The sequence below is a fragment of the Bacillus rossius genome, chromosome 3 (genome assembly GCF_032445375.1).
Source record: "Bacillus rossius redtenbacheri isolate Brsri chromosome 3, Brsri_v3, whole genome shotgun sequence".
Lineage (NCBI taxonomy): Eukaryota > Metazoa > Arthropoda > Insecta > Phasmatodea > Bacillidae > Bacillus > Bacillus rossius.
This window is the reverse complement of record NC_086332.1, coordinates 73,169,912-73,242,000: the sequence shown is the minus strand read 5'-3', so window position 1 is coordinate 73,242,000 and position 72,089 is coordinate 73,169,912.

Here is a 72,089-nt window from a genome sequence, read left to right as displayed (position 1 = left end):
GGTTATGAACACCACAGTGAGCTTGTGTCATTTCTTTATGTCCGCTACACGGTCATATAGTAAGGTTTGCATCTTCCTATAGTTCTCCTTGGCGAAACCCATCCGCTTAGTGAAGCTCGCGGCTACTAGCGAACTGAAGGAGTTTAACAGTTTAGTTTAAAACGTCAATTGATGGCGTTGTCTTGAATTTGAAACGCGCTATCGTTTGGTGCGTCCGTCAATTTTAGCCTTCCCACAAAATGAAGCTGAAGATCGGCTTAACCGGTTTTGCTGATGCGTAGCCTTGATTCATTGAGATTGTGCAATCAATGGGACTTTAAAATCAAAATTTTCCATTTTTCAAGTGTATGTCCTACAAACCTGGCACTCGGTAGTGATGTTCCTTATATTATGGTGTGTTTAGCCTGGGCAACGCATGGTACTTCGATAGTACGCTATATATATATATAAATTAAATTGCCGTTATTAGCACCCTTTCCTCTATGGAAGATGTATTATAAGATTATAACACTGTTACAAGAGGCAAGCGGATAATTGCAAAAATGTAAATAAGCTTTTAATAAGTCACACACGCCATGGCTTCCCTGTGATTTAAACCCAAAATCATTTTTTTCACTTCTAAAGTATAGTCGCGCATTTATTGTCACTAAACTCAAAATTGCTAGCAGTTAAAAATTCAAGAAAGCCAGGATCGGAAAGAATCATGTAATACTATATGAGCAGGCAGGGCCGTGGAATTTTCGCGAAAATATTTACAGACCAGCTGCGCGTTAAAACTTAGTGACTTTGTCTGTGTTTCATGGTTGACTGGGTTTATTTCAGGTACATTCTGTTCGCACACCAATCGCATCCATCCAGTGCGGAGGAAAACGCGTCCTGTATGGCCCGGCCTCTCTTTCAGACGGCCGCCAATCACAAGGGAACACTTTCTAGCTCAGGCATGCCTTATTGCAGTCTAATAAGTGATCAGATTGTTTCGTGAAAAATACATGCCCCTAGATATTAACACCATTAGTTGGGGCAGAGATTCTCGAAAACAAATCTGAACATACATTAGACTGCAACATGGCATGCCTGAGCCAGCGGTTTCTTCCTTGTGATTGGTGGCCGTCTGCGATAAAAGATATTTGCTTGTATAACCAGGCTATTTAGGACGTGTTTGCTTCCATGATGAATTACTGTGATTGGTGTGATGCCAGTAGACATGCACCTGAAAGAAACTCGAACAATCACCAAACACAGACGATGATACAGTGTTTCAACTCTCAACTAGTCTAGAAATAATTGCTAATGACAAGGTTTGTAGCTTATTCCCAACCCATCAATGAGTAAAGCGGTTTCACGTGTGGTTGTTGCTGACCACCTACGATCGTAACTGAGTCTGCTACGGTTTCAGAAAGTGTTACATAAGAAGAACTATTTTTTTTAAATTTAAATTGTTATTGCAACATTGTTATACATTGGAAAAATATCAAGGTTAATTTATCTCCAGGACAGACTCCACAGTTCTTCGCCCAAAAGTAACGTGTTCATTGATTTTCTGGCTTTTTGTGAGACTTCTTAACTTGTCTGTCTGTGATTAGGTTATTATTTGTCTGTTCCTTATTGTCCTTCGGTCTTAACGGGGTGGGGGGGGGGGGGGGGAGCGGGCTGAATTTTTTTAACCAATCACAGAAGCAGCACAAAGATAAAAAATTTTGAATTTTATACTTTCATGTATTAAAACTGCGAAATTCTCTAGACTCTAATCATTGCATTGCTATAGCCAAGAATATTTCGCGAATTTTTTTTGTAGCAAAGTAGATTTGAAGTACACTACCCACGAACGTGAGCCAGTCATAAACAAGGATAATAAGTGTAACCTGCTAAAGAAATGTGAAATTGTTCTAGACCAATGTGCACTCTATAAAAATCTTGATTATGTATGGGCAATCAGAGTCTATCCTGGAGTGAACTGTATCCGCTAAGTAATGGTGGCTCTTTGTATTGCTTTACAAAAAAAGTAATGCCTTTTTCGCAAACTTGTAAACAAAAAAACATTATTAGATGCAATAATCCTAACTAAACGAAATTAAAATGGCTTGGAAACCACTTTAATCGTTAAGGCAAGCGACTTTCTGCGGTTCATGGTTGGGTATAAAATCGTAAGATGTTTTGAACACGTGACTGACCATGACGATCCTAAAAAGAAAACATATCCTGGCTACGACGCAGCTCGCGAAAACCTGCTGGCTCTAGAGATGTTAAGAGTCCGAAAACTAAGCGCTGTTACAAAAAACTTACAAATATGGAATGGGACCTGCGCGGACAAGGCACGCTGCTCCCGTTTAAGGGGAGGGGGGTCCCTCTTGTAAGGAAACTGGCTGCGATTAAACGCAGCCCCGCGCGTCGTAATTTCTCACAACGTGAGCAGGATTTCACCACGGGAGGATAAAGATTAACTCGTGCGCTTGCTCGCCGGTTTACGAGCGCACGTTTTATGCCCGAGCAATAATTTGATATTTACACTGAAAACTTTTTTTGCCACAATACTAACTCATGAACTGAAAAAAAAAAATTATTGTTTTAAGAACCACATTTCAGTACCATATAGACTGAGAATGTAAGGACAACATTTGGCTCGTACCAGCACACGAAACTGATATTATGGAGCAGATATATACGCGGTTTTGTCTCATGGATAGGCTTTATGTATGTGTATATATATATTTTTTCCTGCAATCTTCCCACACTTTATGGGGAGGGATTTTAGCCAGTGAAAATTCTCAACCCACACTTTGGCTGAGTCTCTCACTGGCACAAAGTCCTCCAAATAAACTGTGAGCTAACACTAGAAGCAGCTCAATTACATTAATATTTTTGAATTACAGCATGTCGTGAAATGAAGCCGCAAATTTGTCCTGTCAATTTTCATTGGCTTTCAGTCATCCGGGGTGTTTTAAGTAATCCTTAATACAATGATATGTAACTTCCAAGTGTAGAAATAAATGTATTCTGACTTTCACGTTTCTTCATGTAGCTTTACAGAGCACTCCGCACGCGACTTAAAGTTTTCACGGTAGCCTAAGTACGCTTTGAGGAAATATGAGAAGACAAAAGGACACAAAAATAGTTTTGTAACATGTTGGCAGGGTTTCGATGACCAATATTCTGTACCAGCGAGTCAATTGTATACATAGAGGGGCCGTAAAAATTCGCGGATTTATTTCGTGATATGATAAAATTCAAATATGTTTACCTCTAAGGTAATGTCGCCATTGACACACGGCTCATGAATAGAGTCCCGGAAATTTCGCGGATTCCTCTGGCCTCAGGATAGAATTCAAAGTTATAGGTGTGCTCGACCCATGTTTACTTTCCCATTGGTTGATTTCTTAGCGAGAACATTTTTATCCTTGTTATTTGGCACTACCTGATTCGCTTACTTCTCTCCTAGCTGGGCATCATTGGCTCACGGTCGTAGACGGGCGTGTCCAAACAACTGCGTGCCAATCATGAACACAGTGCGAGAGTGTGAAGGTTTGCATTCTAGCTTGCGACTAAATGAATGCGCGAAAATTCCGTGGCTCTACTTATGAGGAATACTCTTGGCCAATTAAAAACCCTCAACTAAATAATTACCGAATCACAGGCTACCAAGTTGAGACGTCTCACCAGTCGGCAGCTAATGAACAGGTGACCTCTGTCTGAGTATACAAAGGACTGTGGAGTCTATCCTGGAGGTAAATAAAAACGCGAAATATTCGGGTCCCTATACATAAAATATTTTATTACTAGAGACTGGAAACATTCGCGGGTTTAATGACCTTCAGGTTACACTACACAGTTCTCTGTGTGGTCAGGCAGATAGCGTTAGTTCGTTGGCTGCTGACTTGTGAGCCGTCTCAACTGAGTTTTCTTGGATTGGATATTTCTTTGGTTGAGGTCTTTTCATTGGCCCGAAGCCTTTTAGGTAAATAGCGAGCCAGAAGTGAAAGCATCCCAATAGTATAATGATTTGAATTGTAGCCTATCGCGATATGAATTCGCGAATTTTTCCGGTCTTTATCTATAACATAGTTCATAACTAGAAACTGTAAAAAAAAATTCTGGTTCAGTGACCTCTAGGATATACTCCGCCTTTCTTTGTGTACTCACTTGAAAGATATATTAATAAAGAATGGAGAATTTCGCGAATTCATTACGTGATATGCTAAAATTAAAATAATTACATATTTGTGTTGCGTTGTCTTTGTTTGTTGATTAGTTCGTGGAGTTTCTCTCATGCACACGTCTACTGCAGGCACACGATTCACAGCAGTTTTTTGCAGAAGCAAATGCGACCAAATAGTTAATTGGCTTTTCTTGCAGGCGGGCGCCAGTCACAAGGAAGAAACTGCTGGTGCGGGCATACTCTTTTGCAGTCTAAATATCGTTCGCTGAAAAACACATGACCCTAGATATTGCGTCACAGTTTATCTAAATTAATTTGGACCAGTGAGAGACACTCTACCCCAGTTGGGACGTGCCACAGGGTTAGCCACCAATGAGCAGGTGACATTTTCCCGAGTGTGCAGAGAACTGCGCAAACTATCCTAGAGACAAGAAACTAAAATTATAGATTTCGACCTAATCACGCGCGAACCGGAGAGAATGTGAGAGATGACAGCAACCGATGAACACGTTACATATAGACTTGTGGAGTCCAACCGGCAGATACCTGAAAATTTCGCGTTACTATTTGGAGGTGAGGCATCAGGTATGCATAAAATCATATACTTGAACTTCTTCCTCATTGGACCATAGATAGTCTTCACCTGTCACCGAGGTAAAAAAAAAAAAAGACACCAACAGCAACATTACAAAATTCAAATGACCCAAACCTAGAGACCCGGAAATTTCGCGGATTCTTCTGGCCTCAGGATAGAATTCAAAGTTATAGGTGTGCTCGACCCATGTTTACTTCCCCATTGGTTGATTTGTTAGCGAGAACATTTTTATCCTTGTTATTTGGCACTACCTGATTTGCTTACTTCTCTCCTAGCTGGGCATCATTGGCTCACGGTCGTAGACGGGCGTGTCCAAACAACTGCGTGCCGATCATGAACACAGTGCGAGAGTGTGAAGGTTTGCATTCTAGCTTGCAACTAAATGAATCCGCGAAATTTCCGGGTCTCTACCCAAACCACATGCAATCTGGCGGGGAGGTAAAATGTGACAGCAGCCAAGGGACAACAGACACCCACTTAAAACAGTGTGGAGTCCATCCTGGCGCCAGGGAGTAACGCGGGAATGACGGGGCGGGGTTGGAGGCGGGCGCCGGACCTCGCCCAAGCTCCAGCGGTCAGCGCCGCGACGCCGACGCATCGATCGCACGAGCGCGTGCTCGCGTGGCGGTTTCGGTCGAGGGCGGCGTTTCATTAGATCGTTATTTAACGTCGTGCTCAGGGTCCCGTGGAGCGTGAGGTCATTAAGGTCGGCGACACGCGACCGCGCAAATCAGCCGCAACACCGAGGTCAGAGGCACGCGGTGTTTTCGCGTGTTCTTTTCACTCCAGGCTAGACTCTAACTGCGTGTGTATTTTCATATGAATATCACATGATGCGTTCCACTGGGAAGAACGAAGCAAGATTGTGACCTGAAGCAGATTTCTTTAAAGTAATTTTATTGTAAGTGTTGCTCAGTTTTTACTGTCACACTCACTCGTGAAAATAAGGAGAATTAAAATAAAAATTCTTAAAACCCTTAAGTTCAAAATATTACGTGTGTAACTATATTTGCCCGATTTCAAAGATGTAAACATATGCTACTCACAATGAACTTTTTCTCATATACATATTAGTGCAGTTTTGGATTTGAGATAGTATGTACAGTAAATTAACTGAAATAAAACAAAATATGTTTTAAATCTTGTTTTCTGTATTTAAATACTGCAAAATAATGACGTGAGCTTTTTATGTATTCAAACATCAGCTAGGGATCAAGTTAGTCAACACACTCCTTGCAATAAAATGTCAGATTACTTACTTATATACTCTGTAAACTCTTTGAACAGTTATTACTCACATGCAGGACGACCCATTTTGAAGCTTATATAAAATTTGCTGTCATCATGAGAATAGGTATCAGCCTCAAATGTACTCGCGGTTTACGGGGATAGGGTGTTACATGACCCCTGGTGTTGTTCTTTGCCGGATCAGGATAGACGCCAACTTGCTGTGTAGAAAAATATCTACAACTACGACTCTGCAGAATGCACGACGGCTGGAACGATGCTCTCCTCCGTCAGGTTAGGTTGCAAATTTCTATAAATGGTTGGTCTCACCCATGACATATGTAAAAACAGCTCTGCTAGGACTGGAGTCTTGAAACACACGATGACGGACATCGACCGAGGCGGATGTGCTATGGAAGCCACTACAACTACCTAGGTCTGTGTGAAGAAGACAGACGTCCTCAACCTGTACTTCCAGCAAAGCTACATAAACTCTCGGTCGCCGCGCAGCTTCATCTCCCCAGTGCGGGGTCCCTGGATCAGCGGGACCAACTCTCACAATAGAGACGTCTTGAACGTGCAGGACCCAAGCTTAGAACCTTCCCTTCTCTCCTTTTCACCCAATGATATTCCCTTACTTCCTCCGGACAACGAGCAACTACGCTAGGAGGAACGATGGAAGAACCTCGTCTTCCTACTTGGCGAGCCAATAAGACACTGGATTCTGGAAGACTGTGTTGTAATGTGAACTGATGCAAAACATAGCACGAAACGGAATATCAGATCTTTCAAAGGATATACAGCAAAGACGAAATTAATCCCAATATAAATACCATATGAACTGCTGTGAATTAACCTGAGGTCGTCCCACATGCACAAACTCAATACTTAAACACACGAAAAAGATAGTTTAATATATCTACAGATATAATACACATATGGCACTGAAACAATAATTAAGTTAAACATGTAAACATATCCTGACGTTTACAGTGTGAATAATATGATGATGGATCACCAACACATAAGGAACAACCAAGAAGATGAAGACTGCTACGAGAAAGGATCTAATAAAACACAAGCTTGGAATATTACAGTTGAAAGTATGATAGTATCCGAAAGCATGATAGTGAAGAACTGATAAATAATAAAATCCGCAGTAAACGGAATTATATACATAGTAAATGACCCTGGAGTGTTTCTTGGAGGTTCTCATCCAACAGGTGTAATCGAACCGTCTGAAATAATAGCCCTCTTATACAATCCTGCACGATTACCTAAACGAAGTGGGACCCAGTATACGTGGAGAAAGAAATAAAAGATAATAAAACACAACCCTGGGACGACCTCTGCAATGGTCCCGACAACTCGAATAAATAATTTTAAGAAATTTTATAGTATTATTTTTTTTATTATATATACAAGGGAATATAATATACTAAATACATACCAGAATACCCATGTAGGTAATTATAACTAGAAGAAAATAAACATGTGCTTATAATAGCCAATAATTGTTGTTGGATGAGTTGCGTATGTATTTTCAATCCTTTTTTAGACTGCTCGTTGGTCGATAATAAGGACACATTCCTTGGTGAGTTCACCTTCTCATTGCTTATAACGTTATAACTCACTCATGATCGTCAAGAGCATGTTGATAGCACTATAGTTAGTTAGGCTCAGTGATTTTTCGCGAAAAGATGAGTGCAAATTACGAAAAAGGGGCAACTCTCGGTAAATCTGGCGGGAGTGGAGGCCTCGCCAGGGGATTCGGGGAGTTTTGAATATTTTTAGACCTCGAGACCTCACTTTGAAGACAAGTTGTGTGTCAAAACACTGTATCATCGTCTGTGTTCCGTGATTGTGGAGTTTCTTTCACAACATTGAAGTGGGGAACCAAACGCGTTCTAAATGGCATGGCCAAATAAAGCAATGGTTTCTTATTTATTTTGCAAACGACCACCAATTACAAAGCAGGAATTACTGACGCATAACTACCGTACTGCGGTCTTGTTAGCGGACAGATTTTTTCGCGAAATATCACTGCCACTAACTATCAAGCCCTTTTAGAATGTTCATACTCTAATAAGGTCACATACTTTGGCGGGTTAGCCTACATGAGATTTTGTAACCACTTCCTTTCCTAGTTTATAACTGGCTCATGATCGTGAGCAGTACTGTATTTAGAAACTCGGTCACAAGAGAGATCTCAAACAATTAAGCCTTTGTATTTATTTGATGATTCGGTCATAATCATTTCGACACGCCCCTCTATGACTGCAGGCCAGTCAACTACCAAATAGCTTTAGAGTGACCGAATCACATCGACCCAACCAATGAAGGGGAGTTTCTACAGTATTAAAATCAGCCAATAAGAAAGCATATTAGGGAAGGGTATTCATATGTCTGTGATTTAGCCTGGTACCAGATGTGTACACGAAATATTTTGTTCCCTAACACTAAAGTCTAAGAATGAACAGAAAACAGATGTTTATGTGCTTCACGTCTGTTTTGCTAGCCGTTGAATCCACGGACTAAATGTGGCTATTTTAACTGTATTTTCACATACAGTGTTAAAGTTATGGACTTTTTGTTTTTTTACTGGCTAACGTTCTTGAGATAACTTAGCCTCATTTGACTGGGTCAACGAGAACTCAGGTGCTGTACTACTTGATGTTTCAAAAAATACAGCTGTATTCACCCAATAGGAATTAAACATCCCTCTTTTTTTCCCCGAAATGGTTTTGTGCATCCACTCTACGCCACAATTAGTGTGGTCGAACCAGAATTCAAATACAGGCCCTCCCAAGGAAAAAGTAGTTTGGGGGGAGGGGAGGGGGCTGATAGTGAGAGACGTAAAGTTATTTACTGAGTTGCTTTTTTTGTGACAACACAACTGCGGCAACGGTTACACTGCGGATGAGTAGAGAGCCGGAATTTTCACGTTTTCATCTGGTATCAGGCTGAAATTCCTATTAGCTAATTTCTTACTGTAGAACCTCCCCTTCTTTTAGGCAGGACGATGTGACTCAGTCACTCTACTGCTATTTGGTAGCTGACTGGACCGCAATCGTAGAGGGGAGTGTCGAAATGACTACGCCTCAATCATCAAATAAATGTAGTGACTAAAAGAATCCACGAAATTTACGGGTCTCCAAACGGAACACTCGTATTCGTCCCATACTTTCATCATCCCACACCTGCTCGATGCCCGACGTCAAACATGTCACATTTCTGACATGCCACTATGTCGAGTGTTGAGTTTCGATGGTCGAGGGAAACAAGGCAGACGTTGCCACGAGCGGGTGGGTTTTTGTTTCCTCGTGACACTGCCGCTTCCTCCCCCGATGCAGTCTGTCATTCATCAAGGGATGGAAGGTTTGTAGTCCCACCGAGTCGCTTATGATCAGTTGCCTCTTACACTGTTATAAATTACAGTATTTTTACGGACTTTTCAACGAAGAATTTAACTCAAACAAACGCAGAGTTCTTCGTAAAATCAAATAACTGAATCTACGTAGAAACTACGCTGTATTTCAATTTGTAAGTTGTATGTTTCTTTCTAAACTAAGGTCAAAACATAATTCTAAAACAAAGGTAAACGATACACGTGGACAAAATAAGAGTGTTGTTACTGTAAACTTAACAAGTTTTTTTTAAATCCATGTTCAAAGTAAAAAGAAAATGCAAGTATATGTAAATGTACGAATACAGCCGTAAATTTACGAATATTCCTGGATGATTTGTAACCAGCATTCTTCGTTAATTGAAGGCGGAAGATTTAAACAGAGTAAATTATAGTGGTCTTCGGCCCACTCGAGTACCAAGCCGGTGCTAGTCGTTTGCAGCCATGCCGCGGGCTGGGAATCGAGCCTTTGACTCGCACACCATGTGGCTGTGACGCCGCTAGCGATAACGGGCACAGAGATTTAGTTAAATTTTGTACCATTTATATATCATGTAATAAAATAGGAGCTTATGTTAAAAGAAATAGTATAAAAATAAATTTAAAAAAAAAATGGGATGGGGGAAATTATATCGGGGAGTAAGGGTTTTGATATAAAATCCAACTCATATGTTATTATTCGGTAGAAAAGTAGACTTGAAGCACGTGTACAGCTGCTTCACTTTGATGATTGGCCTGCAGTGCTCTCGACACGCCCCTTGAATACCCTGAGCCAGTTATAAACAACGAGACATGGTTATCCAATCACGTGTAACACGCCAAAGGATGTGGCCACGGTAGCGAACAGCAAGCATTATAAAGATATTTTATTATACTTGCCTAAGCAATTTTTTTTTCTATGAGACAAGGTCTGCATTTTAAAGTATATTAGTTCAAACTCGATGTAAGCTTATTACCTACTTTGTACGTAATAAAATTATTCGCCGTATTTTTTTTATCACACATCGTGCGTACATTCATTACCAAAAGCCCAGTAATAAAACACAAAGCGACAAGTAAGCTTGAAAAATGTTCGGACCCGGTGACATCCTCCCTCCTTCCCCTCTTCACACCGCTCTCCTTAATGATCCGCCTCACGTTTCACTCATCTGCCGTCCAAGTGTGAACCTTTTTGTTCTCATTAATATGTACTACCTGATTAGTTTACTTCTCTCCTAGCCGGGCAACGTGTGTTCATAGTCGCAGAGGGGCCTGTTAAAATAACTACGATCCAATCACGAACACTGTGCAATATTATTAAAGTTTGCATTCTAGCTTGCGATTAAATGAATCCGCATCATTTCCGTACCTCTACCTGTAAGGTTGGTATTAAAATATATTATATACTAGCTAATGCCTGGCATGCGTTGTTATGCCTCTTTCAATATTCTTGTTTGTTTGAAGTAGGTACATATACAAAGCATCTCTCTATCTCTCTATATATGTCTCTCTTTATAAATCTCACTATATATCTCTATATATATATTCCTCTCTATATATTTACATCCCTCTATTTATCCTATCTAAATATATATTTCTATCCATATCTCTCCATATTCTCTATATCTCTCTATGTATCTATGTTTCTATCTATATCTCCATATATCTCCCTTTCTATATCTCTAAAAATCTATATATATGCCTCACCATATCTCTATCTCTATACTTCTCTATACCTCTCTATATCTCTATTTATCTACTTCTGTATCTTCTAACCTATATCTTTATCTTTACAAAACAGAAGACGAACACACAAACATTCATTTATTTATTTTTTTACCTATCTATATTTCTATATATCTTTTTACCTGTCACAGGTGTGACGTAGGTATATAAAAACACGCGCGTGTTCGAATGCAACGTTGTGTCAAAATTTCAAATAAATCGGTGAAGAACTTTCTGGGATTTAAGATTTGATTTATGATTTAAGATTTATTTATTGACGGCGCATTTATTGTATTTTAAAGGCAAAGAATGGATGACCATAACCACTTTAAAGTTGGTCAATATTTAAAAACTTTCAGCTATTTCGAAGGAAAGTACTTGATGGTGCAGTGTGTCCACTCTGCTGTGCAGTATGGGCCTGGCGGAGCACCTGATAGTCAAGCCGCACGCGAACCAGCCCCGACGAAGAAGAAGTCCGTTAATTAGGTCCGCTGTCGTCGGGCGTGGACCGGCCACAGCGCCACCAAGCCACGCCGCGTCCACGCGCCCACCTCCCCCTCCATCGCCCGGTTAGAGCGACGCTCGTTACGACGAGCGCCCCGAGGAGGACATGGAAACAAACGGTAGTCAGATGGGGCTTGTAAATCTCGCCGATACACCTCGCTCGTTGGCGGCCCTCCTGACTTCTGGCACCGGAGGAATGCACGTTGGTTTTGTTTTTTTCTTCTTTCATGTCCGCGACACCTCGGGTAATTAACCCCCTCGGCTCCTCGGGTCTTCTCGATCCGAACGACTTGGAGGGCGGACAGGCGAGAGACAAACAGTCGACCGGACCCGGTGGTATCCATTATTTAAAAGTCTTAAGGCGCCTCGTGATCGCTGCGCGTTAGGAATCCTAATTGTATCGCTCTGGCTAGAAACGTAATCAAGATGAATGTCCGTGGGGAAACATACACACGAACTGCAGGAGCAGGCGCTTTTCGCGAAGAAACCCGAACACTCATTCGTCTGCAATGTGCCTTGTAATTGGCAACCATCTGCTTGGTCTCTTTTTTTTTACAAAAAAAAATCTACTTTTATCTATGCATGACGTGACTTCTTCGTTTTTTTAATGTATTTACTGTAAATATTACATTTGGGAATATACATTAAATCATTGACTTTTAAAAATTTTTCAGTCAAATGTCACTGACTTTTATTAAGGTTTTTACAGTTTTATTTAGAAAGTACGGACTAATACATGTATGCTTAACGTAGTCTCTTAGGTTCATTATATGAATACGAATAGAATGATTTAGTGGTTAGTAAAAAATAAAATTTACCTACTCGTCGATCCATGTGTACAAAGCATGCATACTTTCGTCTGCTGGCGTTGCTGGCAGGTGCATCGGTTCGTGTTTCACCTCCGCGCTGGAGAAAGACAATCACATGCCTGAATGTAACATAATGATTCCCAGCGTTTGAATACTGCTAGTAGTTTATTGAAAGACTGATACTCTGCAGACTTTTAGTTCGATTTATTTTTGTCTTAGTGCTATTAGAAAGATACTTATTTTTCAGCGCATATTTCAGTTCTCAGGACTGCGTCTATTCGACCAAATCGAAACAAAAATATATTATACATGTTCAAGGAAATATCAGGGTCCTCATTCAGCACTATTGTGCATAATATTAAGTGCGGGATCAAAGTGGGTGTGTGCGGACTCGCTAACATAAATTTTAACCCCAGCTCGCATTGGCCAAAAGATACATAGGGACATCGAGACAAATGGTTTGGAAAGTGCCTTCATAGGCTCGATGGAGCCCGTTAAAGATTGTCACTAACTCAGTCCCAACGATCCGGCCTAGCAGCCACATGCACACATATACACAAACGTGAGTCTACTTGGCTTCTGGGTTCTAGCCAGAGTTCAGCAAAGTTTCGGTCTACATTGAAGTCGCTATTACAAGGGTTACATTTTCCTACTGAGGATCTTGGCCGCCTCCGAATCTTCATATGCCCCCAGAGGCTTTGTGTAACGTGAGACCAGTAGCAGAGCTTCCACAAATCACTGAGCTGTTGTTTCAGTAACCCTGACGCAGTTTTGAATCATTAGATTCGACGGCGTAAGGCGGATATTAGTAGCTCACGGGCCTGTGAACGAGCTGTCAGTTTTTTTTTCTGAATTACATGTCACGGCGGGAGTGACGCTCTCAAAAAACCAGGTTGGCTGGTGTGATGTTTGTGTCATGTGGTTATAATTTATAGGCATGGGTTGTGTGTCAAAAGTGATCTAGTGAATTTCGTTGATAGAATAATGTAAGGCTGTGCAAGCAGCCCCAGAGAGTCCCAGTCGCTTGGTAGTTATATTTCCCTTTAAATACTGCTGTCTGATTGTGGCCAATCAATGATGAGCTTCCATGATTGGTTGGAGCTCGTGGCCAATCAGCGGCCTGATCTCATCTATCTGGCCAGTCACGGGTGCTCTGTTTTTTTTTTGTCGGCAACAGAACTTCCAGGACCGTCAGCAGAATACCGCTAACCTCAATATGGCGACTGAAACTTCGACCAAAACGTCGGTGAACTGTACTCGTTCGACGTGACTAGAACCCAAACGCGAATCCCCCTCAGACGACGGTAAGCCTGCGATCCTTACTTATAAATATGTATATGACCTTGATGACAGCCTTGACTTGGAGTGCCTCCTGCCTCTCGGAGTGCATTCACATCGCTCAGGGTTCGCCTTTGCGGACGTCTGCACTCTCTCGTCGCCAACATCGCCTCCGTCTGTCTCGCTCTCCGTCCTCCTGTTTGTTTACGTTCCGCCGTCGCCGTGGCTACTCATTCCTTCCCCCAGTCACCCCGCTCAGGACGCAACAACGGACCAAGCGCGCGGGAAGGGAGGGGGTTTGAAGGAGGGGAAGAGGGGGAAAAAAAGGAAGGATTAGAAGGACCCCGACCCAACATTGTGGCCGTTACCGCCTGGACAAACACTCGCAGCACCTCTGAATAGTAATATACTGGTGTTGGAGCAACAGGAATGCGTAGCCGACAGGCGGGCGGCGTCTCCTAGCGTGTGTTGGACGTGCGCGGCGCGCTGCTATTGGGAGACGCTCGAACGCGGTGTGGTATGGCTGGATGGTCGCCAGAGTGCCTCGTATCGATGACAACTGCTAGAGACGATGATCGAGTCACAATCATATCGGAACTCGCCTCTACGACTGCGGGCCAGTCAGCTGCCAAATAGCAGTAGTGTGACCGAATCACATCGACCCTCTCAGAAGAAGAGGAGGTTCTACAGTGAGAAATCAGCCAATAGGAATGAACATGAGAGTAGAGCATACATATAAACTGTGAATTTTAGTCTGACACCAAATTAATCCGCGAAATTTCCCGGTATTCGCCGTGTATTTTTTTTTTTTCGGGAAACGATTTCAAGGACCAGCTGTGGAGTTACTGTCAAGTGCAAACCTACTTGCACACGGAATCACAGCCATTCAGCGCGGTGGCCGGCTTCCTGAACGGCCCGGCCAAATAAGGCGATGGCTTCTCGTGCAGACGGCCCCCGATCGCAAGGAAACAATCGCTAGTGAGGGTATGACTTTTTTTTAGATTTATTCGCAAAACATACCTATACCTTACTATTGCGAAAATAATTAGTGCCAAAGTAGTATGCAATACGCTAGAACTAGAGACCGGAAAAATTCGCGAGTTCATTTCGCGATAGGCTAAAATTCAAATAGTTATACCTCAATGCAGCCTCTGCTATTGGCTCACAACTCACCTAGATGACTCTGGCCCAATGAGAAACACCCAACCAAAGCTGTATCGAATCACATGCTGCTACGTTGGGACGTCTCACAAGACAGCAGCCAATGAGTGGGTGGCATTTGACTGAGTGTAAGTAGAACTATGGAGTTCATCCTACAGGTCATTGAACCCGCGAATTTTTCCGGTCCCTAGCTATAACTTCTCTTTACTCTTGTGTTTATAGTAAATATTTTTTGAAGTGAAACATCTTTACAGCCGGCTGGGTGAGTTGAGGCAATGACGTCACCAGAGCTTAACAAAAGAGGATAACAAATTAATTGTGAGTACCTTTTGAAAGTTCTTCGTTGCCATGTTTATTGCGATGATAAAGTTACAATCTGTGAAGTTTCACTTCAAAGGCGCGTGATGGTCACGCGCCCACATTTTTACATTGCGCAAATTTTTCGGTTCGAATCTCGGACGTCCCTTATCGAAATGTATGTATTTTCTCATTGGTTGGGTTGAGTGCGAAACAAGATCCCTTTTGCCGGTCAGATCCAATAAGAAAATACATTTTTTAAACATGGACAAAGAGTGTTGTAGCTTATCAAACTGTCACATTTTCGCGCGGATGAATCAAAATTAAAGACAGGAATAATATGCGATTTCAATTAACCTATAGAGTAGACTCCATGATTCTCTATGCACTCGAGAAAATTACATCTGCTCATTGGCTACTGACACGTGAAACCTGTTAACGGGAATGCTCGTGATTCGATACTTCTTTTGTTGAAGGATTTTCATTGGCCCAGAGTCCTTTAGATAAACTCTGGTCCAATTAATTAAGCAGCGAAAAGTCAAATGTACTTGGATTCTAGCCTATTGCGAAATTAATCCGTGAATTTTCTCTAATCATCTATAGCAATTGTTTGGGTTTATGCCTGCTCTATTTGGGAATGGGGGGGAAATTTATTAGTTTTCAGGTAAAATATACGGAATTTGAGCAAGTCTTCGTGGTCTAACAGTTGAAGTTAACGGAGAATAGCTTACTGAAACGTACCTAAGCTGAGATAGTGAATTATCCTAACTTTGTTGAAAGCTGTAATTCATACCTACTTGTCAACTTAAATCGAGAAGTTACAAGTACTTGTTTCTTCTGCTCAGTTCGGACATTAGCATCGCAGTTGGACGCAAGCGAACGGTTCGTTTAGCTTCGACTCTCAGGCAAGGCATGACCATAATTATTGATTGCCTCAATTTCTCGCAAAAAAAGTTAAAGTCAACTAAACTGTCACGGTGTTAATAATAAGACGTTAATTTTGGGAAAAGGAGGGGAGGTTTGGTTACTTCGTTAGTATTGCAAAAATTACGATATTTCAAATAGTGTTACAATTCTAGAGAGTAACAATTCTAAGACATAATCACTTCTACTTGTAATCACAATAGCATATCACATAGATTATCTATTGTCTTTAACAAGTAAAAGTTGGTTCTCAGTGAGGAATATGGTAGTTGGTACACTTGTAACTAACAAGATTTGGAACCAAAACTACGCTTGTAATTAAAAGTATTTTGCAACATAACCACATTTCTAACCAACAGGATTTGGAAACATGAACTTATTAAATTAGTGTATTGATAAAAATTTCAATTTTTTTATTTCAGCTAAAATTTGTTTATGATTTTAGTTCATCTGTATTTTTTTTAACAGAATAGGAAAATAAAAACCAAATATATTTCTAGGAGTATTATTAGTAAATTTGTAATCGTAACCTATCTTTCTTTTGAGGTAGGTAGAAAAAGAGTAGTAGGCAACAAGTGTCAGTAATCCGAAGTGATTTAGGTAGCTTACAAGTGAAGAACTTGTAAACTTGTGAAAATTCACCTGTCATTACAAGTTTATAAGAGTGCCTTCCTTAAACACTTGTAAATGTATATTTTAACTACCTTTTAAAATTGTACTTGTTGTCTATAAAATTGTACTTTTGTGAAATGGGCCCCAAGTGGCATTTTCCAGTGTGCAGAGATCTTTGGACGCTATTCTAAAGGTAACTGAAACCGCAAATCGACTTTTTTCATTGGTCGAATGTGAGACAAAGCAACACGATACAATAAAATACACTAATAAGTAAGGACCAATATAATAATAACAAAAAACCGGGACATATGCGTAGGATTAAGAAAAACCAGCGTACTGCTTCAAACTCAGTTTTCATGGTCGATTCGGACGTCGTCAAAAAATGAATCCTCTCTTCTCCTCTTTTACATATTTACATATGTCCATTATTCATCAGTGTGTATACATAAATAACAAATTGTCTTATGTCACATACGCTTAGTTGTTTATTTTAAATTGGCTGTAAATTGAACACAAAGAATCCATAAATATGCCTGTGACCGTAAATAAAAAGTGAAGGTTAAGTGTCAGAGTGTATGGGACTCGCTTTCACCATTGACTTCATCCGCATAGGATTTGGGTTTTCGTTAAATAGTAACTATATGTTATAACATAAATTTTTCTGTTGTTTTGCGCGATGTATGAGTAGGTTTGGTAGCTATTTTTTACATTCCTTATTTTCATTATTTATGTATTAATTATTTGAAAGTTTTTGCGGAGTAAATAGAACCGTGTTTGAGTTTACTCCATCACAAAATCTTCATCCCAACTTCAACCCCGTAAGACTTGGTTTCTACAAAACTGTAAATAAGTGTTTTAATTATTTCTGTAGTAATTGTTAGAAATTCTGACTTAAAAGCAAAATTTAATATTTCCTTCGTACAAATTTTTAACCACCATTGCAAATTTGCAACGTTAAATTCAGGAAATAAAATTAAAATTCATTTTTTTTAATTTTTAAAAAAAGTTTTAACAGAACTTCAATTTCTATGACCAATATTTTTCGGGCTTGTTGTCGACATGTCTTTCGATTTTTAAGCTCTATTTCACCTATGGGTGAGAGGGTAGGATTGAATTTTGAGAAATCCCTCCTTAAAATATTCTATATGCCTATATATTACATAGGAAAAATTTCCTCTAAACTTCATGTTACCGGTCTAATGGTTGTGGCTGGGCAAACATAGGTCACTAAGACAGTTTAGCATGTGTGTGTGTGTGTGTGTAGGTGTTAGTGTGGAAGGTTCTAAATGGAGACGGCTTGGCGCCACTGCTCAAAGGAAAGACATATCCATCATTATTCAGAGGAGCGGCGATGGAGTGAAGCCAAAAGGATGTATACGGAGACCCTCCATGAATTTTAACTTTATTTTCTGTTTTTGGTTCTCTCGTCCACAACGAAGACTTCAGAAACGGAAAACTTACAACTCAATTCAAAGTACTGTTTAAATGAGAAACTGTGGTGAGAAACAATCCCAGCTTGTTTTCGGGAAACTGTTAAAAAAAAGAAGAATTATTAGGCAGGATCTCAAACCTAATTCCTGCCAATGCGTCTCCAAATTTTTTCCATTGCAGCATGTCGTTCGGTGGTGCACCCTCCCCCTTCCCCTAAAAAAAAAAACTGCCCTGGCACTACCAAAGCCGAGTGTTCTATAATCTATGCCGTGTGGATTATCTCAAATTGTACTGTTCTAAAAAAAATATTGTACCCATGAAATCCACTTCCCAACTGTCACTTGCGAAGCAATACATGTTGTTTGTTCACAAACTATAACACCCAGACGAAGTTGTTTGCAATTGCTGTCGACAGAACCACGCAGTTCTATGATACGCAGATCGTTGGTATTACACTGTAATTTTTTTTTGTAAATGGAACAGAAGTATTCAAGCAAAATTACAGATATTTGTAAATTTGTACATTTACATGAAAACACTGTATCACTACAAAATAGTGTTCGTAGTTTTACTAGGTTACTGAGTCATAGTACCTCCAATGGTTAAAATTCTTTGTAAACCGTACCCTGAATAGATTTACAGCATTATCTGTGCAGATAATAAACATGATTCAACAAAATAAAGTCAAATTTTCTTAATATTAGGTTATTTTTTCCATGGTTTAAAACAATTATGCTTAAATGCAACATGAAATAAATTATAAAATTATACGCTAATTTTCGTAAGAAATGCACAGTATTATCTCGAAAATCGTATTTAATATATTAAAAAATAACTATAGTCACGTGTTGAACAAAGTTACAGTAGCTTTCTTGTAGTGTTACAAACTATTTCTTGGGAACTGGTTTCCAAAGGAATCTTTTGTAAAAGTAAAGAAAATATTTTTCTGTGTAATTTAGATATCGTCAAATTTATGATCAGGTTCATGATGGAGACTAGATAGGCTATATATTACGAAATAGGGGTTGAAAAGTCTGTGCAATATGTTTTTTCTTCGATTGTCGCTTTTAAAATTAAATTATACCACTACTATTTTCCGTTGAGCAAGTGGTACAGGGGTAATACACTCGACTCATATTCTAATGGATTTTTGTTCGAACCCTGATACAAACATTCTGATCTCAGTTCTCCATGGTTTCATCATGCCACTCCTGGCAAAGTAAGGGATGGTCCCATTGTCTCTTTTTGCCCAATATTCCTGGACTATACTTTTGTATATTTACCGTCTCCAATGCATGGATGGTCCCACTGTCTCTTTTGTCCCAATATTCTTGGACTGTGTGTTTGTTTGTTTACTGTCTTCAATGACTTCGCTTTTGAAGTGACATCAAGCCAAAATGATAAAACATGCAACACTATTAAAAATGTTCACATCAAATTTTTACTATGAACACTGATAACAAATAACCCTATGATTTCGCAAGTTGATGGGAGTCTTCGTAGTTTTATGGGCAAAAAGTTAGCTTCGTTTTGACATCAAGTTGCAAGAAAAATTTCAAAGTATTAACAAATTCTTCAAAAACGTGTTCAATTTTCAGTCGGGAAACCTCTTACTCGAAATGCGGCGTATTTTATACGAAGGGTTACATTTATGAAACTACGAATAACCCTGCGGTTATTTGTATAGCGTTCTTCGTTGAATATCCTTATATTTGATGTAATTTTTAAACAGACGCGTTTCAAGAAGACAGTGGGGAAAGGGAGGGCGTAACGCCTCCCGAGCCCAGACTTTTAATTTAGTGTTAAACCCTCGTATTAACTATTAAGGTACAGTACTTGGGACCAAAATTTGTAAATTTTCTAGGTCAATCTCTGACTTGATTTATGATCATAATTATTTTAACTGAATCCTTCATTTTACGATATCCACTCCCAAATTAACAGTGTGTTTTCTTCTAAATATGCAGCTATTTCTTCGTTGTTTAATGCTCTCGGAGAGTTTTATACGTGTTTGTGTTTGCTTGTGTGTGTGAAGAATCAGATCGTAAAGAGATTCTCGAGGAAGGTCCTTGTGATGTTTAAAAGTCAGTGACGTAATTACGCTCTGCTTCCTGGTCCATACTCTCCCACGCGGGTTCGTTTGCCCGCGAGCGGACAGTCACGTCCAGCTGACCGGGGTCCCAATTTTTCTTCCCGGCTGACCGCTTGTTCAGAAGGTTTTTAATCACGTGGTTATTCACAGAGACTTGGAGTTGAGAATATTTGTCAGGAGACGACATGCTGTGGCGCGTAGTTAGGGTCATGCATTTTTCGTGAAAAGATCATACCGCTCATTAGACTGTAAAAATAAAGTTGTGCCCGCGCCAGCCTTTTCTTCCTTGTGATTGGCGACCGTCTGCAAGTAAATCCACAGCCCTGTTTGGGCGCCCACTCAGGACGCAGGTTCCTCCTACAAAAAAATAAAACTGCTGTGTTCCGTGTGCCCGCAGTAGACATTTTCCCGAGAGAAACTCAATCAATCACCAAACAAAGAAAAAGAAACAATTTTTTTAACACACCAAATGTCTTGAAATCTTACATCGTAATAAATTGAACAAAGATATTCGTGTAAAATTACAGCCATTAGAAAATTTATACATTTACGCTAAAACAAATTGTATCACTACACAATATTGTTCGAATTTATGATTTGTGTTGTCCCAGTACCTCCAACAATTAAAGTTATTTGTAAAACATTTCCTGAGTAGCTTTCCAGTATTAACTGCGCTCATTAACAAGCATATCAAAAAAAGTCAAATCATTAAATATTTTATAATATTTCCCATGGTTTAAACAATTTTGCGCCAGTTTGGTAATGAATACTCCGTATTATATCGTAAAACGTATTTCATATAAATGCAAAAATAACCATAGCCATGAGTTGTACAAAGTTATATCTTACATTTAGTATTATAAATCATTTCTTAGCAAATGGTTTCCAAATATAATCTTCGCACAGAAAATGTTTTCTGTGTAACGCGAAGAATGCATGCCCCATATGAATGGTTATAATCACTTTCTACCACACCATCGCCGCATTGCAGCACCCAAAAATTTTGCGGGAAAGGTTCTCGACCACACCCTAGGATGGTTAATAAGTAATATTTAGATCTTCCGTCATTAAACTCTGCGCACGTGTCTTCGCGTCGGTTATCAGGCACGGTCCATCAGAGGTGACACATGCAAGGTGCAGAGGCGACTCTGATTACACCCAGCAGCTGCTCCAGCTGTGGCAGTGCTAGGGAGGGGGGGGGGGGTTCTCGTCGACACATCGTGAAGCAGCACCGCGAGAAGAAAGCGGCGCCTGTCAGCCACAAGTCGGCGCGAGCGTCCTCAGCAGGCGTCAGAACGCTGACTAAGCTCTGCGCTTGTCTTCCTCCAGAAAAATAAGCTCTCTATTCAGCTTCTAGCTCGACAGCTTCAAGCCTCTGGCACGACGAGCTGACCCGCGAAGCTCCTCGCGTCAATGAGACCAGTTCAGTGGCCCCGCCATGTAGGGCCTGGATCGCGTGTCGCGTGTAAAAGATTGATTATTAGTTATTTATATACGTATATTGCTAGAATTATATATATACGTATTTAAGTATATTAAATAGAGTTGTTTAAAACTGTTCACACAATGCCAAAACTACACTTCAACCACACTGTACATCTATAAATGATTCCTTTGGAAACCAGTTGCCAAAAAATAGTTTGTAATGCAACAAGAAAGGTATTGTAACTTTGTACAACACATGGCTATTGTTAATTTTGGATACACGAATTACATTGTTTTGAGATGATTCAGAGTATTTCTTATGAAAATTTGTACATAATTAAATATTTAAATTGATGTTTCACTACGCATGGTTTTTAATCAATTTAAAATATATTTGAATATTCAATCATTTAACTTAAATTTGATTTTTTATGAGTATTAATGTGCGCAGTGTAAATATATTCAGGAGACGGTTTACAAGTAGCTTTAACAATTTGAGGTACTGGGTCAACTCAAGGTATAAAATCCTGGTTGAGAATCCGTACCCAGTATTACTGCGAACACTTTTTTGATATGCTGCAGTTGATTTCATGTAAATGTACTAATTTACACATGTCTGTAATTTTAATGAATGTTACAGTTCTAATTACAAACAAAAATTCGGGTCTCCCACCAACATGGTGCAGTCCTTCAGCTTAGCAAGATACTGCTTCGAGCAGAATCCTAGTAGCAAAGCCTGCATCGCCAATCCATGCACAGGGACTGAAGGTAAGGAGACTTCCATTACCGTGGGACTCCGAACCAACTGTACGCCGACTCATTGCTCGTGAGTTTAAGGGGATTGGTGCACGGTAAAAAGCGGTCACAGGACCGAAAACAATGAATTTTGTATCATATGACCACTAAAGAGTCTAGATGCCTATGTGGGTGACCGTTACTATGTAGGGAGGTCAGGAGCTTAGTTCCAGCTCGTCAGTGGCGAGATGGCCTTCATACGGGAAGGGTGTTGCTGGTGGTCGCTCTGCGGCCTGCCATATAGCGGTAACTAACAAAACCTCGAAATTGTATCTCGCTCTCCCTCTAACACACAGCCGATACGGTTCTATCGTGCCCGGAGGAGGGGAAGGTTTAGCAGGTTTCTCTTTCACTCATCCTTCGCCATGGGGAGGTGGAATGGATTATTTTTTTGTCCGTAACTGCGCACATGTGGCTGAGAGCTAACCTCTGCCACTCCCGGTCATCTTCTCACTCAACTCGCTCGTTCTTTCACACTATTTCAATAAATCTTTTCAAATCTTCAAGATCAATACTTTAAACCATTGCGCTTCCTATGGATTAATTATATTTCATGCACGTGCCCGAATTCAGCTGCAAAAAAATAAAACGGGTAGTCAATTTTTTTTCTTCAAAAACTTCCGAAACACTGTGTGTTAAAAAACATTCTGAAAGCGCATTTTTCTAGATAAATGGAAATTCTAAATCACCTACGCCACAAGGAAACCTTGTGCTTTAATATTATGTAAAGAAAACACCTCTTAGTTTAATAGATATGTAAAGGTGGTGTGATATGTTTTAGATGTCGCACCATCTTATCATCCATGTAGAAGAGTTACCCGAAAAGCTAACATAACTATTGCCATGGAAATGGAAATATGGTTAAGGAAATATTTTTCAAATGTTTGTAAACAGTAAACAACATATAAAAATCTTATAACTGTAAAATTAAAATACAAACAACCCTAGAGCAAATTTAATTTCAATATGAAAAAGTCTACAATAATGTTTACAAGAAACGAAATTGCAATAGCAACACAAAAATACCGCAATTTTGTTACATTGTTAACGTATATATTATTTTTAATAAAGGCAATAAAAATGACATACTCAATATTTGGAATACAATAAATACCTTAAGCCCTACATAATTGCTGCGATATTCACAATAAATGCTTTTCTTAAATATAGTAATTAAAAATCATCGTAAATAAATTATGAACATACATATTATGGTGAAGGAAAGTGGACACTATCACAGTGAAAAATCTTAGAGGGTAGTTTTCCTCATCTTATTTCTTTCTTTGCGTTTTTGGTCTTGTTCGTTAAAATATTTCATGTTCAAATACTTGATACCCATATACGTTCTTGTCCTGACAAAACAGTATAAACTTCTTTTCTGTATATTTATTTTCAGTAGTTCCGCAAATAATTTTAGTCAGTGATTCAAAAATCCGCTCTTTTTTGCACAAATTGTTGCCATGAACATTATCAAAATACATTTCAGCGATATTTATTAATTCAAAAAATTCATTAGTGAGACATTTTAAGTTACCCTTTGATTGTACATGTATCCAAAGGTCAGGATATTTATTTCTGAAACGGTGAGCTATATAGCCAGAAACATATTTCAGCCCTTCAAGAGAAATTTCGTCACTTGAAAGGGGCCTGGCCTCTAAAACTAAGTCTATTTCTTCCATGTCAGCAAGATCTATTTCATTTAAAGGTGATTTCTCTTGAAATGTCTTTGTAAAATACATTTCCTTGCACAAAAGTAGTTCTGTACTTTCATTCTGATAAGCACTGTCCTGTTCCATTTCATTTGACGAAAAATCACTTACCAAACACATTTCGTCTGTCTTCTCATCCGTGTTTTTCCGTTCAGCAAAAACTGCTGCAGAATGTTTTCACAATATGTAGTTTATAATTCTGTATTTAAAGTAAATGGGCGACAGATGCGTATTTTGATGTCCCATACCTCTAATATACGGAGAGAGAAAAAACCACTCTAACACATCTTAGTTCAGTTTAACTGTTAACAAATATTTAGGTTAACAGGTCCTATACATATTTCCGAATGTTTTACTGACTGAGTTATACTGGACATTAATTAAATTGATCGCTGATATTTATACTTTTAAACGAAATTTTGGATTTATTATTTTATGTGAACTCTAATGCGTTAAAAAGTGTAACGCAACACTACGCACAGGTAGTGATGTCTAGTGCACTGCCCTATGCACATTAGTTAACAAAAAAATAAAATGAAATATTAATTACTGATAAATAATACCTTGATGTCGTGATACAAGTAACACATGCTTATCTGATATTTATCTCAATTAGAATACGAAATAGTAAGACAAAATAATTAACTGATTTTAAGACTGATTTATTACTTACACACGAATAAACAAATACCACGTATCCCTCAATACAGTAATTCCATTTGACCAAAATATCACTCCGATTTTTTTTAACTATCGTTGCCAGGTACATGGGCACGACTTCGCAAATGTCAATGTTTCACGTAGAGTTAAAAAATGGATTTACGGTTCGAAAAATTCACTAACTCATAAATTAAATCAATTGTCCGATAAAACATAAGACCTATAGACTCAAGACCACTAAGATAGTTGTGCATTGTATGTTCATATGATCGTGCCATTAATAATACTGAGAAGCTAATTAATTTAGTAAATATATTTAATAGCGCCTGCTTTTAGTTTATCCCAGCAACATCAACAAAGTCATAATATCAATCGGCAATGTTAAAAAGTTGCAGGGCGTCAGTACAGCGTTAGTGATAAGAGTAATAACAAAATGGCCATACCTGGACTAATGATATCTTCTGACGTTAATAACTTTAAAATCGCGTAATCCCGTTCGCAACTTAACATACAATCACCAGTCTGATGATAACCTTTTTATACATACTATTATTACCGCACACGTAACATAACTTATGGTAGTCCCGCGTCAGGAACGTCCTGACGCGGAGCTGCACGCACCAAAACGGCCAAAACCAAGCTTCTTTTTAGTAGCGTAACTTTTACAACAATAGGCTCGAGGCACTTTTTGAAAGTTCCGCCGAAACCTCAGGCAATATCTGGCCGTGAAAAACGTAATTCCAAAAGCCGCAATTACTTAATAATTTCATAGAGAAAAGCCCAAACGTCTGTAACACAAAACCCAAAATAAATTAAACATATAAATTTAAATAACGTAGCACAGAATAATAAAACTGTAAACAAACACTTGAAGTATTAGGGTTTCAGTGTTCTGTGCAATGTAATATTACAAAAGGACATTTGTAATTAGTGTGCCCGACATTCTGGCATCGCTTGCTAACATTTCCATTTTTTTTATTTCATATAACTGGAATAGCCTAGTGTTGATTTGATGTTCTAAATAAATTTTAATAAATATAAAATCTATTTTTTGGTTAAATTTAGATCTGTCATTCTAGTGTGCATATAGCATACCCTAACTAACTGGAATACACAACTGATGTTCTATGCTGTCAAAACATATTAATCTGGAGGGTAAAAATTTATTCATACGTGTAAACAACCACCAAAAAGAATAATCACCCTGTCAGTATTCAACTTTAAGTCAAAACAACCGCTAAAAAGAATTTCGCTGTACGAATTTTTCTGTACAGAGACAATTTCCTTGCTTGAGCGAAGATAGACTCCACTATGAAGCGCGACCTTGACAGACCCTTCGTTTCTTCGGCCTCCTCTCTCGTCCTCCCTCTACGCCCCATTCTTCCCCCTCCCCACCCGCAGGCTGCCGCCAGCCGGCAGGAGCTCCGCCGGACTACCTGGTTCCGACAAGCGCCGCCCTCAGCGCCACGTCTCGGGGACATTCTTCCCGGCGGCGAGAGTTTTACACGATGCACTAGAACTGTCACTCCAGAGGGCGTGTTTTGAGTCGGATCGTATCAAAAACAAAAGGATATGAAAATATATACATAACTCAATAGTGTTCTTTTTTTTTTTTTTCTTTTAAATTTATTCTTTCAATCGCTCTTGAAGTAGTCCAGCAGTAATCAATGGAAATTGTCAACATTAAACTGTAATTTTGAAGATGAAATTTTTTTTCTTACTTTTATAGGTGCAGAAACCTATTCGTACACTCGTTTCTTGAACTATACTTAAGTTTAACATAATTATGTGTTTTCTAAATAATTCTGGCTTGGAATAAAAATAAATGCATTTAAAATGACATAACTCAGTAAAAAAAGTTTATTAAAAATATCTTAGGTATATTATATCTTAAAAAGAAGCATCAAAAATAAATATGTACAGTTAAATTAGTTTTTTCGTAATATTTTCCATGCACCAATCGCCTTAAGCTGATCCCGGGATGCTGGTTTCGAGCACTCCCACCGAGCAACTGGAAGAGCAGTCGTATGCAGTATTCATTTATAAGTGAAAACCTTTCTGCTTCTGATGTTTACCGAATTACTCTTGTATAAAACTATATGCTGTAAATTCTTCCTCAGATTGTTCCAGGAAAAATTTGATTGACTCGCACCAGGCAGGCCATTTACTGGAGGCAAAGAATTCAAGTTATATTTATGAACAACTATTTTTTTTGTAGCTTGAGCTTTACTAGATATTCATTTTATTTAGAATAGAGATGGTAACTCGAATGCCAGACGAAACGTTGATGAACTATTCGTCATCGAACCAGCTATAGCTCACTAGCCTATAAACCTCGTTTGATGTAGTTACGCCAAAATGTTAACTGTCCGCTTTGTTTGAGCGTGTGCAGTTTATGAGATATAGAGTACATTTACTTTTCTCTGTACACTCATGCTGTCTCTATGTATTGACAGTTTGTTGGAAAACCAATAAATATTTTAGGTAATAAATTCCTAAAAAATAGGTTTTTTTATTATTTTATTTAATCTTAGATAGCAAGTTTTTTGAAAAAAAAAAAGAAAGTGAATCAAAAATGAAAATAGCGTTAACCCCTACAGCAAAGCTCTTGTGAGCTCGTAAACGACTTTTACTCGCACTACATACATATGTGGTCCACACTCGCTGAGTTAGTGATCACATGCTCACGTGCGCATATGGTTTTCCCAGACGAGCAGTCAGTACACTTGCACTATGAAATTTAGTCGAATGCTTGCATTCGCCCCTTAATGTAACATTCCGCAGCCCGCGAACTCCAATTGCACGGCAGGTTGCATACCCACCGGAAAGCTCGGTGCAGCGAACAAGTTAACTAACACTGGTTTGCCTTCGCACAGTTGTGCACAGAGGCTGAAGTCATCTGGGCCCTGGAACCAAGCTAGTGTACAGCTCAGTGAACTTCAAGTAAGACATTCCAGAGTTTTGGTTTCGAGCCCACGTCTCGCCAAACAAGTTATGCGTCAGCGATTACGGCGCACTGACAGGTCAAACGTTCTTCGCGATGTTGGGTGTAAAACTAAATACTATAACAATATTTGAAACCTGAACGATTAATAATAACTTCATAGTTTCTCATTGCAATAGTATATAATCGACATTCTTATGCTGTTTTAAATTTCCTTGAGCCTGCATTCTGTGGCGGCAGAAAGTGGTCGCAAAATTGTAGTGAATTTACGGAGTTTTCCAACTAAAAAAATCCTTAATTAATCGAAGTGTTCTTCGTACTTCTAGATAGTTGATTTTTTGTATAAAGTATGCGGTATTTAAACTTCAGAGATGTTTCGTTTTACAGAAGATATAAATAGTTTTGAAGGTTTTGTTAATAATCCAATGTGATTATCGCGAGTTCATGTTCAAACACAAGTAACATCATTACTGGTAAAAATGCGAAAATGTCCAAATTATTTTACCAGGGTTCCACCAATTTAATGTAAATTTTTTTATTAGTTTTGAAAATACAAATTTTTAGTTTGATAACTCATGTTTGTTCCCATGTTTACTCTTCCTTGTATACATATTTATGATATACAATGAATACTTCAAAGTTTTAAATTCGAATTGTTAAGTCAATTTTCCTTCCTTGTATGCCTAAAAAATACTGAAAGTCTACATATCTGTAGTCTTAGCGTAACTTATAAGTAAAGACCGGAAAAATTCGCGTTTTAAATGGCCTATTGGATGGACTAAACGATCCTCTATTCACTCGGGCAAATTATGTACATCTGATCATTACCTACTGACACGTGACACCCGTTAACTGGGATTCTCGTAATTCGATACTTATTTGATTGAAGATTTTTCATTGGGCCAGAGTTCTTCAGATAAACTGTCGCCCAATCACTGAAGCAGCAAAACATGAACGTATTTGGATTCTAGCCTATTGCGAAATGAATCCGCGGATTTTTCAGGTCTCTACTTATAAGTATTATATGTACCCTAAGCCGCCGACAATTAGGATGTCATGACCGCTATTTTGATATTAAAGGCGTCACCATTGCAATTTTCGTCACGGCCGCCATCTTAAAATCCGTAATTATTAAGCTAGATATTCGGGAAAAAACTCAAAATTAATAAAAAATGTATTATTAAAAATTTTAATAAAAAACATTCCATCATGAATTATGATGTTACGACCATCATCTTGAAAATCCACAATTATTTAGCTATAAATTCGGCAGAAAAAAATTAAATTCAATAAAAATTATTAAATAAAAATTTAATAAAAATTTAATTTAAAACCCGCACTTATGTCATGGATATTGGAGTCCTTGTGAGGAAAAAATTTGGTGACGGATCCTTCATCCAATGTAGCCACCAAAAAACTGACCTCCCACCACTAATCTCAAGGTGCGTGTATATTGCCAGATAGTGTGACGTCACGCCCGCCATAATGTTTTCGTCTGCTAGAGTGCGCTACCACCATGTTAGTTTATCTTTTACCTGTTAGAGTGCAGTAATTATTTATTTCCAGGGTGTTCACCATCTTGTTGGCCATCTTGGGAACCAGTATTAATTAGCTAGAAATTCGGGAAAATATTCAAATTCATTAAAAAAAAATCTCACTCATCAAAATAATGATTGAATACAACACTATTGGAACTACTTATTTAGCCTTTTCTAAAAAACGACTTTCTCTGTGTGTCGTTTTTATCCGACAGCACATGCTGCCGAAGTCGCGCGAGCGGGCGGGCGAACTTGGGTGAAGTTAGGACGTGTTTCAGCCGTGCGCCTGCGCTGCGGTGAAGGTTGGGGCACTGCGCTCGCGGTAAGAGGCGGGAAGAAGCGCGACATGCGCCACTCTGCAACCCCGGCGAGAGGCGGGGCCGCGCCCTCGCAGGACGACTCGCCGCTAAGTGGCGCGGGCGACGATGCTATCTCGCGGCCGCGCAGCGATGCATATTCAGCGGCACCAGCGAGCGACACCCGCTCCGCGTCCGCGGCGAGGCTTGCCCTTGGGGAGGCTTGCCCTTGCCAGGCGACTGGTCCCGCCTACGTAGTTCCTTTCATACAAAACAAAATCTTTTTAATGTGTAAACGTTTTAGCTCTCGGTGACTGCCAGGGAGATGTGTAACAGGAAGCAGGATGAAGCTCGTGCTGCGACGTGGCGGCGAGCACAGACACTTCCATGGCGCTTGAAGAGAGAGAGACATAGCTGTTTGCTGTCCGCTCCGCTAGCAGCAGTCTTGAACAGCGCGACGCATTGCCATGTGGCTTTTATAATATCTACGTCATAAGTACATTGTGAAATAATAATGTATATAATGTTATAAGTGTTGTTCTTTAAATGATTCATGCAGTGGGGAATTTTGATTTAATGTAGTTTTTTGGAGATACGCCATTGCAGTTTTGACATTTTAAAACTCTTATAATTAAAATATAAATATGATGATAGTAAAATTCACTGAAAACTAGACTGAATCAGCTGACGTCGGACAAACGGAAACAACGATGAAACTAAACAAATATTATCGACAACAAAACGACGACAGCGCGTACATAAAATGTTCAACATCTAAATATCGGACAGCACAAGAATTCCGTTTAAGGAACTTAGTCATGGAAAATTAATATAACAACACAGACGAATACAGTGGGCTAACAGGGACGAGACATGTTAAATCCAGGCAGACAACAAACCTGACAACACAGCAAACATATAAATACGACGATGAAGATAAAGAATTACTATGGACAACACAACGACGATCGCACTGACGAACACAGAAGGTTTCCAATGACAACAATTACGACCTTTCGGGATTGGCCGCGCACAAAAGGGCTGATATTATTGGCTGATATATTGCTGTGAGAGTTGTTGGTTTTGAACTGAGTTCTGTAGTAAACTGGTTTCTTTTTAATTAAAGGTATACATTTATATTTTTACTTTCGGAATTTTTCCATGACAAACAGTGCAAAACTGTAATGACGTATGTCCAAAAAAACTGCATTAAATTAAAGTGTTGTATTGAAATACGTGTTTTGCTAATACTTGGTTTGTGATATGATTAATTAGTGGGTACACATCATTGGCAAGTACTGAACGACTCACTCACTTTTTTTCAAGTGAAAATTATTCACAACCGGTATGGTAAGTCACAGCCAGTGGGATGATGTCATCAGAGCTTGACTAAGAGTTTAACTCTCAGAGGGCAACGAACAGTGCAACGCGAATTTGTGTATCATATTTTTCAGCCATCAAAATACCATCTGGAAAAACAGATGGCAGCAGCAACGCTCGATGACATGTTTGCGTAATATAGCACACTTGCATATTTTCACACACTTACACACTCGCATACTTGCTCAATCGCATACTTTCGCACTCGGATACTTGCAACGTTCATACACATGCCATCGAGCGTTGCTGCTGTGTCGGTATTAAAAATAAAACTGTTGACCAATTAGCCAACCTAGTGTGTTCTACGGTAGTATCCCAAGTCTCGTCCAAGTTACTCACTCCTTCATCACTGATTCCTAACAAGAATATTGGTTAAATGAAAATGTGTTATGTCGGAAGGTGGCTAGTAGTAAAATTTTAACAGCTTATAATTTACATAGTGTCAGATTTCGCAGTGTTGTACCTGGATTTGACTCTGGTCAATGCACTACAATTATTTTGGTTAAGGTTATACATTCGCCGGCTGTTTGTTTTGCTCTGGTTCAGTGTTGCGTACTTGAAGTGATTCCAGCAAGTACTTTACATGCGCTGGATTATGATTTCACCGACGTTTTGCGTGTAATGAGATGGTAGGCTAGCGGCTCGCTGTATGTCTCGAGCGAACATCTGGCTGCAGCTGCATTCTGCAAGCCTTCAACTCCCGTGCGCGGGGCCAATGTTCATTTGCAGGCGTCGGTAGGCGTGCCTCGATCGACCAGCCTCTGCCCCTAGCCTTGAGAATTTTATAGAACCTTTGAGTTTAAAGAGCTTTAATTTAGGTACTTTGACTAGTCGTACGTAAATAATTTTAACTTCACATGTATTGGAAGTTATTTTTCTACATGAGGCTCAGAAAAAAATAAAGTTGCTTATATGCCTGAGGTAGGTGTCGAACACAAGACCCTTAGCGAATGAGTGATTAGCACTAGGTGTGTGTGATACCTCCCTAACTAGCTGTTCGTAGTGATAATTATGTTTGTTTTCGGAGATGATAAAAATTATCTTGAGTAGAGAGTCTTTTAAAGAAAATACAAAATCTGGTATTTGGTTTGGTCAATGCGATAATTTAAGAAAACATGTAAATTCCTGTGCAGGTAGGTTTTGTTGTCTAGTGAGAAAAATGGTAGTGTCAGAACGGACCTTTGTGTGGAACTGGTATTAATAATTATCACACACTTGAAGAACACTACATGGTCTACAATGAAAAGTATTAAGACTCTTGCGTCGAGGAAACGTGGCACAGAATTACAGGAGTAAATTTAATATTATGGATTTCCTAAGATTAAATGTATAGTAATTAGTTATTTTTCCCCATATAATTCATCGATTTAATTTTCTTGTGTTACGTGGTGAAGAATGAAATAATACTGGAAATTCACGCTTTTACAGAAAATGAGACTTTAGAACAATATCGAATAATGTGAAACTGACAATACTGTGATAAATTAATGACAACAGTACATAATGTGGAAATGACCCGAAAAAATAAATAATACTGTTCATGATAATGATTCTGTTGGGTGCAATGATGATGAATTTCGTGATTATGACTTTGAGGCTGGTGATATTGATGAGAATCTAAGATTCTCTGAATATTAATAATTTGTAAATAAGATGGAAGCAGCGGAAGAGAATATTGCACACAGAGAGACAATCCAAATGGATTTGTTGGCAGGTTAAGTCTTCTACTTAATTCACAAAACAATGCTGAAAATTTACTATCAAAGAAACGTGGATTAGGACGAATCGGATAATAATTACAGATTTCAAATATGGCGGCCGTAACGAAAAGTGCAATACAAGGTAGTGGGATGGTCGATGAAGAAATAGCGGAAAACAAAATGTTGGATCCAAAATGGTGAAAAATAATTATGGTGGATCCAAAATGGCCGCCGGTGTCATAGTCAAAGGTCAAGGTCATCCAAGATGGCTGCAGTGACGTCAGGGCGGTCGGTCATTGACCCGATCCACAATCCACAACCAGGAACCAGTAGCAGGACATACTTTTATATACTATTCGGACTTTTATATACTACTCGGATTCATTTCTTCGTAAGCTAAAATGCAAACCTTCATACTCATGCAACGTGTTCGATTGTACCGCAGTTATTTTTAATGACCGTGAGCCAACGATGTTCGACTAGGAGGGAAATACGGGAGTCAAGTAGTACCCGATTAACAAAAATAAAATGTTTCTCGTTTATAAATCAGTCAACGTAATTTTTTTATAAATGGAACATAAATATTCTTGTAAAATATTTCTAACTTTGTACATTTACATGAAAACAACTTAATCACTACAAAATAGTGTTCGCAGTAATACTGGGTTCGGATTCTTACCTGGGCATTCATGCTGTGGGTTATCCAAGTATGCATCCAACAGTTAAATTTATTTGTAAACGTTTCCCTGAATAGCTTTCCAGTATTAACTACAAATATTAGAATGCATTATAAAACAAAATAAAAAATCAAATTATTGAATAACCTATTCTATTATATTTCCATGGTTTATAAAAATATAGTTTGAATGAAACATATAAAAATATATAATTATACGCCAATTTTTGTTAGAAATTTTGTACATGCAAAAATAACCATTTTCATATACATACAAAGTTACAATATATTTTCTGTAGCATTACAAACTATTTCTTGGCAGCTGTTTTTCAGAGAAATAATTTATAAAAGTACAGAATTTTTGACGTGAATACGTCTTTAAAATTGCTTCCATAGTGGGAGGCTATTCAAAAAACGAATGATAACCAAATAGGGGGATACAGTTTGGTGTTGCAGCTACATATCTATCATCTCCATCCAAAATTTAATTACACCACTGGATAGCTAAAGGATCGAAGAATTCGTTACGCTCAGTGAGGACTGTGATGCATCGCGCGCGGTGGAGGGGGAAGCGCCGCCATATTGAGGTCATTTTTCTGCGTTTCGAGATTTACATTTCGTATAACTTTTGCCTCGGAGTAGCTACGACGTTCATTGCGTTTCAATCGTCAGTTCTCGTCAAAATCTATCGATTGCATATATAAAACATTGGTGTAAAATAGTTACAGTGAGTATATATGGCGTTAAAATATCGCAAAAAAAAATGCGAGAATCAATCGTGATCGTAGACGTAATCCACGCCACGCAACATGTTCACTGCCCCACGGAAGCCACACTGCCTGCGAATGACGTAACATACCAGGCCCGCCACGCGTGCGGCAAAGAGAACAAAAAGCTTCATCGCGGCGGCGATACGCATCGACATGCCGAGGAGCGGGGGGGGGGGGGAATAGTTCCTTTTTATTTCTCGATTGGAAACGGCGAAGGGGGAGGCTATCGCGTGCCGTCGTAGCGAGTCCGCCAGATGGTTGCATCGATAAGCGTCCCAGCATCCTCTTCGCGCTTATCTCCCCGCGAGTATACGCCCCACCTCCTTCTTCTCTCGCGGGCTTATTTACAGCTCGGGCTGTCCACCTCCCCGCCTCCCCTCGCTGACCGGCCTGTGGACTCGTGGCCGTCCGTGACCGCCCGCGGCGTACACGCCGGGGCGCGAAACGCGAGCGTGTTCCCGCCTCTTGGCGGGGTTTGCCACTCCCTACCGCCCCCTTCACGCGGCTGCCTCCGGCGTGCGTGGACGCAGTCACTTCCCTCCGGTTCCCCTCGCCCACGTGCGCTATCCTCGGCCCCGGAGGCGTACACGCTGGGTCACACAACGCGAGCAAGTCTCCGATAAAGACCAAGGAGGAGGAATGGGTGAGTGACAGATGAATTTGGAGGCATTTTACTTTGCTGACCCGGTCACAGGCTGGAAGAGGTTGTTTGTGTGTGTGTGTGTGTGTGTGTGTGTGTGTGTGTGTGTGTGTGGACACAAATCTTGAAGCAATTCTTTTCAATGCAATCTATCAACTAGCAATAGTTGTAACTTTTTTTTTACAAACCTTTACTAGAACCAATGTCACGCTAAGGGCTAAAGAAAAATACTTTGAAGTTTGAAAACCAGTACCTGGCATAGCAATTTATTATGTAAGGCACGGAGGTTTTAATAAAGTGCTAAAAATGTTGAGCGTGCAACTTTGGATGCTGAAACAAACATACATACGTACCCCGCCACGGGTTTTCGCGCTGACCAAAGGGGAGAGTTTAACGAATGAGTAAGACACGAACACTGGTTCCTGCAGACGCAGGCGAGCCGAGAACAAGGCAGCCGGGGTGATGTACGGGCGATGAATTACCGCGACCATTAGAGAAGGAGCCGGCCCGTACGGATCGCCGGGACAATCCACCCGTCCGGCCGTTTCGGCCTTCAGACACTGTCGTCCGTAATGGTCGCCCGTCGTAAATTACGCGCAACGTTCCGCGGGAGGGGGGGGGGGAGGGGGCCTCCCGCCGCCGTGAATAACGCCGTCTGCCCCGCGGCCATCGCGAAGGTAACCTTTTACGCGTCATTAGCGCGGGCGACCGCGCTCCATCACGCGCGCCGTTCCAGCCAGCGGCGGATACAGCTTCGAATTCTGGGGAGGGCGAGTCACAATTAGGGGTTTGGGTTGAAAAATGTTGACTCTTAGCTAAAGAGGAGTCCGTTAGTTCGAGAAATAATAACCGCTTTAAATAATTACATAAATTAATCTGTGATGTCTTGAAAATTCATAATAAAAACCATGGTTTTATTATATTTTACAATATATTAAAGTTTATAAAACTCACACCTATTATTATAGTAGCATAAAACCAATATATATATAATACATTTATCAAAAAAATATTTATTTGATATCAGAGGTTGGATGCGGACGGGGGTAATGTGTTATATATATATATATATATATATATATATATATTAATTTCATTCAGCTATATTTTTTATTCAATGGATTATATTTTGGGAGTTGTAGAGGGGTTAAACCCGCCTTCCTCCCTCCAATAGAACAGTCAGAGGTCCCAGCCGTGGTCAAGTTCTTTAGGATTGCGCTTCGCACTTCAATGTAATTGCCCCAATATAGCACAAAAGGTTACTAACATATTAATGTAACCTTGGAAAAACCATAGAAGTAAAAATTCATGGAGTGGGTGTGTGCGATGCGATTTTTGCCATGTTGTCAGGGACGGTTCTGATAAAAGGGAATTGTGGGGGGGGGGGGGGGGCAGGGCAGCGGACTGCCCCGTATGTTGGGTTAGAGAGGACGTAGAAAAGGTGGAAAACGTTTCAGTAGACTAAAAAAAAGTGTGAAATAAAAGATAAAATTTGAGATATATATATATATACTCACTGACTAAAAACGATACCTTTCCAAACTGTATATATGTCATAATTACCAAATTTTATAGATTACATACGTATTCTTATAATAACTTAATTATTAGACCTTGGATAGTAAAGCATTTAGGTAAGACAACATTAAAAGTATGTTTATATTCTGAGATTTGTCAAATAGTATTCAAATATATTAATTTGACAATGTAAAGTTATCAAATTTAATTCATTGTAAGTACCTTGAATACTATAATATTTATATGAATTAAGTATTTGGAATAAAACGCACACTTAAACACTGGTAAATACATCGAGTTTGGATAACTAAATTTGAAATTTGACTTAGAATGTATTCGGATGCAAAAAAAACAAACTATGCGCGGTATGTTTGTTGCTGTTGAATAAGGCTGGGGGAGAGGGCAGAGCGCTAATCAAAATTGCTGCCCCGTATGAAGTAGAGCTTAGATTCGTGCCTGCAGCATGTGGATAGTCGAAGTCATTACCGACTCCTATGCACATACATTTATTTACAAACATTGCGACACATTTACGAAGATCCCTGTGTATCAGCGTTCTTCGTAAATTTATGGTGAAAAAATTTGAACAGTTCATGTGGTCCGTTATACTCAGTCATGGGCAAACCGGTGTTACGTGTGTTTGATGAGTTTTTGTACTTTATTGTGTTTTTGTCTCATTCGGTTGATTAAAGCAAGAATTATGTACATTTCGTGTTATAATAAAGACCACCGCTAATTATTTTCTGATTTTTTGTTAAAACGTTTAGCAATAATTATTTCATGTTGGCATTTTTACTATCCTTACCAGCGAGTTCTTTTCAAACTGATAAAACTTACTTCTAACATTTTCCATTTTTATTTTTACGTACCAAGGTGTTTTTTCATTTTGAATAATACACTCTCACTATATTCTAACTTCTCAGTTCTAAAATCTTTCCCACACATACACATACAAACACACACTTCACAAAACTTTAAAAAATTTCACACTAAATGTACGAATAACTGTGGTTACAAATTGTTCAGGGATATTCGTAAATTTACCATTATATTTCTAAATTTACAGGTACTATATTTACTTACTTTAAACGTGAATCCACAAAAGCAATCTTGGTGTATTAGCACAATATTCAAAAACTTGGTTAAAACTCCTGCAAAACCACTCTTTATATTTCTTCTACCTGTTTTTTTCACCTTAAAAACAAAACTCGGAAGTCGAAATACGGAGTAGTTTCTACGAAGATCCAGCTATCTGAAATTATGAAGTTTCCTTCGTTTATTCGAGGCAAAATCTTAGCAAAAACTTGATTTGCTTTTGAATAATGGCCATATTTATATTGGCCATGCTCTCGAAAGCTGCTAAGTTTGTGGATGAGACTTACTGGACTTCATTCAAACATAGTTGAGAGCTACCAACACTTTCAACCATCTTTTTTTATTGTGTGTGTGTGTTGTGTAAGTGGAACTGGTTGCTGTAAAAATCAGTTGGCCTCTACAGTAACACACTCAAGTTTTCGTAATTTAGTCGTTCCTCCTCAAAGGAAGATGTCTGACAGCGACATTTAATGGTTCTTTTCTGAGGAACCAGTTCGTTAACAAGGTCGTTCCTATGGTCCTGCAATGCATCTTTCTAGAGAAAAGGGCTTCATCGACTGAACATCCGAGCGAGGCGCAATCGACGAGAAAATAAATAAATATTTAAAACGTCCGTCTGTAGTTGTGCCTGTCCTCCCGTCGCAAAACTCGTAGCGAACAAAGGACGACCGGGAGTTCCAAGTTCTCTAGACTACGAGCGCTCGTACACCTCCAGCAAGTCTTGTCACCTCCAGGGTCGTATCTCGTAGCGAGCATGGACCAACCAAAAGAAGAGCTGCATTCTTTCGATTGTATCTTTTTTTGTGCGATATCCTAGCGAGACCAGAGTTCAACACTTCCTAAATAATGAGTATAGCACCAGGCTAGGAATTCTGGCTCGAAGCATACATACATAACCTACATAGATATGTATGGCGAGGTTATTAAAAAAACCTGGTTTGGTAATTTCTTTTTTATTGCGTAGAATCCAGTCGAACAGGATTCTCGGTTATTTACTACGAAATCAAACACACTTTCACGATCATGCTCGTCACCATGTGCCCGGTGCAGAACTACGTTAAATAATTTATGTTTCCTGGAGGCATCGTATAATGTATAGCTAAAAACGACAATAAAGAAAACACAGGTTAATTCGATACAGCGGAATTTGCTGATTCAAGCTCCCGTTTCAGAATTTTTTTTATTATTATCATGTTTCCTTTTTAGATGGTTTTTTTTACTGCCTTTAACGGAATTGGTGATGACCTTACAAGGCAGTTTCTGGCTTCTTATTACATTGCTAGCTCCAATATGTCACGACTTATATAATAAAAATACCACAACCTCCCGATGGCACACGAACGTGAAAGGGAATGTAGTCCCTGGTTACGAGGCGTGAAGTGAATACTAAACGGAGAAAACTTTCTTCCCGCCTTAGACACGTCTACTTTAAAATCCGCTGTCACCAGTACTTATGCCACCATCTACACTGTGTTGGTTTTTCAACGTACAGATTCATGCTTTTTATACTAGGAGAAAGCTGGTTGGTTGAGAACGTTAGGAGTTAAAAACGTTAAATTTTAAGTTATGTTTTTGACCTGTAGAGGTCACTAAACAGTGAGCCAAAAGCAAACTAGAAGTTGCATCATGTCTGTGTGCTCCTCCATAGTGCAAAGATTCGAGAGTCATTGAGAAGTTTGACCAAATATTGTAATAGGGACAATTTAGGAAACTCGTAAGGAATACGCGAGATAAATGATGACAGTGAACCTGGCGATATGGAGTGTAACTACGTTTTTTTACAATGTGTTTTAAGTGCGTGAGAGTAATGGCATCTAACGATGTGGAGTGAAAATAGCCTGAACGAAATGCAGTAAATTTTCTCGCACTTCGCCAATGATAATTCGCCAGAGTTTCCCATATTGTATTACGATATTTGGTTTAACAGCTTAAAAGTTTTTTTTTTTTGCGAAATGCCTATTTACTTCTAACATTTGCAAATATTTCGTATCATAAATCTAAAATTTTTCTAGGGTTTCGTCCACTGATCGCATTTCAGAGAGCGTTAATGGCCCAAATGTATTCCAGTTGATTAACGCAACAAAAAAAAAAATAGAGTCATTCAAAAAAACGGGTTGGATGAAAAATTTTAATATAAGAAAATAGATATAATACATCTGGAAAAATATCTAAAGGAATGGGAGCAAACGAATCCTGGAACACCATAATTTGCCGCGATTACTAAGTATTAGTTACGTGTACGTCATATGTAATTCAAGTGCTTAACGTTGATAACACTTTTATGTGGCTCAAAAGTTACCGTTTGAAATTAGCTTTACAGTAATTGATCATATGAATAGATATACAGGATTGGTAGATTAATTATTCTTAATTGTATTCATAATGATGTTTCCTTGTGTTTGTATTGTTAATCACTGCGTAAACAATGAGCGTTCTTAGACATAAATGCTTTAGTTCTGCTTAACGGTAACAGTTTCTCCGGTGACAGTTCACCCTATCTTGATTCGTACTCCCCACTGAGACAACATGTGCAGGCTGGCTAACAAACACAGTAGCGTGGTCAGCCCCCGCGTCTTCACATGCCTGCAGCAGTCGGCGCTGCTCGGCAAGACTCGTGAAGTTTCGGATGGGTGCCAGGTCCCTGAGGAAGAGCGTCGGTGGTCGTCTCTCGGGGCGTGCGCATCTCTCTCGCGGGCTGTTGGCTGGGAGTTCCCTGCGACCTATTGGGTAACCGAAGGTTGGCAGTGCGTGTTGGTTTTGTGTGCGTGCTGGGGGCGGCCTAGCAGCGCCAACTGCTACCGACCGCGTCCCGCGGGTGGCGGATACGGGAGCCCAGCCCGAGAGTTGCAATCTCGCTGGGGTGGCTGTGAATAACCAATAGCAGTCCGCGGACCAATGGCCGGCCTGCGGAGTCGTTATTACGGCTGTCGGTGTGAAAGGTAGCCTGAATGCAGCTCGGCGCGTGGCAGGAAGCAGCTTCGTCGGCGAAGGCCCGCAGGGGAGCTCGAGGTGCTGAAAAAATGCGAAGTGTAGACGAACTGCGGGCTGGAACTTGCGGAGCTGTGAACTGCTGCGCGCGCAACGGAATTGAAATGCATCGGAACTCTGAAGGAAGACATCAGGAACCTTCAGCTGGGGCTGCTGTAGGTGTGGCAGCAGTAGCCTCGAGCGGCGCGACCTTCAACCGTCTCGGGGATTTTGGGTGGCGAGGTTGGTTCCCTCCCCCCACCCTGGCTTGAAAAGTACTGCTGTTGACCTGAAGAAGGAAGATGAAGATGGCGCAACGTCAGGCTGCCTTTCGCACCGAGAGCCAGCAGTTCGAGCCGGTTTACTGGCTCGTCTGCCCGCTTCTGTCTTAACTGTGGCTGCCTGGGCAGCTGTGGCTGGGCTGACGTGAAGTCGCCCGCCCCTGGGGGCGCATGCGCCCCTGGCTAATAATAACCCAGGAGCTCCCAACTTTAAATGCGGGCCGCAAGGCCCAAGCACCCAACTCCACCAAGGTTGATTTTCAGCCCCTCCAACTCTTCTTACCTGGACCCTTCTTCCTCTTGTCCAGTAGTTACCTGCTTGCTTAATGCATGTTTATTGATCCCCGCATGAACCTGCCCAGGGTTTTCCCTGTGTCTATGCAGGTTTTACCTGGGCCACACTTAGCTAGCTTTTAAGCTAGGCGACCAATGGGGCGTCAGTCATGGCGCCAATTGCAGCCATGGCTGGCCAATAAACCCCAATAAGCACATGATGCACTCGCCCTTGTCCTGCATGGTTAAAAACCCGCATGGTAGAGTGTATAGGCTTCGGCCTGAGACACACTTAGGTCCTCCCCTAACCTGGACCCTCCCCTACACACTTAGAATTAACTTAGGCTAGGAAAAAAAAAAAAAATTGAGGAAGAGCGCGGAATGAGGTCCAGATGTTTTTTTAAAAGGAAGACGCGTTACTGATGTGCCGGCACCCGGCGCCTCGTTTACGTTGGCTCTCCTTAGCTCGGCTATCCGGCGCGGCATCTGTAGCATTTCGGTCCCTGGGGCTCGGCAGCGCACGCATTCCTTTCCCAGACGCGCTTCAGGCTTGCCACGTGTATCGTCATCATGTTACTTGTTCCGTTATGAGTACTATGTTCCATGTAACGTATTATTTTAATTTTTTTTTTCCTTTATTTAGTTTTATGTACCCTAGTACTTGTCCCATTATCCAGTCTTATGTACTATGTAGCATTATCGTGATACCTTTTTCCCCTATCAAGTTTAATGTATTATGGCACTTGTTCCGTTATCGAGTCTTATGTAGTACTATGTAACATGATCACCATACGTTTTCCGTTATTGAGTTTTATTTACCGTAGTAATTTTTTTCCGTCATAGTGTGTAATGTACAACGGTACTTATTTAGTTATCTAGTATTGTGCCGTGTATTAGGGATTTAGGCACGTTTTATTCAAAATTTTGTAATCTTAAATATTTTTGAAAATATATTTTTTTTCTTTTCTTTTTCTCTCATCTTATTTTCTTTACGGCCAGGCCCTCAGCCTCTGTTCTCAGAGGCGAGCTGATTCTCTTTCCCAGCCTCATGCTAGGCTAGCATTCTGGCTAATATTTCTCCCGCCTCCAGGCATGTCGGGGCCGGTAACTTTATTTATTCGCGTGACTACCTTTTGCCTACAGCAGCTTGTGAAGCAGTGCTGAGCCCTGCTAACTCTGTCACGAATCGGTATAAGGTTCACTAGCAGCAAGACACGACAGGAGGATCCCGTGGGCCTTGTGTCCCACAGACCATGCATTTTTTGAAGCCATCCTCCTCCTCCTGCTCACCCACCACTTTCTTCTCAGAAGTGTGGCTAGGAGCGACGACCGCACGGGTACGTTAACCGAAGTCAAGGCCATCTCAGGCTTGACAGCCGCAGTTACGATTCTGGACTTTAGCGACACCTAGCGACGGCTGTGGTAACTAATGCCACTTGTGAGGCGTCGGCAGCGCCGACACTACCGCGCTCGCGCGGAGGTAACGACAACCTCTTTCCCCTCCTTATGTCTCAGGCCGCTAGGTGGCACCACTGGTTACTCCATTACCCCCTAGCTTGACACACTCGTCGGTCACTAGTCGATTTATTAGTACTTCTTCTCGCCACCAAAAGATAGCGCCTCAGTCGCGCAGTCACTCCAGTAAGATCTAATATTTTTATGCCGGACACCTTCGGGTGGACTCGGTAATTTTCGGTTCAGAGCCTAACCCCCCTCCCATTCTCTAGAGACCCCGCGCTTATGATATTCTGGTGATATCCCGCTCTGAACTTACTTCGGTGCGCGCCTCCTGACTGACTGGTACCGTTTGTAACTGCGATCTTCGGCGAATCATCGACATCGTATATTATGTAGTCTTCTTAGACTAGAGGGATGGAGTCCCTAGCTAAAATTATTAACCAGTCAGTAGTTTAGTTGAAAGTAGAGAAACTTAGTATTTTTATATAAATTATTTTCTAATTATTCGTGATGACTTCCGTGGCTACCGCGAAACGTGGTTCGAGTCTTCGTAGACGAGACGCCCTCTCCTGAGCGCCAGGACCAACACCCTGTTTTGGTAAGTCTTGACGTCATTCCCCCCCTTTAATTTCCCTCTATTGACCTTTTGCGCCATTTAAGTATACTGTCTGGAAACAGGTCTAATTCTTTGGAATTTGGACTTCTGTTTCAGACAGGGTTCCAAGTTTGGGGCAACCAAAATCCTCTGCCAGAACCTCTGGAGTCGGTTCCTGCGCAGAATCCAACATCATTAGGCCTACTACCTCGATCACCGTCTACCTACAGCCCCGGGTGATACCCGCATAATTCTATATTTTTATTCACGAACTCAAAAATAGTGTAACCCAAGTAAGACAGCGGACAGTAAAAAGCAGTTTCAGGAGAAGAAATTTATATTGTGTTTTGCAAGGAATATATGTACAACCTTTAAAGTTACCAATTTTAATTTCATTCTTGTTTTTAAATATTTTAATTTTTGTTATACATTCAGGGCCGGCCCTATCGTATATAACGTTAAGGAATATCATGTAATAAGTGTAATTGTGAGTTATGTAAATAAGATCACTTATCAATGAAAAACAGACTTTACTAAGGAAAATTTAATCTATAAAAAAGAAAGAACAATGATTAATAAACTAAGGAAGTCTATAGACGTAACAGTTGTTTTTATTTATTTAATATATAATAACGATCCTTTTACTCCCAAGTATTTGTAGGGAGTCCCTAAATTTTCTTTGTTTACTCCTAGTGTCGCCTCTGTTGTTGACTTTTATAGTTATTAATTGAGGGCCCCAGTAATCAAAGCTTCCAAATCTTTTAACCTTATTATTTAATTATTCTTTAAGACACTTGGGGTACTACAGTATTAAATACTAAGTAATATTATAATTGAACTTTACCGTTACCGAGTCTAATGTATCATAGTTCTTGTTTCGTTAAGTACTGTGAGAAATTACAGTTAATTTATGGGCTTGTTTCAATGAAGAATACTCCTCAAATAAACGAAACGTACCTCGTAGTTCCAGATATCTGAATGTAGAATCTACGCCTGGTCAAACTTCCGAGTTCTGTTTTCCGTTTAAAACAATGAAAACGTGGGAGTGGAAGAAAGAGTAAAACATTTTTGCTGAGGAATTAAAAGTTTTTTAAAGGTATTGTTAATACTCCAATATTACTCTCGCTAGTTCAAGTTCAAGATCAATTAACCTCAGTACTTATATATTTTAGAAGGTACCCTAAAGTTTACGAAGATCCCTGGATGATTTTTAACAAGTGTTCTTCGTAAATTTAGGTGAAATTCTTTAACAGTGGTCGCAACTGTTTCGTCATTTTACTGGAGTACAAACAAACTGTGAGACAAGTATGTTCATTTTTATAAAATATTTTTATGAAAAATATAATTATTATTTTCAGTTCATTCATTCCACACGTATAAAAAATATTTTTGATTTTTATTTAAAAGGAAAATAGCCCATATCTATGTATTTAAATGTTATATGTATTTGAGACCAGTAATATATAACTTTTTTATGATTCAATATTAGAGCAATATTTTATTGAGCTTTGACATAAATGTGCGTCTACTTAGTGTAGCGTACACTTACATTGATTTATCTGTAACATGGCAAGACAATGACGACCTATTATTCCTGGACGCGCATAATGCAGAAGGAAAGGAAGGTGGGGGAAGGATAACTTGTTCACAGTTACACTGAGACTCGTGTTCGAATGCCAGTCCATGCCGTTCTGAGATCACTCTTCTATAGTTGTCATGAAATTGCCCCTGGCAAATTCAAGATCGGTATTGCTATAGACCATAATTTGTACCTTTTCACAAGGGTGATTTATTTCCGCCATTTGTATTTTTCCATCTTTTTGCTATAATTCTAATTTTGAATTGTTCAAACCACTGTTTTTGCATTTCAATGCATAAATCAAATCTACTAGACCTTATATAGGTAGTTGCAACCACTGTTTTTCTAAGAGTTCAGCTAGTGCAAGATAATAACTTATTATTTCACGCGGGCGACTACATAGGCCTATATCAAGATAACCACACCAGTTCACAAGTGTTAACTTCAACAAGTAGCCAAAGCTAATTTCAGTGCCATATCAACTAATAATATTTATCTTGGAAGCTTTATTGCAAGCAAGCAGTATCAAAATATTTGAAAATGCAAGATGATAAGGCCTAATCCCACTTAATTCCCTTGCGTTAGGTTGGCTGTGTATCATAAAGTAGGGCTCTTTTCATTTATACATTTTCATTGGTATACGTATATTTGGGATTATCTCTTTTTATTTATCTCATTTCAATAGGCTACGCAATAAACATTTCGAATTTCCAAAGCGTTTCTTAACACACACGAAAAACCTACTTATAGGTAATATTGCTATTACATACAGTATAATGTCAAATTTTGCGTAAAGAAAACTAACGAATACACAGGACGAAGCCTCTGTCGAAAGTCAAACAGATTCATTAGATAGATTCTAAACTGAATTGAATGTCATTTCGTTGAAATATTAACTCAGTGGATTATCTGGTAACGAGATGGAAATGACTATTACTGGATATCAGTTTATTTTATTAGAATCGGTGATTCAACACTGCTAAAGTATTAATAGTTTCTGCAAATAATTCGGTCAAACTGGATACGTTTTAAGTAAATTTAAATTATTTTCTGGAGAGTAAATATATCACTTCTTTTTTCGCAGCAATTCAGAATTTGTAAAGCCGAAGTCACAAAAATAAAAAGGTTTCAATTATTACAGACTATAGTTATCTCAAACATGTTAAGACATTATCTGTAGCATTTTTTAATGGGGCGAAGAAACTGAGTCAAATATTTTAAGATATTGCTTTCAAAAAGTATCTAATTTTTACTAATTGCAATTATTTAATTAGAGCGTGGGTGACGTTGCTAACGCCAATATCGTCCTCAGGACCTTCAAGGCATTTCGCATCTCTGGGACGCGGGCAGAACGCAACCCCCAATTCAGTGAAGGCTATTCATAATTGGAGACACGAAAAATTGGCTTTATTATTTGGGATTAGGATGGAATGCGTACCATTTTACACTTTTAACTGCGCTCTCATCGGACTACAGGTAGTTTTTGACAAGCCCCGAGGGATAAGAAACTTATAACAACGTTACAAAATTCGAATGACCCAAACATGTGTAATCCGGTCGGACGGAAGAAAAAGAAATCGGGGCAACAGCCGGCGAACGATGTAAAATGGCTCATTTGTAAAAAAAAAAAAAAAGAGTGCGGAGTGCATTCTGATGACGTAAAAATAACGCGAACTTAGCAGGTTTTTAGCTGTACTAAATGTCAGGCACCAACTGGTACATGTGGGTAGGCAACCTGCTTCGCACGCCGGCGCTCGGGTTGCCTAGTCGTGTGCCCGCTGCACGTCGCCAGCCAGGAGATCTGTCAGCGCAACTGCAGGCTGGACTCTGCTGTTTTACACGTATTCAAGCCACTCGAGCGTGCTTGTCGGTTGATACGAAACACAGAAGCTTCACAGGGGAAAAAAATTTGTACGCGTTGAGTCCACGCACGACAGAAGTGTAACTTCTTGCTTTTTAGGTATATGCAGATAGAGATAAATTATTTTCATTGTCAATCAAACTATCCAAAAAAAATTAATATTAATTATAAACTAAATTGCACAATTAAATAACTCTTTTCCACACGAATAAATAAATTGTAGATTCTATAATAAAATAAAATAAATATGACAGCGTCAATCGTCAGCCGTTACGAAAACACATGCAGCGTTACGATAATTCCATAGCCATCACTGCTGCGTCATTGCTACCTCCACCCTTCCGTCCGTTACAACTAGCATATAGCATGCTCCGCTACGTACCTATCCCCCCTCTTTTTTTTTTGGCCATCTGCCCATTCGACCGCTAGTGCATGCGTTGGAGTGGCGTCGTCGCTGACGCACTCTCCTCCTCTTCCGGTTCCCCCACTACGTACCTAATTATTCCCCTCATGCGATCGGAATTTTCCAAACGCTCCAATATTGTTGCCCCCTCACTAAAGAAGTTTCACTTAATAAATTAGAACGTTTACAAAATATTCAATTAAAAACCTGTTTTCAAGAAATTGTAATACTACAAGAAAAGTATTGTAAATTTATGCGACACGTTGTTATGGTTATTTTTTGCATATATGAGATACGTTTTTAGAAACAATACTGTATATTTCTTATTAAGTTACGAAAATTGGCACATCATTTTATATATTTTATAAAACCTGATTTTATTGTATAAAATATCATGTTTTATGAAGCATATATTTTTTAAAGATCATGGAAAAACAATCAAATATTATATTTGGAATTTATTTTGTTCTATTATGCTCATTAATGTGCTCAATTACTACTGGAAAGCTATTCAGAAAACTGTTTACAAATAACTCCAAATAATGTAGGCACTGCGACAACAGAAAGCATAATGCCCGGGTAAGTACCCGAACTCAGTATTACTACGAACATTTTTGTAGTGATACAAACATTCAAATATATGTAACATAACTTAATTATTTCAGTTAAATTTAAAAAAAATGTTATTGTTGTTATTCTTTAGACTCACTGGGCCCGCACTTTTTCTCCCTGTTAAGTATCGTTTCATGAAAGTCAAGCAATAATAACGTGTCGAAAGCACTATTGTATTCTATGTGCCCTACTATTGTTCAAAACTGGACAACAAATTTTATACATGAATCTACCAATACGTATGGGAGACCGGGGCAAGTTGACGATGTTAAGCTTTGAAATGGCCTTTAACAGATAAATAAGCATATATAATATCTAATTTGGTACCAATACGAAGTACATACTAATTTCTACCTAAATATGTAAAACGTTTGTATTACTTTGCGTAGATCCGAAGTTATTGACAAGAAACCAATTAGTTAGCACATTCGTCATCTTGCCCCAGGAGTGGGGTAAGTTGACGAACCTATTGGGGTAAGATGACGAAACCAAAATATATATATTTATGGACAAAGTAAACAATAGTTTTATAGATATCCTACACTAAACAACGTGCAGGATGTAAAGAAGATATATTGTAACATATTTGAAAGACTTTGATATAATTCCTTGACTTCATAATTGGAAAAGTTTTCGTGCCACCACTCAGAACATGTGGAACACTGAATCCAGTCTTCATTTGGAGGTTCCAAGTAAACTTCTTCACATGCAGGGCAAGAAACGCTATTTAGGCTTTATGGTTTTGCTACAGAATGATCAGAGCTTTGTTTTTCAGTTTTCTTAGTTTTTCTTTCATTTTTCTTCTCTTCATTCTGCTTCTTCTATCTATCTCTTCGTCACTCCGTTTTCCGCTTATAATATGCCTAGGCATCTACAAAAAAATCAAACAAAATTGTTACGACTATTAACACAGGAACTATTTATAATATTTTATAATTTCATTATTATTTTTATTTTACTTAAATGTTCGTCATATCTGTACATCATTGGTTTAAATAACACATATAATACAAAATAATGCTCACACTGTCATTACCTATGTCAAGTTGACGATTGCAGGGGCAAGATGACGAATTCGTCATCTTGCCCCCGTCAACTTGCCCCAGCAGCCGTATTTTTGCTTTACCAAAATCACGAACAACATTAACAAATTTTCTTCAACAATCTATACACTAAAATACTCCCAAAAGTCAGCATTTCAATTTACATATATAAACATTTAAAACAAATGGACTCTTTTCTCGTAATAGCTTAACATACGTACCTTCAATATTACAACAATGGCTCACGAAACAGACTGCCTCTCAAAACTGCCACATTCAAACTGACTGGAAAATTCCGCTGCACCTGCCTAGTAGGTGCAGATGGTGACACACAAGGTCACAGGTGCGCCAACCGTCTATCTGTGTTTCTGGATTAGTTACATACGATTCGTCATCTTACCCCGTTCGCCAACTTACCCCGGTCTCCCCTACGTATTAATGTTACCGGATGTCACAAAAATATTCTACACAAAAATAACTACTGCTGGGCATCCTTTATGTGTAATGACCGTATTCATTGAGCTTGTTTATATTTTTCTGAAAGAATGAACAATACCAGTTTCTTTTGGTTTGGTATTTTTGTAATTTTAATGTAGAATCTGTAGACTGTATTACTGTATTTCATATTTTACATGTTATTTACCATATCCAGTCTATGCTGTCAGTATCTAGAATGCGAATAGAAGGTATAGAGAATGCGTAGGGAACCGGAAATTTCGAGGTTTCGTCTGATGTCAGGCTAAAATTCAGAGCTGCATTGCGCATACAGGCACGTGTTTTTAACGATAAGTTATGCCCAAGCAAGGGTGTTTAACCTTTGTAATTGGTGGCCTTCTACAAAGAAGCAAATTGCGTTATTTGGATAGATCATTCAGAACGCGTTTGTTTCTGCCCATAACTGTGATTCGTGTGCTGACAGTGGGCGTGTACATGAAATGAACTCAATCAATCACGAAACACTGATGATACTACAGTATATTAGAAAAAAATAGTTTTTTAAAGTCTTTTCATCAAAAGTACATGGCTGAATTTTTTTTCTGACTAAATTCCTTCCACGGAATTCTCTGATTTTGGATTGTCCTCCGTGTGTTTATGTATTTATCTTTGTTGTCCTGTCTTGAGTTGTTCTTTTGACATACAGTGTAAACCAGCAAAGATATATTTTCATAATTTTTTCTATTGATGTTCCCTATTGTAAGAACCATTCAAATAACATGGCCCTAATTACGCAATACGCTAGCATATATTGTGCGTAGGAATTACTTAGAAAGTCAAATGCTGTCTCACGTGCACTGCGATGTACAAGAGCATGGTAGTTTATCAAGCGATTCGGGTCTACAGTAATAGTCCTTAAGGTCTTCGATGGCCCTTGCGTGCTAAAGCGCTACGCTCGTGTTTCCAACGTCAGGATAAACGGTTCGTGCTCAACTTCTGGAAATACTCATAGTTTCTAACCCATGAATCAGCAAACAAGATAATCGCAACTTACCAGTGCCTTAGAAGTTCCTTCACAATTGTCCTGTTACACTTTAAATCCTACCTTCATCTTCCTTACAACACTGTTATAAATTATAGTAAATTTTGTTACTTTTCAACGGAAGATCGTAACTCAAATGAACTTAGGAGCTCTAGATAACTGGATCTTCGTAAAAATTTCGTCTTTTTCTGACTTCTGTGTGATGTGTTTCGTTGTAAACAAAGTAAATATGCGTATTGAAGGAATAGGCTTATTTTTTCATTATACTTAACATATTTCTAAAGGTTTTTTTTTAAAGATTTCGATATTCTTAGAGTAGCAAGCAAACTCAGCTCCAGTAAACTAACGAAGATCCTCAGATAATTTGTAACCAGCGTTCTTCGTAAATTTAGTCCGAAAAGAATTTAAGGTGAAGAGGCCGTACCAGCTTGTTTATTTAGGTTTTGGCGTGTGCTTAAAGAAAAAGCTGAAGATGTGCATCTGGTGGATTAGATTGAAACTATTCCCTCGACGTGTAACTAAGATCACTCGCATCAACACAACCTATAAAAGAAGTAAAACATGTGGAGCAGTTCGAAGGACGCAGAAACAAAAGGGACGCGAGGAGATAAGTGGGTTCGAGTCCGAGGATTCCCCCCACCTACCCTCTCCCACGGCGGCCACCCACGTGAACTGGCGTCGGCCGTTGAAACTCGCGAAGCCGGCGAGTGTTACGAGTGTCCGCGGCGTGGCCCAGCGCAGGGAGGGAGAGGGAGAGAGGCGTGGCGGGACAAAGGCAGCGCGCCGAGCAAGGACGACGGCCGCATGCATCAGGATAACAGGGCCGGCGGAGCGGCGGGGGTGACAGTGAGCGATGAGGGAGGAGTCGACTCGCGGGCCGCGGCGCCTGGCGGCACGTGTTCGGCGGAGGGCGACGCCGACGTCGGGAGAGTTACCGGCGCGACGAATGCCCCCTCCTCCCCCCTCTTCCTCCCTCTACTTCCCCCCTGCCGCAGCTAACTCACGAGCTTAGCAGGTCCCAGACGTAGGCCCATGGACATTCATATTATGGCCAAAGTGAAGATTATTAATTACCGCTTGCTAAATTTGTACAAAAACAATATTGAATCTAATTTTTTTTTTGTTTTTAGTAAGTTTTACCAAAACATTATTTCGAAACTATGTTTCTTGCAAATATACTAACAGATCAATTTCAATAGGGTTATACACTAACGTTTTATGCTATTTTTTCCATAATTATTATGAGCACGAAGTTACACAGCATAAACTATGTAGGTATTTCACACAAGGGAACAATGATTTTACTCATATCTTTATAATCAAATACTTAAACAAGTTTTAAAAAAATAATGTAAAAATTGTTTTCTGAGTGTCCACGGGACAAACTATTACGCTCCCGTAACGTTTCACTCGGGAATTGCTGTCACATAAGATATACGCGTATTACGTCCACTGCCAAATAAAAAATAAATAAAGCTACCGTTATTATAAGAAATTTATTTTAATTCAGGCTAGACTCAAAATGTATATATTAAAACAAACATGTTTAGAGTGTTCATTGATATATAAGAAGGTCACTGCCCTTGTCGAGTTATTTGTGATTGGGTAACCACTTCTGATCCTTGTTTATAACTGGCTCAGTGTCGTCAAGGGCTTGTGAGTAGCACTGCAGTCCAATCTTCCACCCGAACAATGATGTATAAGTGCTTAAAGTCTACTTTTACACCATAGTACTGACCCAATGTACTGTTTTGGAATCACTGGGTTGTTACCTAACGCCCCGGTCAGCGTGACATTTCTCTCACACACCCGCCTTTCTCTCCGGCAGCCTGATCCAGTTTTGTGCCCATTATCTGATTATAAGTTAGATAATTTTCGACACAGGAATTTATTGTTAAGTACGCGATCCTTTCACTTATCTTCGCGCAAGTTCCAACTTTCTAGCCGATTCTGAGATTGTCCTTCGCTGGGCGTTTCCGCGGGTGCCTATCGGGAACGAACTGGTTTGTGACTCGGTTAGTTTCGACCGACTAACTTCGGCTGGAGGTTCATCACCACAAAAGAAGTTGAAAAAATATGTGTACGACTGAAGGTCCGGCTATATCAGTCCGAACCTGTGGCGATCCGTGTTCTCATCTTAATACGAAAAAGTCACGTCGTCGCACGTAAAACTGCCCTGTCTACAATTGCGATGTCCGATGTCCTAATCCATCGATTTCTTAACTTGCACCATAGCATCATAATGTTTGTTGTTTTAATGCATTGTAAATGAGTAATCTGCTCCGTTTTGAATATTTTAACTTGTGGAAATTGCGGGAGTTCAATAATATTCAGCTATTCGATAAGGCAAAAGAAATTGGTATTTAATGAGATCTAATCACACTGCCAAAATGAATTTGTGTGTTCGGCCTTTGAAAAACGCCGATCTTAAAAGGACAGCACTAATCATTATTTCGTATCAGTGTTCTTGGCTCTCTGTTCCTACCACTCCGTCCATTATTTTCTGTTTACCTTTTTTGAAACGGGACCCGGAAACAACAAATATCATGAGTGATCTTATCTTTCTTTGCTACGATTTTGCTGTCATGAAACAATTTTCAGTGGGTGTAAAACTGCATTTAATTAAACATAATCCAGACGCTCAGTGTGCAGTTTTAAATATATTATCTAATATTTACAATAACATAATTGTTCAGCCCCAACTTCAAAGGAGTGTACCATCCTTGCAAAGCACTTCAGACCACAAGTCGTACAGATGTTTTCAATTTATTTTGTCGTGATGAACCTTCAGCCGCAGTTTTCCGGTCGAATTCAGACTCATTCTTTATACACAATACTCTATTCCTGCGGTGAAAAATGTTCTATCAATGCCTTGCGTTGTCGAGGATTGAATGAAAGCAGTGGTTATGTTAGGATATTAAAGTCCCGGACATTGAATCATTAACTGGTATAGCTATTTGGTGGAACCTTGTGTGTGGAACTAGCTCAAGTTATTTTACTGTGTGTCAGGTTAGACTCCTAAAATGTGTCCATAATCAAGTCTACGTCATGTCTTCGCGGCTGCTTGTCGCACCTCTTCTTCTCTCCGCGTCGCGCAAGATTTGGGTAGATTATTACAACAAGTGTTTGTTAAAGTTACAGACCGGAATAATTTGCATATTCATATCATGGTAGATTTAAATTGAAACTATTTAATTCTGTTGAGTTTTTGCTATTGGTTCACCGGTTTCCGGTCCAAACAAATAGCTATTGATAAAATAACAAGGGTCATTCAAGTGTAAAGTAGTTGCATCATATTATTCGTCGAATAATAACGATAATATCACACGTCTTTATATTATCATCTGTCTAAATGATGATTTTACTCTTAGCTTCCACCAAGAAGACTATTTCACTTAATAGAAAATGCATTAGCCTATTACGGTTAGTGTACCTGCAGTTTTAGTTTCAGATGTTTTATGATATGTACGAGGGTTTATCAATAAGTGGGGACTTAAAAACAGTTCGCGGTCTCAATGACCTCTATGATAGACTTCACGGGTCCCTTCATAGTCGGGAAAATGCCACATGCTCATTGGCTACAGGCTTGTGAGACCTGTCAACTGGGATGATTCCGATTCGACACTTCTTTGGTTGAAGGTTTTTCATTGACTCTAAGTCCTTCAGATAAACTGTGAGCCAATCACAGAAGCAACACGAAGGTACATGTACTTAAATTCCAGCTCAACGCCTAATGAATCCGTGAATTGTTCCGGGCTAAATCAATACGTAACGCACACGTCAATTTTCAAGTAAGAAAATAATTATTAAAAATTAAATTATTTACTAAAGTGGACTAAATGGCACTACTGACTGGGCGCAATGCAAATAATCACATTAAACACAAACCACTCGTCCGCATGTGTCTCGGCCAGTTCGTGAACAATTGCAGGGACTCAATTGGAGCAGCCACGCTACAACACGGACCTTTCCCCCTCCGATGTCCATCTGTTTAGACCCGTGAAGAAGTTCCTCGGCGGTGAGAAGTTTGACTCTGACGACGAACTCAAAGGGCCGTGAGAATATGGGTCTTCCCGCAACAGGCGGAGTGCCACGACACCGGGGTTTTCAAGGTGATCCGTCACTGGGACAAATGCCTTAACACGCATGGAAGTTTTGTGGAAAAGTAATAAATAGATAGAGACATGCAAAATTCGCGGATTCATTTCGCGATAGGCTAGCATCAAAACAACTATACCTTCGTACCGCTTCTGCGATTGGCCCACATTTTATCCGGGGAACTGTGAGCCAATGGGAAACACTAAACCAAGAAAGTGCCGAATTACGGACAGCCTATTTGAGACGTCTCACGCGTCAGTAGCCAATGAACAGGTGTCTTTTCCGCGAGTATTTAAAGGACTGTGGAGTCTATCCTAGAGGTCAATGAATCCGCGAATTTTGCAGGTCTCTATAAATAGATAATACTTTCATTTCTGATTCATATCGTCAATAATCGCTTTTTCTTTCTTATTTTTACATTATATGCGTTACTTATTGATAGGTTCTCGTATAAAGCACGAAACTTCAAAGACATAGGTACCCTTTAAGAACTATATTTAATTTTGTTCTTTTAATAAACTAATTTTTGCATGATATTACTCATTGGTACATGGGCAGCAACGAGAATCAATTTTACTCATTACTAATGTTCATCCGGTAACCTGTTGGTGCAAGAACTTGTGGCTTAAGCCCCATTGAAAAAGAGTGATTTTGATGCTTGTATTACATAAGGTTTTTGCATATTAGTATTTATCTGTCTAATCATGTTTTGAATTGAGCTTAAAAATTTTCAATGTTGAATCTATTTTTTTTTTTACTTCGTTAAAACGATAAATTGTGAGCCGGCCCATTTTGTTCATGTAGAAGAAAATTAATACACAATAATTTTTTTTTCAGTCAAGAGATTACTTCTTCGTCGTAGATGTAACCACTTTGTAGGTGATGCACGACTATATTTTTGAATACACCTAACGTGAATAGGGGTATGATAAGCTTTTTTCGTATCAAAATTAGAATGTTTATTTTAAAATATGAATTATAGTTAGGGCATATATATTTTTTTCGTGAAACAATCTGAACGCTCGTTAGACTGAAACGAAGTATACTGTTTCTTCGTTTTAATTGGTCATGCAAGAGAAACCATAGCCACATTTGACCAAGCCAATCAGGACACGTTTGTCTCCGCACGCACCATGTACCCTAGAGAAACTCAACCAAACACGAAACACAGACAATGCTACAATATTTTAACATGCAGCTAGTCTCAAAATCTTTTCGCAAAAAAAAAAAAAAAAATCACGCGCCTACAATAAACAAATCACCAGTTCTAAGACGACGGGGAATTGCAATTACGTGTAAGAGCGTGGACGTGTTTATGCAACAACCAATTAATTACCTGTGAGATTCCATACCATCACTTATCTTCTGGTTCTCTCGGCGTGTGATGATAATGCGTGCGCACGACTACAGCAAGGATATGGACCAGGCAGCAATATTCGGATGATAGGCCGTGAGTACATTGAGTCTAAACAGTCTACTGATTGTTCTAAAAATTATCTTCCTTCATTTTACGCGGCAACATGTGACCTCGAACTAAATAGAATATGTCAGTGAACGTATCCTGCAAAACGGAACAATTTCGAAAGAGGACTTGCAGTAGGACAATCAAAAGTCAACTCGATCAAAGACTGGTCAAGAGTCATTAGACGCACGTCGGTGTTGACTTTATCATTTCACGGAATGCTACACAAATAGTTAAATATATATCTTTATATGGGGGTACTTAAAAATATATATTTTTTAAACTAGAACAAAATAGGCCTATTACTTAAAGATCAGGCGCATGCCATTGAACACTTGAACTGCGTTCTCATTGGACCATATGTAGTTTTAACACGTCCCGGAGAACAAGAAACTGATAACGACATTGCATAAATACAAATGTCTAGAGACGAAAAAATCCCCGATGTCAATTACCTATAGGATAGACTCCATGATCCTCAATGCACTCGGGCAGATTGCATCTGCTCATTGGCTACTGACTCGTGACACCTGTTAACTGGGATGCTCGTGAACCGATATTTCTTTTGTTGAAGGTTTTTTCACCGACCCAGAGTCCTTCAGATAAACTATGACCCAATTACTAGGGGCAGGCATTTTTCGCGAATAAATCTGAACGCTTATTAGACTGCAACAAGGTATACCCGCACCAGCGGTTTCTTCCTTGTGATTGGAGGCAGTCTGCGAGAGAAGTCGCTGCCTTATTTATTTGGACCACTCAGGACGCATTTGCTTCCGCACCTAATAACTGTGATTGGTGTTGTAAAAATCAACATGTACATGAAAGAAACTCACTCAATCACGAAACACAGATGATGCTACAGTGTTTTAACTTTCAGCTAGTCTCGGAATCTTTTTGCGAAATATGCATGCCCCTACCAACTACTGAAGCAACCAAAAGGCAAACGTATTTAGATTCTAGCCTATCGCAAAACGCATCCGCGAATTTTTAAGGTCACTACAAATGACTCAATCGCCTGCAATCCGGCTGGCAGCAGCCAGGGGACGATAGACATTTACCTATTCCACGTAAAAGGGTGTGGAATTGATCCTCGTGCCAGAAAATAACGCGAATTTTGCTGTTTTACCGAAATAAACAAAATTTTCCAACTTTATTTTTACACTTTTATCGCTGGTACCAAAAAACGAACTGGTTATTATACATGAATAGGTGTAGGTTATGTAATACTTACCAGTGGTTGGACACTCCATAGGACACAGTGAGCCAGTTTCTCTAAAGGCTCATCGCCAAATCGAAAATTAGAAAACAAATTAAAAAAATTTCAAGCTACTTTTTTTTACTTATCTTTAGGACTTCAAGTATTTTATTCTATTATTTTTAACTTCATCAATCTCTGAACTTGGTGTGACTTTTAAATATGAGAATTTGAATTATAATTAATGTTTATCACGTGCGGTACGTGTTTAATCTTGGTAAAACCAAGAAGATAATATGTCGTGATGAAAGATGTAGGCGTACTTGCTGTAAGATCTCATTCAGTGATCAGAAGTTTCGTGGAATTTGCGTGCATTTGATATGTACTTTGTGTATTATACTTCAAGGACAGAAGACTTAACAACATTGACACGCTTTTCTTCAATATCCCAACTGTTACATCATCTAAATATTATATTACAAAGCCCTAGAAACAAATGGCAGTTCTGGTACCCCACATGCTAACGAGAAAAAAAAAATCCGTTGATTCCTCAAACATATTTTATACATATTTTGACTATTTATTGTGCACCTACATAGAAGTAAAGCATTTAGACAAATAGTTTATGAATAACACACAAAAATGTTTTTGACTCGCAACCCGTTTATTTTAAATTTAAAGAGTGACAAAACCGTATTCAGGTTTGTCAAGTTTGCAATTTTGTAACACAATAATGGAGAAAAGCCCGAATCTTCAATAGCATAAAGTGTCCATTCTGTACTAGTCCTTTATTTACTCTTTGATGCTTACATTAGTCCATCGATGTTCACTTTAATAAAGGTGCAAATGTAGGTCCCATTGCTTGTCGGACATTTTATTAAAACAAATCCTATATACTGAAATTCTGGTAAAGAGAAAAAATATTTCCTAAAAAAGTGAGCGAGTCTTTCAGTAATTCGCCAGTGATTTGTAACACCTAACCTCGGTAGTAAATTCATATCATTATCTTTGAAAGATTTGTGCAATGCGAGTGCATAACTTGATGTAAGTTTTTGAACATACGCCATTGCTAAGAACTTTTCTTTTGAAGAAAAACTAAAAAATAAATAAATAAATAAATAAAAATACCCAAAAAAGACAAAAAAACACAAAATTAAGCAAAAAATTGCTGTTATCAAAAAGGATATAAACACCACAAAATATTCCGAAACAGGAATATGGTCAACAAACAAAGAAAAACAAAGAAAAATGTACTAAGGGAACGAAAAAAAAAACCATAAATGATGACGACACAGAATTCTTTTTGGGTTCAATAATTCTGTGTCGTCATCATTTGTGGTTTTTTTTTTTCGTTCTCTTAGTACATTTTCTTTTTCTTTTCTTTTTTTGTATGTTAACCATATTCCTGTTACGGAATATTTTGTGGTGTTTATATCCTTGTTGACAACAGCAATTTTTTGCTTAATTTTGTGTTTTTTGTCTTTTTTGGGTTTTTTTATTTTTTTATTTTTTAGTTTTTCTTCAAACAGAAAAAGTTCTTAGCAGTGGCGTATGTCCAAAAACTTACATCAAGTTAAATTCATATCACAAAAAAAACTACGTAATAACACAAAGCGTATTTTAATACGTTTATAAATTTATTTTATTTATATTTAATATTATAAATTATTCTTTCACAACGTATTCATAACGTGTTATAAAAGCCGCGTGGCAATGCGTTTCGCTGTTCAAGACTGCTGCTAGCGGAGCGGACAGCAAACAGCCGTGTCTTCTCTCTCTTCAAGAGCCATGGAAGTGTCTGTGCTCGCCGCCACGCCGCAGCACTAGCTTCATCCTGCTTCCTGTCACACATCTCCCTGGCAGTCACCAGATTACTCCCACCAAACACCGCACACCGAGAGCTAAGATGGTACATATAAAAAAAACAATATGGTGGGGTATCGCCCTTGCACCAAGAGACCTCCAAGATAATAGCGGGCTCAGAACCTACTTGGTAAAACCGAATCGGCGCTCATGAATATCGAGTCGTGCCTGGGGAGTTGGTACGGTGAGGCGATGAGGAGGAGGGGGAAAGAGGGGGTAAATTGGGATCGAGAGCCTCGCGCCACACGAGCGTGACGCGCCGGGGCGATCGCCGTCACAAGGGACGAGATCTCGTCGTTGATTTACGCCCGTTGGGCCAGGGCTGTTCGGTGTGGGGTGGGGAGGGGGCGGGTTCGGCCCACCCCGGAGAGGAGATGCTTTATTTACGGCCGCCGTCAGCGGCGGAGGAACGCCGAGGATCGAGAGCAGGCCCCGACCAGCCTCGCGGCTCCGGCCGCCGCGCGCGCCTAGAGCGGAGCTCCGCGGAGAGAGGAAGAGAGGCTTCAAGCTATAGAGTCACGAGGGTGCGAGCACAAGAGCGTACGGTACAAGCATACAGAGCGCCCAAGTTGTACAAGAACGCGCGCAAGCATCCAAAGTGCGGAAGTATGCAAGTGTGCCATCCATTGAGCGCTTCTGCTGCCATCTCTGTTTTCGGCAAGTAATTTTATAGCTAATATGGAGGCTTACAACTATGATAATCTTATCAAATTAGTGTACTGTCATCGGTCATCGATAAATCTTCAAAGTTTGAATGAAATCTGGCCGTTTGAAGTGGGTCAAAATCGCACCCAAAGGAGTCGGTTACAAACATACAAACACACAGGTGAAGCTAATATAAAGCGTGTAAAAAACATGGCGACGAATAACCTGCGAAGATTCTTACAGGTCGGTTCTCAACTTAATTCGTTATAACCTCTTCCCTTCACATTTTTTTTTCTCTCTCTTTCCCTTCACCGAACGCTTCGAATTCGCTACCTGCTGCAAAAATGTTTCACTAAAAAAAAAAGAGCTTTTTGTACACCACAAAATATTATTTCGATTTTTAATATGCAACCTAACCTTATAAAGATAATAAGTATTAGTCATACTTTGGTAAAACATCCTACAGGGGTTTAGGAACCGGGGGGGGGGGGGGACAGGGGGACGTGTCCCCCTGAACCTTTTGGGTGGAGGGGACTGTCCCCCCCAACTTTCTAGACCGTGATATTTTTATTATTATTCTGCCCAACTTTATTTGTAATTTCTTCACTCTCAAATTTTATCTTAAGGAAACAATAATAATTTTAACATTGATGTATCCAATGGTTAGATACAAAAACTGCTTAAAAAGCGCTATTTTGCACTTTTAAAATCAAAATTTTCCGGTGGAGGACCCCCGGACCACCCGTCTTAGTAAGAGGGGAATGGGTTTACATGACATCAAAATCATTATTTGCCCCCCCCCCCTCCCCCCCCTTTATGAACACAGCTACGCCAATGCCACTGCCGTATTGTCAGCAATAATTATTTAAAGGTAAGTGCAGGCCAAAGTTTAGAAAATAATTGAAAGGGAGACATGAATTATAAATGTTGAATTTCGTTTTCGAATAACGCATAAAGAAACAAAATGAGGTGATTAAATAGTGATATGAGCATTTTAACTGACTCGCTATCTGAAGTCCAGATGTGGTATTTTAAGTGCTTGATTAAATATTTTACATATTGAATGCTTTCACATGAGTACTTACTAATATTCTTATTTACTACCAATAAAGAAAACACCTTCCTAATTCTTTTATCAAGCACACTATTTTTTTACCGAGAACAATACCAGACATATGTATGCTAATAACACAGGTGGCTGTGTGAAAAATAACCTAGCGGCAAGAGGTGAGAATACAAAAATATTTTATAGGTTAATTGTTAAATTATATTTTATATTATTTGCTGTTAAATATAATTAACGTCATTTTTATAAATGTTAAGGATTGGATGCTTATTTTCCTCCACAAATCTGTAAAACAATATTTTAAAAATTTTCTAATAGAAAAAATATTTTGTTTTTCTTTGTCATTTGTCATAATTTTAGTGAAATGTCTATTAAACAGATACATTGTTAATATTGAGCATATCGTCTGCCATCTATATATACGAAGCCAGGTTTTCATTAAAAAAAATATATTGTAGCTGTCGTAGACCATCATCTCATACACAAAGCAAGGAAGATACTTCAGAAAGTAATATGAAGAGAAAGAAAACACAAATAGTTGCATGTGGAGCTAGTTCTCTACCATTTAACCCCACCAAATGTTTTTGGTGCCAGCAAAATTATTTTGTAGCCTCAACTAAAATAATTTGTATATTATACCAAAAGCTTGCTGTCACCAATAAACAATGTACTAGACATTACAGAGTTGGTTTTTGTTGTTGTCGTCAACACAAAAGGTGTGTCTACTGTGTTAAGTATTGACAAAAATACTTTTGGCACCAAATTTTTTTTTCAGTTTGCTATAAACCCAGGTTGGCGATACAAATTCGATGTCATCAAGGAGGTAAGAAGTGAGGGAATTGGTGTAGGCAATCTTTGCCGTGTTATTACTTGTAGTCAAAATGATAATGACCATTCACAGCCCTCCCTCTTTCCTATTTGTAAGTTCAACCTTAGATTCTAGCTGGCGTGTTGTTACAATGCTTGTTAAAACAACACTCACTACACGTTTGGAAATTGTACCATTCTTGCCAGCGAGATTCTCTCAAGCTATTAAGCAAATTTCTGGCATATTTACCTTCATAGAGCTACAGCTTTTTTTGTTGACTAGTTGCTTATTAACCAGTTGAAATCAACTTCAGAACAGACAACAATTACATAGACTGATACCTCCATGAAAGGGGTGGAAACGTCTTCATAATCGCATGGAAACCTTGTGGAGCCCTTTTTTTTTCAGTTTATGGTATACGCCGTGTTGGTTAGACAACCAAAACATTGGCTGAAGTGTAGTGTTTTAAATGTGGAAATAGTCTTAATTGACTGTACTTTATGGAAGTCACTGTGTTCAACGACGGAGATTCTAATTTATACTAACTTACTAACCACCATTAAACTTGGACGAACACCATTTCCGCACGGTTTTTGGTGTGACACTATGGCGATGGCGAGTTTAAAAAAAGTGACATCAACGTGACATCAACTACGTCTCCTGACTATTCCTTACTCCAGGCCTCTATGGATTTCATCATGTTTTCACTTTTTTTTTTTCAAATATACGCATTAACCTTAGTTTATCATTTCCATCAACGACCATATAAATGAAAGACCAGAAAATAAACTTTTTTTTGTAATTTCACACATACTGTGCATGACAGTATAAGGTATCGAAAAAATCGATTGTTTACGCGTTTAGAGATAGACAGGAGACACGAGATAGTTATCATTAATACGTAGAATAATAGATAATCATAATGAAATACTGAGGTATTGTTTATTGCCAATTTAATTATTTTTTTTTGCTGTATACTCAATACAATTTCAGTATGTTGAAAGTGTTTTTCATTTGTTGAAAAAGTGTTCTCAAGCTAATTTCATTTTCCTTAGTTAACATAAAACGATCAGGCGGTAACACATTACCATGAAATATTTTTACAATCATATTAAGTAATAATTTTTATGTTTTTACTATCATTTATCATTGAATACATACCTTCAGTTCCGGAATGAATATTTCAATTGATATTTGATAATGAATACTAAAGCTTTTTACAATTTACATAAGACTAGTTCACTATAGTAGCGCAATTTATCGTGCCAATTGTAAACACTATCTTGGTACGTATCGGACTATTTGAGTTTGCCACCCTCTGATTTTCGTTTTCTTGTGGCTTAAAGGAAGCCTACAGTTCCCAGGGATGAGAGTCACACCCGAACAATTCCTAATTTCTTCGAAGTTTACCGATCGCTTCTTATAAAACACCATTTTGCAAGGATTTGTATGTTTTACGGTCATAGATTTTTCTGAATAGCACTAACCTAACCTACGCTAACCTAACGTAACATAGCTTATCCTCCTGTAAAAAAATGAAGAAGTATTATTAATTATACTGACGGAATATAACCTAACCTTTTTACTTCGGTTAGCTTCGGGACTGTTCGGGCTTTGATTTTGGCTTTCATCGCTGTGAGCTGTTGGCTATACGTGAATTAACTGCTGTTCGACAGCGACTTCGTCACATACGCCAATCAAAACAAGTGTCTCGGGGTACGATTCCGCTATGTCGCATTGGAAAAAACTGTCCCAGGCGTTGAGCAGGTAGATTTCAGGAAACCATTGAAAACTGAAATCAGGATGGATGGACTCGTAATTAGAACGTAGTTCCCCCAGGACGCGAATCCAGTGCCTTGTCACTGTGTAGCCTGGTTTCATATCAGTGAGAAGTTCTGCCAGAGAGTGTGCTAATTATCACCTTTGAATGAAATCTAAAAATTTCATAGTCGGTTTAGTGAGCCATGGTGTTTTAGCCTATTTTTTTCCAAAAGGAAAATAATATACCTTCTATCAAGTCGATACGTTTGATAAGTTCGGGGACACCAGCTCATGGCTCGGGATCCAGGGATCCGCGACGGCCATTATGGATTACGTAATCCACTCCGATTTTGCAAAAATAAAGTTGTCAGTTCTTGTTTCAGATAAAATGAAGGTTCGTTAATAAATTTTAATGTTTATAAACATATTTACTTACGTAGACCTAAAATTTGTGTACAAATTTTTACTTTGAGCTTTCTTAACCCAGTTCGACGATATTTCATATAGCTAGGAGTTTTTCAGATTATATAATTTACTTCTGTACGTAGGTTTGGTTAAAAATAATTTTTTAACACTAGCACTTTACTGAGGTTTAAGTAAAAAATTCCGAAATGACTAACCAATTATGCAGAATATAAAAAACTATACAACACACTAGTTTGTGTTCCACACTCCATTTCAATAATTTTTTAAGGAGGAGGTAAAACTTTAGCCCCGCTTTGTCATATATTTTACTATTTATTTTATATATTTTCAAATCAAACATTTTAATGTAAGTTCGTTTTCACCAATAAAGTTTCACTTTCACCATAAATTACATAATCAACAGTATCTTTAGTGCCTATCATCATATCAATATACTCATAAAAGACTAACCCTTATACATCGATCATTTTTTCAGAATAAGCCGTAACATATGCTGTGGACTTTATTTTATTGCCCTTAATCGTTTTAATGTAGTACTTAAATACTACATATATTAATATATAAAAAGAATGGGTGCATTTATGTTTAAACATCTATAACTTAACAAGCCTTAAATGATGCAATTAACAATTATTTCCGAAACAGGCATCTCTTCAAAACATTTATGCAAGGTAATAAATTATCCTTTAAAAATAAATAAAAATAATTATAGAGGACTTATTCAATTTTAATAATCAAACACGAGATTGTATTCAAAATTATCTACTTATCGTATTTGGCTGAAATAAGTTCATGCAATAATTCGGTATTTTCTTGGCGAAATTTTAATGTGAAAGGAACTGGTTGATAAAATTACAAAAATATAAATGACGTGAAACTAACTATCTTTTAAAGGTGTTTAAGTTTTGTTGCTTATGAAGATAACCGGTAATATTTATAGAGAATTTTCACACATATATTTTGTTTATAGTTTATGAAACTTCGCATTTTAATCTATTTGAAAGAATTTTGTTCCCACTCATCTTACAGTATTTTCTCAGAGAGAAAAAAATATTTTTGCGGAACAAGATTAAACAAAGTACGGATTTAAATTTTTTTTTTATTAAAAGTATGCACAACCTTGATTTGTTTGACAGAAATCTAAAATATATTTTACCTTTCGAACACTTGATAAATCATATTAATTTGTAAACATGAGAAATGTAATGTTCTTTTAGTATCCACATATTGTGTCTGTTTGTTCTGATGACTGTAAATAAAGTCGAGCATCAGGACACTGAATCACGAAGCGACGTCAGCGTTAAGCACGATCCTGAGAACGCACGACCGCCTCGACCTGGCGTTGTCTTCTGGTTCGCTTCACTTGTGCTTCTTTGCCGTGAAGTAACAGCTTCGTGGTCCAGGCTGTACGCCGTAGCTCGGCGAGTGGGTGGTTAGGGGGGGGGGGGGGAAATGGATAAATAGCTTACATCGACATCACCCACCACCGAGGTCCTGCCCAAGTGACTAATGACTACCCGGGGTCCGTGTCGCGTCACTAGGAGTCGTCGGAAGAAAAGGTTCCCACGCTCGCCGGTCCTGCTCGCGCGCAGAGGTCATTAGCTACCGCCAGGTGTCATGCGGCAATGCGTTTATCGTTTTTTTTTTTTAACACTTCAATGATTTTTTTTATTCTTTTCCCGAAGCTTCAGGTGAACATCTTGTTAGTTTCCTCTTTTTTCGGGCCGAATGGATTCATTGAATTCCTCCCAAAGCAAATTAAATATTGTTACAATTTGGAGAAACAGGTCCGGAAGATAACTCAGTTAATTAAATACAGTTTAATTTATTACTAATTTTTACACTGTTAGTTAAATTATAAAACCATAAATGTCTGTCCACAATTTAATAAAACTTTCATAAGTCCAATGCTCACTCTCCGCACTGTAGCTCTGCTCAGCAGAGGCTCTCTCTTCTGCTCGTCTCTTACCGCGCACCTCGGTCCCAGCAGACTGCCTCGCCCCACCCACTCGTCCGCGTCGCGACACAGTCCCTGATGCACCGACCTTCGTACACGAAGCCCGCTCGTCTCCCGCTATCGCTCGCCAAGGGGTCACTCGCCCGCCCTCTTCACTTCGTTGCCCTCGCAGGTCATCCTCTCCATTCATACAGCTCTCCGCCCCTCCCTGGAAATGTCTCGTGGATGTTATCAGAATCCCCGACTTAACACTTGAAGCTACGAGAACAATGGCGTCCCAGTTATGCCACTTCACGCATCTGTTGCTCTGGGAACGTGCCGATCTTTCGAAATACTGGTAGAAAGGCGCCACTGCTAATTGGATTACCGTAGAGAGATGAGCGCTACCTGCATCACACCCCTCACGCAGGCCAGCCTCTACGCTAGCATCCTCGTAACACTATGATTTTTTTAGTTTTGAATTATTTTTTTTCTGGAATCCCTGTCTGTGGTGAATTTCCACACATTTCGTGCATCCTTCCACGAAATGGTAAAAACGGAAACATTGACTTGGTCTTTGAATCTTTGAATTGTTACGTATACTATTGTACTACATTTACGCCATATGTTACTCTAAAGTACGTAACTAATAATATTCCCATTCTATATTGTAGGCTTTCGCGGCCATTGCATTATAAAATATATTGGTTTTCGAGGTTGAGCCATGTCGGAGTTTTAGTTTGTACCGACATTTCGCTCTGCATTGCAGCAAGCATCTTCAGGGTTGAGAATTAACTGAGAACTCTATCATGCCTAGCACTCAGTTGATTCTCAACTCTAAAGATGCCTTTTTCAGTTCAGAGCGAAACGTCTATGCACACTATCACTAAGGCGCAGTTCAACCTCTAAAGCGAGGACAACCAACAATAATTTAAACATTTTCACGTTTGATAGGACCTTACAACGTGAAATTACTCTCCAAAACATTTTTTTCTAGTGGCGTGAACAAAATTGTTTGGACAAGATGCAGAACCTCAGGCAAAACATCAAAAAAACCGTGCAGCCGATATCCAAGAATATGTTGGTAGAACTAGTTAGTATACCAAATAAACTCTGAATCCGAAACAACGATTTGAGAAAATTAAAGTGTAGTAAAGTAAATTACGTGAGTTAGCTGTTCTGACTAGTACAGGGGTCGGCAGACCCGGCTCGCCAGCTGCATGCGGCTCTTATCATAGGATTTTACAGCTCTACAACTCACTGCGCTGACATAGCATTAAACAAATCCGAAAAAAAAATGAAACGGCACAATTACAAGGCATGTACTCACCTGCGCGCTCACACCTACTATCCCACCGCCTGCCACCGCACTCGCCCAGGGGCTTTTTAAAATAATTAATTAATCGAAATAATTTAGGGTTTCATGTTTTATCAATAGAGCTCTACTAATGACTACCATATTACTTTTACTATGACGTGTTTTTATTCCTAAGCAGTCTTTACTTTTTAAGACTTTTTTTTTAATTGGTGAATAAAATACTTTGATTTTATTTGGTTTTTTATCGTCTTAAAAGTCTATTAAGATACAGAGAAAATACACGTTGCGACTCTAAAAAAATTGTAAAATTTGTTTACCTAATATTTGGCCTATCTCACTCGAAAGTTTGCTGACCCCTGCACCAAAGGATCAGTGGACTTCGCTCGGGTGAAGGTAGTGGATTTACTGAAACATCAGTAAACTGGTGCATCCAATGACCCTTCATCAAAGAAACAAACTGAAGGAAAACACATATTAGAGTAGAGAATTTTTTACAGATTAGTAGTCTATAGACCCAATTAATTCAGAGATACATTTCACTCCAGACTTACCTATGTATAATCAAGTCTTTTTAAAATGCTCATTGGTCAGTAACAAGCTTACATCCTTTGGACGGTTACACGTTATTGGGTAACCACTTCTCTTACTTATTTATAACTGGATCAAGATGGTCAAGGTAGTGTCAAGAACACTGTAGCGAAATCGTCAACGTGAAATAATTGTAGTAAATGCTTCAAGTCTACATACATTGATACCCATAGAATATAAGAAACAGTCTTAGTTAGCTTAACAACTTTTCAAAAATGTTTTACTGATTAATTTCAATTTCACCAACCGGCCTTAATTCGATAATTAGTGTTTTTTTTAACAAATAGAAGGATGTAGAGAAATGGCGTGAATTTTTTAAGCGAAAACAGTTCAGTCACGTTCATCCAGTTATAAAAAAAACTTAATAATATAGCAAAAGCAACTATAATTCGTATTAAGAAAGTTCTGCAATATTTTAGTGGCAATCCGAGCTTACTTTTATTGTAAATATACAAGTTAAATAAATGTTTTTACTACTACATAATATTTGCGGTGGCTGCTATAAAAATAATTACGGTGTAAGGTGTATCAAATGGACAAACGGAGATCAACAAAAGGTAAAGGTGTACGCGATCAGGTAAATACACACTCCCAACGCCTGGAGCAGTCTGTGTGTCCGAGTGTGTTCCCACTAACGAGACCTGCTCAGCTATTCCGCCTACGCGCGGGTACCAGGGCGTGAAGCCAGGAAAGAGGTCGTCCCTCGACATAACTCACGGAGGGGAGGGAGTGTTGTGGGCGTCGCCAGAAGGGGGCGTGGCATCAGTCCCCTTTCAACCAACCCATCGCAAGGCATGTAATCACCGAGCACAGCTGCTTCTTAATGCAGTTGTCCGGGACCCTCGGCGGGTGCCCGCGGCATCGCGTTAGTTAGCTCGGACGTGTTCATTACGCTGGAATGCACCCACGCACACTCCAGTCATGAGGTTCTTGGTCGCAGAAGGTCGTGTCTCGTGAATAGGAGGTCGCAGAGGGTCCTTTTCCGTGGATTGGAGGTCGCATGGTGTGTTTTACTGTGGCTATTAAGTCACGAAGGGTTTTGTCCACTGACTAGGAGGTCACGAAGGGTCTTATATCGCAGTTAAAAGGTCGCAGAGGGGTCTTTTCTCGTGGTTATGAGATCGCAGAGAGTCTTGTCTCGTGGCTAAGAGGTCGCAGGTCGTCTTGCCTCGTAGTTAGGATGTAGCAGAGGGTCTTGTTTCGTATTTAAGAAGGTGCAAAGGGTCTTGTGCCTTAGTTAAGAGGTCGCAGAGGGTCTTTTTATGTAGTTAATAAATCGTAGATGCTCATACACCACAAAGAGATTGCAGAGTGTCTTTTCGCGTGACTTGGAGGTCGCAGAGAGTGTTTTTATCTTGGTTAGAACATCGCAAAGTTTTGGATCATACAATAAGTAAAATTAGCACAGAATTGCCAACAGATCAGTTCTGTCATAGATTTTCAAGGCAACCGTAACCAAATTTTCATTCTAGCCATAATGAAACGCAAAATTTAAATTTAAAATGACTTAAACTTGTCCAAATCATTAATTCTACTGGAATATTTTTTTAATGGTCTACTTTTCTTGCTGTTTATTTTAACCACAATGTTCTAATTACTTTTAAACTAATTTTAAAGTGAGTTCAACTCCTTTGAACACGGTGTCCCAGGGAAGTTCATTGATTGATTAGCAAGAAACAGCTCGCTTGCATTATTTTCAGTTACTTTCAAATAATTAATAAAAAATTACTTCTTCAGATTTAGACTGTATGAAGTACATTCCAAAATTAAATGAAGTTATTTTTTTTTAAGTAGTAAAATGTGTATGGTACCTATAACTCAATTTATATTTGTCCCTAAGTTAACAATATAAGAAGGCTGTGATACAAAGTTGTTGTTCCCACTACCATATGATTTTCTCAAAGGGATTATGATATAAACTCATACATACAGGCCGAATTCCATATAATGTTTCCTGGCAAAGCTGGACACTGCCTTTACAACCAGCACTTATAGTAGTGACATACGAAGTTTTTTCTGGAAGCGCTTATTTGCGTATTGCCCTTCAGGAAATACGTCACTGTTCCCGTGGACACGAGAAGGTCTCTATATGACCTTCTCAGATGTTGCCATGAAGCCATGCTTACGTTCCAGTGGCGCTCCAAGTGAGCGCTGTTCTGAGTTGAATCACTCCAACTACTGGCGTATCAATGACAGTCGTAACTAAAGAACTCCCCCAAATCGTCGTTTTTACGATGTTCCACTTCGTTCAGTTCAAATAAAATCATGGTTATTGTGCATATCCACACTGTTAAAAAATGTTACCTTAATTTTACGAAAAACGCTGGTTACAAATTATTCCGATATCTTAGTAAAGTTACCACTATCTTTACGGACTCTTAATGTACTTACTTTGAATATGCATCCCCTAGAATAATATTGGTACATAGGAAAAAAAAAATTTTTAAACTCAATATTACTGCAGAAACACTCTTATTTCTTCCACTGTGTGTTTACGTTGTTTATAACGAAAAACAAAAATTGAAATCACGAATAGCACTGCGTTTATTTAAGGTAAATTCTTGTTTATAAGTACATAAGTTTACCGTAATATCTAACAGTGCACTCAAATTATAAGTAACTGGCTTTCGATTTTTTGCATTTCCTTAAACTTATAATAAATCTATCTATGGGTGCAGATCACGAGGGAAGGGGGGGGGGGGGGGCAGGAGGACCCGAGCACCCTGTAATCAAAAAACGTCCCTCACTGTGGCAGCCTGATGGACCGCTTCCGTTTGCAAAAGTGTGACCATTAAATTGTGCTGATAGAAATAATAAAGTCAAAACTATTTTTTATGGAAAACCTACTGTCTATTTTTTAATTTTCTGTGCTTATAGCGTGCTGTTGGGTCGACATAAGGGCAGTATGCAACACACGAGCACCGTATCCCGAGATGACGTGATGACTAACCTCACGCGCAGAACTCTCTGGGCCCCGCTGCCGTCCTTCCGAATCATACAGATTTGCGCCCTTGAACATGTCTATTAAAGTACCCTGTCCCTTCGCTTCTTGATTGCGACCACTGTCTTACTCTTCTGTTTCTCGCCACAAATGATTCATTTTATTTTCCGAGGACTTTTTTTTTTTTTTTTTTCGAAACGAAGCGTCCACACGGGCGGTTGTAACTGACTTGGACGATCGGCCTCATTAAGTCGGGACTGGATTCTCTCGGTAACGAAGAGCCCCCGGGACGTGTAACGAGGTCCGGCTAACTCCATCCTGCTGTGCCTTCCCGCTTCCATGTCCATTCCTCCAGTGGACCGCGCGAGGCGTCGAACCAGTCGTCGAGAACCCAGACGTGAAGTGAGGCTGGTGCCCACTTACTGCCCATCGGCCAGCTCTCCTTGGCGTCGCAGTTCTTGCGTATGAGCCTGTAGTACACGACGCAATAAAATATCCTGTAGCTCGGAACCTGCTTGAGAGAGCTCCGTTCCGCAAATAAACGCTCCCATAAATTGTCATTCGACTGTAGTTAAAGCACGGCGAGATTCAAGAAAAAACATTAATGGAATTCATGACACCACACTGGGAACGGTTAGCCAGAGATACACGAAGAGACCAGATGGAGCACGTACCAGCGAAAACGAACACCCCTGTTGCCAGGCTACGACTGGACCGTACCTACTTCCAATGTGGATGGTTGTAACATTCACTCAATGGTTTCCTATGACATTACTAACACGGGTTGTTTTAAATACAGCGCAATCGTCTGCGCTCCCCTGTTTACGTATATAACCCTTATTTATAGTTCCCCGTGTAGTGGTGGTCATAGAAGTTTGCGCGACCCTGTTCGATTTACTTTTGCGAGGCACTTATACTTTGGTTAAGGGCCTTATCGGAATGCGTGGATCTATGGAATAGCCCCCAAGAGGTTTGATGAGTTGGTGAAATGTAGGGGAGAATCCGAAAAATTGTCAAACCAAACTGTACCTTAAACTTTGGCGAAGGTTTTTTCTGATTGATCTTAACAAATTACGATATTTTTCTGACGAATTATTCTCGGGCTAGTTGTATGAATGCTAACGATCAAATGCCGATGAAATCGCGTCCTTTTATGAGGTAGTAAAATGTTTGAAGGTTTCTTGGTAAAAATATATAAATTCTAAATAAATGCCTGAGAATAAATGCTAATAAAAGTTTAATCATTTCATTTTTCATTAATGTCCATTTTTACTATAAAACTATAAAAAAAATATATATGATGAAAAGGGCTTGGGCAGGGCCCTGCTAGTCGTGGCATGCCCGGGCCTAGAGCCGCCATTGCCCCATTCGGTATGCTGATAAGAATAAAACTTTACGCGGGGAGTGTCTGGACATTTAATTCTCCAATCGAAGTAAAACAAATACAGCTTACACCGCTTCTCCATAACGCAGAGAAGACGCCGTCGAGACGATCGCCGCATTAACCCCGTCTCACAAGCCCGCCGATACTTGCGTTTTACCTGGCGATGTTCCGTGTAAGTGCGTGACGTAGCAGCGCCGTGCTGGGCCCGCCTCTAGCTCTCCCGAGCCCGGACATGGCGCATACGTGCGGGCACTGCCACGCTCTGTGCGGCATTCAGCTGCATTCGCACCACTGGTCCCGCTGCAATTGGCACTAGTCTTCTTGTGTGCTCTCTCGCAGGCAAGACGAAAGTGTTGAGACTTTAAATTTAGTTTCAAATTCCGAAATGGGAATTCCGTAAAGAGAGATGTCGTGTACATATATTTACGATGATTTGTCACAACGTATCGAACTTCATTTGAAGCTGTTTAAAATGACCAAGAAAAGTATTCGTTACAAAAAAATTACTCACCAATCTTTCCAGCTACTGCACGCAGATTCTTGTAAAAATTTAAACTTTAAAATCATGAGCTGATATTCCCTTCATGCAGGCACATATAAAAGTAATATTTTCATGTTAGCGAGACTATACACCAATATATAAATTGTATCATGATCTATGGAACGTTATTTAGAAAAGGATTCGTCATGATAAATTTTCTAATTGC